Raw genomic sequence first — 72089 nt, forward strand, 5'->3', positions numbered from 1 at the left:
TGTGGAAAATGAAGAGCTCAGTGCCAGTGCAAATGGAAACAAGCCAATCCTGTGTAATGCTGAAATAAGTTCAAGGGAAGAATTGTGAACTCGGACATGTATTCAACAACCTGAACTGATCAAAGGAAGGGCTGCAACAGCGTACACAGCGATGCGGTACAGTAGGAGAGGGGAAGGGGGTGTGTTCAAGGCAGGACTTTGATTGACAGATCACAGTTTATATTTGCCACTCACCCACTACATTACAGACCGCATACTGTATATGAACAGAGAACACACACACACAGATACAGTAGAAGCCTCAGTGGAATCCTCAGTTTGTGGCAGTGTATCATTCACTGGCTCCCTGGCATTCCCTTATATTCCTAGCCTCCTTATCTTATATCTTAAGTCTCCATCTTCCTACTTTCCAGCTCACCGATGGCGGGTGTCAAAATTACAACAGCGGAGTCCATTACCATCTCTCCTCTCTTAAAGACACACCACATTACCTCTACATTTACGTTGCCCTCCACTTTCCCCTGTATTCACACCTCATTATCTATTATATATATTGCTGCCTTTAAAAAAAAGGGGGTCCAGCCGAATGTCGATTTTCAAGCTATTTGTCTGGAAAATATTTACTGGAAAAATGGAAGTCTTACTCCCTCTAGTGGTGATCTCAGCAACTTTCTGGCCTGAAGAATAAAAGATGCTAAAACCATATTAAATTCTAACAAAATAATTCGAATGAAGATTATTTAAAATCATGCATGCTGTAACCTAACTACATTTTATTACTGAAATGCCAAATTTATCTTGGACACAATAGGTTTTACAGTTTGGTGATCATCATGGCATAAAAGCATCAAAAATTCATGGACCTTTAATAATTCCACCAAGAATAATTTCCCACGTATAAAATGTACTACGCAAAAACAAAAAGAGAGGTGTTCAGGTTTCATAAAAAAACATCCCCATTGATAAGCATATCATTTTTAATATACCAGGGTTGAGCAGAGACATGTTGATTTTCATTCATATGAATTGTATTCATTGAAATTTAGAGCTGTTCTTTATTAGACTGTTTCAATACGATGCAAGATTTACCTCCTTCATATGTTCTCTGCTTGTTATGTTCATTTTACCACATCCAAAGCTCACTATTTATTATCATACTGGCGCCCCCCAGTGGTGGAAAGAGCTGCCAGCAACCATTGTAACTTCATGTTCACTATGCAGGCATATCAACTTCAAACACAAATCAAATGCTTCCATTTTGCCCTCAAGAGCAATTCAGCAATAATTTGTCACACCCTTAATTAAATGTAATATTACAAAATGCATGTTTCTATGTAAATTACATATTCACAATCTGTATTTATATTTAGGCATTTTATGATGCTTTTATCCAGAGCAACTTAGTTTCCTTTTCTGATTTGCATAAAATCAACAACAACTGAATGTTTACTGAAGCAAGTTTGAGCACCTTGCTCAATTGTACAATAGCAGTGTCACAACAGGGAATCAAAACTTAAGCCAAAGAGCTATGTTCCTTAAGGATCAGTCTATGCTATACTATGTCCTCGCATCCGGGCGACATAGCTCAGAGTAAGACCGATTGCTGCACGAGTTGCGGTTCAACCCCGCCTGGGCGTGTTGAGTATCCTTGAGCAAGACACTAACCCTACTGCTCTGCGAATGAGAGGGATCAATTGTAAGCGCTTGATAAAGCGCTATATATGATCCATTACATTTACATTTACACCTTCTAAGCACTATGCTACACAAGCAGCTTTGTGTTGACAGAAAGTCTCTTCATCAAAATTGATCTTGCGCACTCACCTGATTGTAAAATTTTCCGCGAAATAACACCATGCGGTAATGAGAATTATGGCACGGACCTGGGACATACATGGAACAGAGCAAAAAAAATGCTGGTACTGCAGCATTTTGTAGTGCCTGGTTGGCCGGCTTACTGGCCAGTGCCATCAGGCCAATGAACTAGCCTAGCATGCTGCTGCCTGCCTGATCTTCAGCCAGCTAAAAGTCAAGCAGGCCATTCCACTATTAAAACAGCCTTCACTGACTTCAGGTGGTTCCTCACAATCAAATCTAAATCTCTCACACCGGCATACCAAGTTGCAAATGGCACTGCCTCTTCGAAAGCTCGTAACATACACCCATTTCTTTGTCTTGTGGTCTCTGCTTACCATGTAAAACGTACCTTTGTAAATAGCGGTGGCTGAAAGCATCTGTTAAATGATTATATTGTAAATTGTCATTTAAAATTTTAACATTTCTTGCCTTGATCACAATGCTTTGGTAAACTGTGCCCAGATATTTTTGGCATTACATTTTTTATTTTTTTTGCCCCAACCAAGGAAACCTGGATCAGGGGTTTAAAAACACATCAAAACATTGATTTTAATAATCCACTATTCCAAATGAGGACTTTATTTCAAACATAACTGAAAAAGTTCATTTTAAAAAAGACGACACACAAACCATTGACCTTGCTTTAAACATTTACAGAAGGAATATATACATATAAGGATATTTAAATAAATAAAGCCGCAGCTGCTCAAAGGAACAGTCACAATTTTCATGTACCAAAAAAGGGTACGGATTTAGACCAGAATGTTTACTCCTTTTGACTGAAAATTTGTGTCATGGATTAGCTGTCTTTACCTGAGGGGGTATGGCAAACAGTTCACCTACTAGGGCCTTACACCCAGTGTATTAGGCCTGACAGACACACACAGGGTTCCCACTCAAATCCAATTAGCATTTTCCATAACTTTTCAATGACGTTCACGGTGCAACAGTCAGGAGCTACTGGGCTTCTTTATAAGGAAATACTTACATTTTGATGCAGATTAACTCTGCAAAGGCGTATGCTTCACTCTCCCTTGGGTAATGGAAGCATTATACAAATCAGTGGGGTGTCCAATCGTGTTGGTACTATCTGCAGACTGAAATATAAAGACCTCAAGCTTGTGAGTTTAGCAAAAAAAAAAATGGATGCAAATTGCCTGCTGTAGATATTTTTTTAAGTGCTTCGGTTTTTGAAGACAGTGGAATAGTTCACCACTTTCCATTACTTTCCATGATTAAAATATGTTCAAAAATGGTGAAAACCCCATTTGCATTGCAAAACTATTGCAAACAATAATCACAATAATTTGCTCTTCCGGAACAATGTTCAATACTGAACACTTGCAAAACTTGAGTTAATGAAGCAGCCTCTAGGGGCACTGGGATAATTAACAGTGCAATTTCCTTTTCCACTGAATTAAAAAGCCTCTATATCCAACAGGCACAATGTAGTACAAAGTAAAAAAAGAAAGATCCTGTATTCTGGACCTCAGTAGGATGTGATGTTATAGTAAACAAGAGCGCCTTCAGGTGAAGGTTTAGGTAGTGAGCGTACTGCGATGGGCAACATACTGTCGTAGAGTTCAGTAGAGGGTTCAGTCAAGTTTGAGTTTCTATTTATTAGGACAAAGTAATATCAATGAGTGTCTTAATTAAACCATAATTAAACCATTATTCACTTTGGCCCAGTTCCGTCCTTGCTCCACAGACTGTGCCGTTACAGCAGTGATCTGAAATGCCAGTCCAGAGGGCCACAATTACTGCAGTTTTTTTTTTGTGTGGGTTCTTTCCCATCTACAGCCAATTTAGGCCTTAGAAACAAGGCACGCAGACTCTTAGCCAACTTTATAATTAAAGCATCAAAGTGCTGAAATGCTGTGGAAAAACCAGCAGCTGCTGCAGCCCTCCAGGACTTCATTTTTGAAATATCTGTGGTGCAGCTTCTGAAGCAGAAAGAACTGTCAAAGTCAGGCCCATGCTTCGCTTCTTCCAGGAGCGGGTGCTGGCAGTAGCCAGCAGCAGACCGATCCAGGACTTTCAAATGGGGAACTTGGTTCCACAAGAAGTTTGTCCAAGATAACAAGAGTGCTACGGCATGCCCTTGGGCACCTCTCAGAGGCCCCAAGCTTCATACTGAGATTTTAATTCTTAAGTCTTAAGAACATGAGTTTTTCCTTCTCCTAATTTTTGGGCTAGTGAGACCACAAAAATAAAAATAGTAAGTGCTGAACGGCAGCCACTGGACTGGGCTAGTCCTTGTACAAGAACCCCTTCTTCCTGGATGCTGACTTCTTTTTAATCAGGCACTTGTACCTGTATATGAATACACACACATGTGTGTATCCATCGTTCTAATGGTATTCTCTGCCAAAAACAGCAAAATGTCATCAGGTAAGTGCTACGGTCAAAGCGGCTCGGTTTCCCTGTCGATCAAGCCCAGTCCGACTTTCCCTCGTCGTCCGAGTCAAAGCCAAACAGAGAAGTACACTTGTTGAGCGACAGGTGGCGCTGCAGCTCCTCCGCGCAGCCGAAGGAGGAGAAGCAGCTGGAGCAGCGCTGCGGGGCCGGGGGGCGGCGGTTTTCGGGCGACGGCTTCCTGCGCTTGGGCATGCTGGTGAACCGCTCGTCCAGGTAGGCCGAAGGGGAGAGGCGAACAAAGGGCCTGCTGGAAGCCCCGCCACAGTCCGACTGCTCCTTCGCCTTGGCCTCGACTGCCTCCTGCTGACTGGTGTCACCTTCTCTCAAACCGTCCGCGCACCTGACCTCACAGAACTCGCCGCCCCCTTTCGGTTGATTGGCAGCCCAGGACTCTCTGTGGGTGGAGACTGTCACCCCGTCTTCACTGTGCCCATTTGCAAGCACCTCGTCCGCTGCCGTCCCGCACACAGTTGTTTCGCAGTCCTTGCATCCAGCTTTGGTGGTTTCATCGACCTGAGCATCTCCGGGGTGAGGCTCCACCTCGCGTTGGCCGATTAGAGCCACATCCATGCTGACAAACGTACAGTGATCCACAGGGCCGAACTCTTCCTCCTTCCTGCTCTGTGGTCTCCCTGCCACAACTGATCCATTAACCTTCTGAAGAGCTGCTTTATCTTTCAGAGGCATTGAAACTTGTTCTTGCCTTTTCAAGTCTTTTAGTGTATGGTTTAACGTCCCGCTGTTTAAAGGAACCCCAGCGTCGCTCAACAGTTTCCTTTTCTGCCTGTCATCAGGTGATAAGGATGCTGCAACTTGTTCCAAGGATTCAGAAGTTTTAAATCCATGGGCGGTGCCTTCTTTGGGGCAGGCCTGTGCTTTCAGTTCCTCGATGTGGTCCGTTACGTGGCTCTTTGCAGTCAACTGGCAGTTAAACCGTTTTCCACAAAACATGCACTTGAGCTTTTCCCTTTGAAGGTGAGCGAAGGCATGTCGCATTATGTTTCCACCCTTGAAGTCCTTGTTGCACAGGCTACAGTGAAGCACCAGGACACAACGCTCAAGTCTGATAGAGGTAACAGCCGGGAGTTGGGCAGAAGCCTTTTCTGATCGTGTGCCATTAGCATGCGATAGCACGGAGGCTAACATTTGTTTCCGTTCAGGTTCGGGGGGTGAAGCGGTCTGGGATACAATGCAGTTACGGACATGAATAGAACTTTTGAGAAGTGTAGCTGTCGTGGCAGAGGTGTTTTTTCTATCCGGAAGATTGTTTGTGCTTCCAGAGATAGACCGGGCTTGTGCAACCCTCTCAGGTGTCTCCTGAGAAACTCCTGGGGTGGAAACCTCCACCGCATCTGGGGAATTCAATCCAATGCCCGATGGAGGCTGTGGGAGGACTGACTCATGGGGATCTCCGGGGCCCTGCTCCTCTAGCTCAGTGCTTTCGGACTTGCTCACCTCTTGCGCAAGAGCTAACTCCTTTGGCACATCGGCTGAGAGCCTGACAGGCTCCCAATGAATTTTAGAATAGCTATGCAAACACTGAACTAATTCTCTGTCTGCCTCAATAGAATGTTCCTCCAAAACTGTAGCCGTGTCTGTCAGCGGTCTTGCTGGACTGTTTGATTCAATCAGACGGTTTTCACAAGGTTCAGCAAAGTTCACGTTCATGGAAGCATCCTGTGCTCTTACACAGCCCTTGACAAGAGTATCTGATTGGACCATGAGATCCTGGTGTAAGCTTGGTGTTTCATTCTCTTGCTCCAGGGAGGACGTGTCCATCATTTCATTGTCAGGAAATGAGACTTCCAGCGTAGAGCCCTGGATAGCAAGGACCGGTAGACCACCTGGAACTGGTACACCCGTCATAGGTAATGTTTCTCCTCCACCTGTAGTCTCCATTAATGCCAGATTAGAGGTCTGCACGCCATCTTCTGCTTGATGCAACAACATTTCTTGTGTTCTGTCCCTTTGTTTGCATACCTGCATTGCAGCATGTTGGTAAAGGTGTCTGTCTTTAGGGGACAGATATGTTTTCTTCCCACGGCGTACAGTGTATCTGAGGGCACTGTTCTCCGCCTGGGCCGTGCCCTCTTGCACGAGTCTCCGTGGCTTCCTGCCGCGTCGTTTCTGGGTCCTCTTCTCGGCCTGCTTCGGACAGTGCCGCTGCCGCCTCTCCCTGCACTGCTTGACAGAGGATTCCTGAGACATGCTAAGCTGCCTGAAAGACCATCTCAGCAGGGACACGTCCGCCACAATGAGGACGCGCGACCCGGGCTTCCTGCCCCTCTTCTTCACGGGGGAGTCTACGGCAACCTCCGGCGGCACGACGATGCGTTTTACCAGCGGCTTGTTGGTCTTCCCCACAAGCCGCCTTATCCCCCGGTTGGCACGACGGGCCGCGGACTCCCGGTGCTCCTTACGCTGCTCTTTCGCGCAGTGGTTCGGTATCCACCTGTGCTCGTCCAAATCCGCGATTTCTGCCTGAGCCTCCTCCATCACCTTCTCGCTCATCAGATTCAGGCAGTTTGTCCTCAGAGCAATCAGGTTGCAGAACTCCGGGTCGAAAAACAGCCCCCTTTTCAGGATCCGAAGCGTCTCAAAGCGGACGTGGTTCTTGACAGGGCCGTAGTCTACGTGGTACTCCTGGTCGGGATGGGTGTAGAGGAGGTACACCGTCTTGTAGGATTCCACGGAACGTTCCAGAAAGAACACCAGCAGGGAGCAGGCCCGGCAGACTTCCAGGTCGTTAGGCAGCAGGTAGGCGATGGTCTTGTAGAGAAGCGCCTTGGTGACGGGGTCATGGCAACGGTCCATTTGAAGAGCACAGGCGCACAGCTCCACGCAGAACTGCAAGCCTTCGTTCCCCAGCTGGCAAAAAAAGACCACAGCGATTCACTGAGCTTTCTTCTGCATTATATGTTTTATGAATACATTTACTCCACTGTAGTTTTTCCTATAACTCATGTACTGCATTTTAACACTGTTTTACATATTATTCTTGTACATGATCAATCACATTCTCTTACTCCATCCATTTCTGTTAGTGCCTGATTTGTAGAACAAAAACATCGTATATGCTTCATGCAAAACATCACAAAAAACCACACAACTAAAGCACACAAGCACTCGATAAGAGAAAGTTATTCATCATTGTTTTGTTTTTTGCTTTCAATATTTCTTGTACCGCTCACTGCATCTGAACTACTCCCCCCTACTCACTTCTGCATTGATGACTTTCACGAATGGAAAAACAGATTTGACATTTTTCGCTGATAGCATCAGCTGCTGGCACTGTTCCAGGAAGTCCTGCTTCGAAGGATTTTCCCTGAGGTGCAGTTTGCTCCATATGAAGATCAGCTCCCTGCGAAAAAAGGTCGTAAGCACGATATAAATAACTTTCCATTCGTGCACAACAACAATAACATATGCATGAAAGAGTTGTTTTTATTTGCTACAGATGTAATATTTTCATTTAGGCATTTAGTGGACACTTACACTCTCTTCATTGACTTGCACGGTTTTCATTTTAAAACACACAATCCAATTATACAGTTAAATATTTGCAGAAGTAATTCATGATTAGTACCTCACTCGAGGGTCCATTGTACCCGTGGCCTGCCTAATAAAAAAGCCAGCAACCTCTGAATTACTAGACCAATTATGCAGTCATTATACAACACCCTTGCCCTCTATGTCTTCAGGTTGACAAAAAAAACTCCTGAATGGAAACTAACAAAGGCCAAAAATACATGCAAAATGCAACAGAATAAAACCCTGAAGGGTGCCCTTGAACATACCACAGGTAGTACATGTCTCCATTCTGCAGCTGCTGAATGAGGAAGGCTTTGCAGAGAGCCAGGAGCAGGTCGTCCCTCTCCTCGCTCTCCGTGTTGCAGATGATCTCCACGGCGTGCCTCCCATCGATCTCAGCCACCTGCAGAAGAGCGGCGAAACGCATTACCCCTCGTGCCGCGCCGAGAAAAGCGGTCGCATCCATTACGTTTCGGGTCAAACTGGCCAGCGCGCTGTGAATCCATTCAGCGCAGTCAAATTATCCTAAAACACTGAAAGGGTTTGTCTCATCTGGCCATTCACAAAAAAAAAAAAAAAAAGAAATACAAGACTGAAAAAATTTTTTAACTACATTTAATAACAAATTACACATGTAATCTCAAAGAAATGTGTGGATTTTGATAAAACTGCTCAAGCAACTTGACTTAACCATTTTTAATAATCACATGTATATTTCTTGCATCTCATAAAACATTATTGACTCAAACTGAGCTGCAACATCATGTCTGTGTCCAAAGTGTACATCAACATTTCACACAAACAACCGTGGGTGAAAACGCTTCATAAACGTACATTTATGAAATGAAAAACACAGAAAAAGACAGGCAAAGGTCATTTCTGCCCTGATCCTCACTCATTTTCCTATGCTCTTCTCTAGACTACTGCAAAACTAAATACAGAATACAAAGCCTGATCCATCAAAGGCTACAATTCAAACACATACACGAACACATTAAAGATTCAGCAGAGTTTGGGGGGAAACGATCATACTTGTTTGTGCAGACGGTCATAGAGGGATGCTTTCCAGAGGCACGTCAGGTAGGCCTGGTGAAAGTACAGGTGTTTCCCCACTGCCGAGTGTTCTATGCAGGCCTTGGCCAGGGCCATGGCCTCTCCAATGCGTTCGCATGCCAGCAGGTATCGTATGCGCAGCTCCAAGAAGACTTGGATTTCAGAGCTCAAGTATCTCTCCACTGTTTAAAAAAACAAACAAAAAAACAGAACATGAGCCTGAAGCGATGCGTGAGAGCAGCGCAGTGCAACGGCAGTGCAACGGAGAACGGGGTTGCGGGTTCAGATTCCAAGTGGGGCACAGCCGTTGTACACTTCAGCAAGGAATTTAATGTTAATTTCTTTAGCAAATACTTAGCTGTATGGATGAACGTGCTGCAAAAATAAATAGATTAAAAACAGTGCAAGAATTGGAGTGACTGTCAAACAAGCAAATCAATCAAGGATAGCTCAGCATCTTATTTTATTTATGTATGCGAGTCACACTGAGAAAGAAATCTCTATTTCAAGTGAGCCCTGGTAATGGGCTCCAGTGCAACACTCCCGGATCAGAGGTCTTCACCTGTGATCCTAGAGAGCTATACTGCCTCAAGGATGCACCCTAGCCCGCTGACCCATTGACCCCGTGTACCTGTAACCTGCATGCAGGGATGAGCATCGAGGATCGGTATTTAATTAGTACCGGTTCCTGATAGGTCAGAACCACAATACAGATAAGGTCCTGGACAACCATCGCTGCTACCGGTGTTTACACCACGTAATTCAGTCATAACATCCACTTTAATTCACTGTCACCAGGGTTGTGGTGAAAGACTTACAGAACAACTAGGGATACCTAGGGAAACCTTGTTCGAAACAGGGGCCAGTTCTAAATGAATAAATCCCAGACATAAGGTCCAACATTATCGGTTCTGCTATCAGTACTGGAGAATTTAGATTTCCATACAGTAAAACTGAGGAATTTATAGAAACGTTGCCACTTTCTCTCTCTTTACACCTTCCATCAACATGCATTTTTGATTATCCTGATAATGGGCTATATCCAGATAAAGATCGCATAAATGGAATTACTTTCTTTCTCCAAAGCTAATTTGGAATGACAAAATGTCCACCGCGTTCAGGGAAACAAACTGCACAGCATGAGATATAAAAACGGTCTCAAGTGTGGTTACACTTTACTCGAGCCAATGACGACAGAGCTCATTACCACAAATGTAATAAAACAATTACCAGTACGAGAGGCAACATGAGAAGATTTATCTAAGCCTGTGTCAACCAAAAATAATATACACTGTGAATCTGCAGAAATGAGCAGTTTTCAACTGCTTTGCTCACATTCCTCCATCTCTCACCTTGTCCACAGCATACAATGCCGTACAAAGTCGCAATTACCGAGTCCACAGGGCTAATGATGAATTATTTTAAAAAGGCTAATGAATGAAAGCTAATTGTTTAGCCACCAATATATTTTAAAGATTTGGAAATGTATTGCATATTGTCAGGCTGAATTTGCAGGCACCATGACCTAGACAACCTCCTACCTCTACCACCGGTCCCAGCCAAGTCCAAAGCACCTTCACATTTGCAGCTACTGGGAGTGGGAGGATGACAGGGTTGCTAGGTTCTAGGTTCTGCATTCTGTTTTCTTGAACTTCTTTTAGCCTTCTGCTGGCAATAATATTGTATATTTTATTCATTTATTTTACATTTGTTGTTGTCAGTGAGATATTATTGCGAGCCTATGATAGTGACTTATTTAAAACATTGCTGCTCTTGCTGCTGAAGAAAGAATATTTTATACAAGAGAGTAAAGAAATGCCAGTTCTTTATTATCATTTATTCCTAATTGTCTTTTTTCTGCGAAAATAATCAAAAAGAACCGATAACGGTATCGATAGAATACCTAACTGCAGTATGACTAAGAGTAGTAGTATCAATAAACTCTTAAGAAAACCCATCCTTACAGGTATGCAGCCTTTGCCTGGGACAAATGAAAGACCATGTGCGTGTGCGACTGTCTGAAACACTGACTTCTCCATAGTATACCTTCCTCCTGAGGCTGGTCTGATTCTTTCAGAATGGCCTGCAGCACAGGACTCTCCCATGGCCCGCCATCTTCCATGACAAGCTTCACCTGGAGCAGGTAGGCATTACTGTGTCTCGCCAATTTCACGTAACAGTCCTGCAAAGAATAGAGGAGCATGAAATGATAATTACATCAAAACATGTTTGTATGCCTACTTTACAATGAAACATTTTAATCCATGCAATTTTTTCAACATTTTGGAAATAATATAATTTCATCAGAAAAAAAAAAACTGGTAGAAATGTCTTGGTGATGCCCTCTAAAAATTTTGAAAAAAATGCTTCCTACATTCCACACTGTGTCGTCCCAATTGTGATGTCAGACTACCACTTTGGTGTTACTACTATGTCATGCAGATGTCAATAAAGACATCGAGTGGTAAAATTGTTGCCCCTTCCCCCACCACCTCCAAATTTTTCTAATATAAGGGATCACTGCTGGCACGAGATTGGCTAGATTTGTTCCTGCCCAAAGTTTTACAAAGCGGAGAAACATGGCGACCAGTTCATAAACTCTCATACTCCACCAAAACAGTCCACTAAATTATGTTTCCGAAAACATTTCAGATGAGAAATAGTAATTGAATAATGATTCATATTTAATCTGGAACGCCAAGTTGGGCAGTTGGATCCGAGTTTCGTGAGCCTGGCGCAGCTCCGCTGTACAAATTAATCTGCGTAAATAATATTTTATGCAAATGGGATGGACACACCTACTCCACCCACCCCAGGAAGCATTTTTCAAAACTGTGTAGAAGGCCGAATTATTTTACATTGGCAATTATAAATGATAACTGAAAAAAAAGAATTCCTTTTTATTAAATTTCTTTTTCATATTTTCATTTGTATATGTTGCCCACAGCCTTTTTCAGACTGCATGTAGAGTACTGTGGCCAGTTCTGAGAAGTTTTGAACTGACCAATTCCCATTTGAATTTTTAATGATTCTGGTCATTTCCACCAGGTAACAGGTATCATCTTGATATGAAATAGAATCCACAAGTCTTTACCAAAATTAGTGATGATTGGTTTGCTTTGAGCAAATATGAAGCACAGGAATTTGATAAACCAACCCCCTCTATCAATCCCTCCACCCTGACATCACAACTCATAAAATCCAAATAATTATAAAATACGAATTGAATTAAAATAAAACAATTAAAAAATAAACTTTAAAACAATGTCCATTTGCATTTATGGATTTATTTTATTCAGGATTAAAATCTATTTAATTTCAATTCAGTCAATCCAAGAAATTAACTAATTGATTTAAATATGGTCATAATTGCAATTAATACTGCCAGGCCATGTAATAGAGTTCCTTGAAGTGTTCAAGTCCAGAATTGATGCAGTGCAGGACTACTGGACATTATTTTGAGTATATGCATAGTCAGACTGAAAGGTCAGCTTTGACCATTGCATATATCAATGTGTTCATTGACTTGAATTATTTCAGCACACTATTTCTGACAGTGGTTCCCAAACCTGTTTCTGGAAAACTATTGTCGAGTTGACAATAGTTATTGTTATAGAGTTGAAGTGGAAACCTATACAATGGTAAATCTCCAGGAACAGGGTTGGGAACTACTGATTTATGGCATACTTCACTGTCGGAGGAAATATTCAGGTTATGCAATGGTCATGTCTGTCCACAATTTGTTAGACGTGAAGACGTAAGATTTCCTCCTCAAGTATTTACCATAGATAAAGAATAAGGAAAATATCATGACAGTCAAAGTGCTAGGGGTAGTGTCCATGCTTCTCACCTGAAAAGATTCAAGGATGTCTTTCAAAGGATCCTCCAGAAACTCATCCTTCCCAAAAAACAGCAACAGTTCAAAAAAGCTCCTGTCAAAGAAACAACTTTCATAAAACTTTCTTTTTTACCAAAACAAATGTGGAAAGTCAATTGTTTTAGTTTCTACTGCCACAGCACATAATGTATGCGGAAATAAAACTAGCTTATCAACAATAGTAAGGTACTGTAAAACCAAATGGGGTGAGGGTGTACTTACAAGGCAAGGCTGCTCAGTGCATACTGCACGTGCTCGCAGTTGGATGGTAAAGAGACCGTACTCTGGGCGAAGCAGCACAGCGCTGTCCGCAGCACCTGTAGCTGAGGCAATGGTATTTGCCATCGTGCGCTGTATTCCTCCACCAACTATAAACACAAGCAGAAAAACTGTCCGTCAATATTTCTGCATGAAGGAGTAAAGCTGTCCTTTTGTTTGCTGGCTGCTTTTGTATAATAGGCTACAGTTTGCACCGGCGTATGTAAAGTGAAACCTAAGTGTCTTTTTGTCCGAACTGCAAACATGTACAGACCTAATTCAATCATTAAATAGTATTATCCTAGGGACTACAAGAGCACGTGCATGGCAGGTAGCATACTAGTACCTAGCTAACTATGTAACTTGAGTACGATTTATGATATGGGAAATAGTTATACAAGATAGCGGGCAATGATTCATACAACAACATTATACAACACAACATATCTTTCAGATGGTCATTTTTAAGGCAGTCTGGCCTAAAAAAAAAAGGTGATAAAGTTACAAAAAGAAGATGAAACAGAACCTGTTAGGAAATGACAGCAAAGGCAGCTTGGAATATGCGTAGTCACTCAAATAGATAGCTAGTTAACAGCTAAACTCAACTAGCTAATACGTTAATCTACAAGTTAGTCGACAGACTGACATTCGGAGGCGTGTAGCTTGAAAGGATCCACTTATTATGTTTACATTAGATATAAATAAGCATATGAATACACTCAATAACTATTCTAACGTCATATAATTTTACATAAACATAATTCTCTTGAAAAAATGTCAGCTGCATTTTGTAAACAATAAGACGCTAGCTGGTCATTATTAAGCTACGAGTACTAGTTGGCTTTACGAACTCCGGTTTTACATATATGTACGTTAGCAATTCAAATGAGCGAGCTAGCTGGCATAAAGCTAGCTATTTTATTTACCAATAAAATGAGATATTTACCAATAAAAGTACAAGCTCTCTCAAGTAAGTTAGCTAGGTGGCTAGCTAACTAGCAAGCTAGCTAGCTGGGTTTCGAATCATGATCCTTTGCGACCAATTTACCTGGGATGAATAGGTTTAAAATGCACATGATTCTTACATCGCAAAACCTTGAACAGTAGTTCTTGCTTTGTAAATCACATTCGCTGGCAACGCCGCAATCCAACAAACTATCTAATTCTTCTTTAAACCTTCCTGAATTGAAGTCGCTCTCCTCTTCCGCCATACTGTCAAACGTACCTTCCTCGTAGTATACAAAGCAGAGTAAAGGAAACTTCCTACATGGCTCGCTTTGAGGACTTTGATTGGATGATATTAACGTCGGTCTTTTTGCTTTTCAATTGCGGATTGGATTCAACGGAACGTCATTCATGTACAATTGCACGCGCAACTCATGTGTTTCTGTAAAGAATGTCTGATAGGACAGAAAGCAGTTTGGCGAACCAGATATATTCTACGTTTGTATTCCTTTGTTTTGTTTTAGATTGAAGTACACTGCGAATACAGGCACATCACTATACAACTGATCATTGTCGTATGTGCTATGATACAGTCGTACTTTCCGGGCTATAACTTTGACTCATCTCAGTTCTCTCCAGTAAGTTGCATTTCATAGTTCCTTCATATATTAATTTGGCTGCAATAACAGCATTGCTTTATGATAAATAAACCAAACACTGATGGTATGAAAAATGTGTGTGCAGTGCTGGGAAATGATATTCTTTCTGTGACAGTTTTATGATTGCTCCTAGTATTGTGTGTTATCCTACTTTTTTGATACTGTTTTTTGGCAGCTGCTCATTTATTTTCCGACTTCTTTTAATATTTGTTTGCTCACATAGTGTGTAGTATGTGGGAAAGCATGTGGTTGTACCATTCTTACCACACACAGCGCAATAACCTGGTGCAGAGATATGTCCATTGCACCATTGCTGAACCTGTCCTGGGAACTGGATGTTTCTCAGTCGCGCATGGTCAATGGAATCTTTCTTGATTACTGAGACCCATTGGCAAGCTCCAGTTCAATTACAAAACTATAAAATAATTCCCCAGCACTGTACACACACATTTGCACACCATGATGCATGGGAATACACCAACTGCAAGGGCTGGAGCGCTGCTGTAGCAGGAAGCTTTAGTCCTGGATGGCTACTGCATCTGCAGGTTTTTGTGGTTTCCTATTAATCAACATCCAATCACGGCCTACAAAAGAAGGTTTGTGAGCACTTACACCTTTTAGCAACTCAAATTTAACACCTAGGTGCTGAAAAACACAAAAAACAAGCAGCAACATTGGCCCAGCAGAACTGATACCCCAGACTTCTGACCACCCGGTGCTATAGCTGAGCTAAATCCTGCCCAAAAGTGGCAGCTGTTGTTAGTGGCCCCTGCCTGCTGATATCCAGACGGGCTGCTCAGAGCCAACCTTGAATTGCACAACATTCTGTTGGTACTGGATAGGAGCTGCAATAAACACTGCTGGTGTTTGGGCCCCCCGCAGCTTGCTGGATGGTCTGTGTCTGTGTATCTCCTGATTGATCGTCATAAGGAATGTTGTTCCAGGCTTATGAAAATTAATTACCGGACAAAGAGCATGACAAGTTGTATCTGTTTTCCTCAGCTTGTATATACATACATATATATATATATATATATATATATATATATATATATATATATATATATATATATAACACAATACTAAGTAGCTAAAATATAATCTATTCATTTGTATATATAATGCAGGTTTGTGATGTGTTCTGTGGCTGGAATTCATAGCTGAAGTTTAAGAGGAAAAACAGGTGGTGGCAGTATTTACAAAGCATTTAAAGAAGTGCTGGTGGGCTTCTTGACATTTCTATAACCACTGGGACGCTGGGCTATTTTAGTCCTTGTTTTTAAATGTAAAAAATTTGGTTTTGATTGTTTTTTCCAGGCTAAATATTACTGTGAAACTTTGCAGTGATGAAATATATATTTGATGCATTGAAAGCTACTGGCTATTTAGGAACAATAACTGCCACATCACATCAATTTAAATCTGACTGTGCCACAAAAGTATCCTAAGTAAAATCTTGGAATAATATCTTCCATGATCTACATGCAATGAGTATAGTCGTGTGTCTCTGCTACATTCTGTCACGCACAGTATGTGCTTTACCTGTTCAATAATCTTACATTTTTTGCATAATTAATTTCTTGCATTGAAGAGTTAGTGACATTCCTCTGAAAAGCGTGAACGAGACATATTAATTGCATATAGTAAGAAAAATTGGGGATACTGCAAATTTGGGAGGCAGTGAACAGGACTGAAACAGTAACACTGTGGAGCTCTCTCTTCCCTACATGGCTAGTTGCCACTACTGCAGCTACTACTGTTACTACCACTATGACTGCTACTAATAGCTCTAGTGCAAATAGGAATCTGTATATTGGATAAATAGATTTTTTTTAAAAAAATTATTATTAGGTAAAAAAGCATTTCCTATTCACAACATTCTGGCTAACTATGGTTATGGAACATGGTAGCAACATGTCTGCATGGTTATCCAGAAGGTTCTGTTATAGGGACAGGGCTACACATTCTGCCCCATCCCTTCAAGCACCCAGTTGCTTCTCCTTGTGGCTCTGGCTCTTCTCTGCCCTCATCCCTTAATGGGGACACGATGTGGTGCAATTGATGAGAGGGAGCAGTTTTAATCTGAACCATACCATATTTAATTTTTGATGATTTTGTAGTTGATGAAGACAGTTGCAAATGAATGTGTGTGGTAATAAATTGTGCCCAGTTACCAGTAGTGTGATCATTACAAATGTGTACATATGAGGTCATTTGGGGAAAATAAATTGGCATTATAAAATATAGATTATATTTCACATAATCTGAGAAGATTTCTACATGTGTTGTGATTACTCTTCCTGCGACCATTCCAGGAACCTCCAGTTAAATTCTGCAATCCATCTCTGTATTGAAATAAGCAATGTGATCCCTAGCATTTCAAAAATATAGCCTAAAACACATACTACTACTTACAAATGGGTACCATTACTGCAAGTGGTACATCGTCCAAAAGTAGAACAACCATATTTTGATAATACAGTCATAGTCAGTAGTTTTCAGTATTCAGTTTTTGTTGTGTTTTTGTATGTGGTGTTAAAATATCAACATGCATGCTCACATATTTGACAGAAAATATACATCAAAAGCTGATAGCTGTACATTTACAGTAAAATAATACATGTATCTATACATAATACCAATATCTCTGAAAAATAAACACAGATTTTTTTAAATACAGCATCAGTATACATAAAATAAAGGGATCTGGTAAAGTGCTGGACATTTATCATGTTGTGATAGAAAAAATGATCTCACAATGTCCAGTAGTGAAATTCATATTAACAACTCTGCAATCAGCGCTTAACAAGGAAACATGTACAACACATGACGTAGCAGCATTAATTTTCTACCTATGTACTACCTTGAAATGTAACTTTAAAAAAAAATATTGTTACACAATCTATAATTTTTTTCATTTTTATAATTAATCTTTATTATTTTATTATTATTGCTGTTGTTATTGGGGGTTACCAGTAATTTATATTACCTTATGTTTTCTGTATATTTCTATTTGTTGACAATTTTCAACCAAAAAAAGCTCTACATTAGCTTTACAGGTATCAAAGAAGAAATGTATGACTTAATACCTACTCACGTTACAATGTAAAATAAATGCACATCATGATGTGATTATTGGGAAGTGGGATGCATTATTTTACCACAACTCAAAACACATTATGATACAGCTGGCTGTTGAGTTTGGTACAGCTTATCTACATATAGGCATGGACTGGTATATATTGACTGTGTCATTACAATAACTTTTGCCAAAAAATATCACGGTTTCACAGTATAGTTTTGTGCACCTCTAAAATGTATCATTGTGTAATCCTAACCTATCTTGATTCGTTTGAGATAACCTGCAGCTATCTTTTGATAACTGCATAATCAATCAAAAAAAATTATAATAAAAATTAAAATTTGTATACTAATGATTCTATACTTTGAATATGCATATCCGCAAGCATAAAACCTACCACCTCTGGATGACCTATCTGGTAGCCTTAAATAGTGCTACCAGCTCAGATTGCACTAACTTGGTAGTAATGTACAAGTTAATGCCCATTATATCTTTGCTGTATCATTATATTTAACAAGAAAACATGAAAATGATGCCTGAATGTCCTGTTTTGAAGCTAAATGCAATTGCAACGGGCATGTTTATTTATTTATTATTTATCTATGTGTATTTTTAAGAAATATGATCAACTTTCACAAAGATTTTCTTTGTGCCAAATGCGCAGCAAAACCTCCTTGAACACCAATAAGTGATTGGAAGCTGGGACATCCAGGCATTGTTTCCATGACATACAGTGAGCTACACAAATTTGGCCTATACTCCACAATTTTAGATAATAATATTAGTAATAAAATAATAATAAAAATAGTAATAAAACAATTCATATGTGGTTAAAGTTCAGATTCTCAGCTTTCATTTGTTTTAATTTTTTTTGCCATTTTCTCCCCAATTTAGTCGTTATACCAATTTCCCGTGTGTATCACAGTCCTGGTCGATGCGCTATCCTCTGTCGGTCTGGGGAGGGTATAGACTACCACATGCCTCCTCTGATACATGTGGAGTCGCCAGCCGATTCTCAGCTTTTATTAAAGGGTATTTTAATACATCACCATTGAGAAATGACAGCTCTGAACCCCCCCTTATTTCAGGGCACAATAATGTTTGGGACAAATAGTGTTTCTGATTTGTCAGGTGTTTTCAATTGCTTCTTTAGTACAAGTATAAGAGAGCTTTAAGTATCTTGTCAGGATTCTAGGCTTTTGATTGCCTTTGGAGTCTGTTATTGCTACTTGTCAGCATAAGGACAGGAGTTTCGCTAATGAATGTCAAGAAAGCCATTATGAGGCTGAGAAATATTAAACAGTCAGACACATAGGCAGAACCGTAGGCTTACCAAAACCAACTGTCTGGAACATCATTAAGAAAAAAGAGAGCACTGATGAGCTCAGTAATTGCAAAGGGCCTGGTAGGCCACAGAAAACCTCTACAGGTGATGACCAAAGAATTTTCACCATAATGAAGAAAAACCTCCAAACACCTATCAGCAGTTACATCATCAGTGAAGACAAGTGAGGCAGTACATGTTGTAGCCATACATGCCCAAATGATAACACCCCCACAACCATGTTTCACAGATGAGTGGGGGGTGCTTTGGATCTTGGGCATTTCCTTTGGCCTCCACGTTTTGCTCTTGCCATCCCTCTGATACAAGTGGATCTTGGTCTCATCTGTCCACAAGACCTTTTTTCCAGAACTCTTTTAGGTACTTCTTAGCAAACTGTAACCGGGCCGTCTTGTTTATGCGACTAACTAGTGGTTTGCATCTTATAGTGTAGCCTCTGTACCCTCCGTAGTTTGGTTTGTTAAGTCTTCTGTGGACACTAGTCACTAACACATCCACGCCTGCCTTCTGAAGAGTGCTTCTGATCTGTCACACAAGTGTTTCTTTGTTATGGTGAGAATTATTCAGTCATAAACTGTAGAGTTCTTGCTTGGCCTAATGAGCACACCGGTGCTCTCTTTCTTCTTAATGGTGTTCCAAACAGTTGATTTTGGTAAACCTATGGTTTGGCATATGTCTCTGACTGTTTTATTTTCATATTTCACTGCCTCATAATGGCTTCTTTGAGTTTCATTGCCACAACGGTGATCCTAATGGTGACAAATGCCAACAACAGACTCCAAAGGCAATCCAAAGCCTAGAATCAAAACTAGAAAGCTCTCTTATTCTTGCACTAAGGAAGGAATTGAATACACCTACCCAATCAAACACCCCTGCAAAGCTATTTGTCCCAAACATTATGGTGCTCTAAAATGGAGGAGCCATGTATTAAAAGTGCTGTAATTTGAACATGGTGAAACCAAAATATATGATATGCCCTTTAAAAAAGCTGAGAATCTGCACTTTAACCACATGTGACTTGTTTGATTATAAATCTAAAATTGTGAGTACAGAGTGAAATAAAAAAAAAAAAATGTTTTTGTCCCAAACATTGCGGAGCTCATTGTATATACACATTGAACCTGCAATGCTCAAGAAAAAAAACTAAAACTTTAGTAACGGGAAAAAAACATACCATTTACAAACATCCTTTGTGGGACAGTTGCACAGGAATGCGGAAAAAATTAAGTTTGCAAAGGATATGTTGCCCTGCATGGTAGGTTTATTTGTGAGAACACTGGCATTATAGTGGCTTCACTTGTTCACCAAAAAAAGGACTATCAGGTATTTTATTGGGTTGGTAGCATTCACACATGACAGTACCAGTAGGTTTGTGTCTGAACAAGCCCAATGAGGTATGATTTTGTTAACTTACTAGCATGAGAAGTTAGCTAAGAATATTGGGCCTCATTCACCAATATCTTCCTAAGTTTTTTCTTAAATTTGTTCTTGAGAAAGGTCTATGTCTGATTCATGACATGTTCTTAAACTGCAGAATTTTTCGTACCTGTGTTCTGATAATGATGAATCCCATTGTCCTCGTGAATTGAAAGCGCATGCCAGTTGTTCCTAATTAACATAAATAACGCCCCGCCAATCCCGATAACAACACAAACATGTCAAATGTGCGTAAGTGTGCTCTTGAGTGTGTGTAGATTTGGTTCTTTCCTAAGAGCAAATCCCAAATAAGAAAACACTGGTGAATGTCAGAATCTTCGTGAAAACTGCGTAAGTGAGTTTTAAGAAGAAAATTCTTCTTAAGAATGGTTGGTGAATGAGGTCCATTGTTAATAAAGAAAAAGTGAATGGCCCTTGCAGCCATTTTCCCTTTGACAGGTCAGGTGACCTTCCTCTAATCCATGCCAATTTATTTCTGGTACCAACATTTTCCCACACCACTGACTTCAGGGAGTTTTGAGGATTCTCCTAATTCTGCCTTCAATGTTTATTCAAGAAATTGAATCTGTGTTCCTTGGGTGCTCATGAACTTACCTCACGTCTGCTTCCACTTTTCTTCCTGTCTAACTGATCACTTGATGATAGGGTAGTAGTTAGGTCATTATATTGACAATATCCTCCCTGGCCAGAAATGTGTCCAGCCCAAAGATATTCATCTCATGTCTGTGCTGAATATTACGAGTAAATTAGATACACTTTTGTGAGTAGTCAATGTCATAATAATAATAATGATAATAACAATCTGATACTGTTGGAACAGTGTGAAGGAGAAATTTCTGTGGTTTCAGCACTGTAATTTTTTTTAAATGTCAAGAACTGTGAAACCGGTAACCAGCCCATGCCTGTCTACAAGCCACATAATTGTTTATGCATTTATGTATTAGGCCTACCTATTTTTTAAAAAGAAACCTTAAAAAATAACCCCTAAATAAACAGGAAATGCGTTACGTTCACACAATATATCTGTATTATATGAGATAGGTGTAATCCTTGCGAGGCGGCAGAGTGCTCCAGCACTGGATCTCATCTGAAAGTCTAATGACCAACAAATATTAGTCAACTCAAAACATTCACTGCTTCTGTTTCCTGGAATTTGCTGTAGAATTTGAAACATGTAATCCGTTTCTGCATACACTTCAAAAAGGTACCTGTTGTGGTCTTCTCTGCAAATGTAGACATAACAATATTAGTCCAATGTGAAAGGTTTTTGATTTAATAAATTGACAATTAATCTGACGTCACCAGTTGTGGAATTTCCGGGTGAATCCGGTCCTGGTAGTTGGTTGCTATTTTCATCATTTTGTTTAAGGATTTAATGAACAATTTTCTTTTTGCCCCTTACCCCATCGCATAGATTCTCCTGCTGTAATGTAGATTATGCATACTGTATCAAATGCAATTGTTTTACATCCAAATTATTAATCCAGTGCATTTGGACCATGGCACTGCAGAGTCTCTGTCAATCAAAGGTAATGCCTGCACTTGACCAGTTTCTTGAAGGCCTTTTTGAAATCTTCGTTGAAGATGGTGTAAATGAGGGGGTTGATCAGGGAGTTGAGGTACCCAAGCCAGGTCAGGAAGTCGGCCGTCGCCCCGGAGACGCCACAGGAAGCACAGACGTTGACAATCACCTCTTTGAGGAAGAAGGGCAGCCAGCAGATCACAAAGGCCCCCAGAATGAGCCCCAGCATGGTCGCCGCCCGCTTCTCCCTGGGGACGGAGATCCATGGGCCCTTGAAGGACCTCTCCCGGCGGGACTCGCTGGGCAAGCTCTTTATGGTGCCACGGGGACGATCCCCTTCAGTCGAGTGCTCGGAGAAGGACTTATCCATTGGGCTAACAGTGTCCGGGCTCTGCTGTTCTCGGTCCGGGCAGATGGGCAGGGTGGTCCCGTTCGTCTCTTGCTTGGTAAGCCGGCTGGTCCCCCTCCGGTGGTAGAGCGTCTTAGCAGCGCGGTAGATCTTGTAGTAGAGGATGAGGATGAGGCCCAGCGGGATGTAGAACGCGCCGAAGGTGGAGTAGATGGTGAAGGCCACCTGGTGGTGCCGGATGATGCACTCGTACTCCCCGTCCCTGCTCCTCCACACCAGCGGGGGCAGCGAGATGAGGACAGAGATGAGCCAAACGGCCGCGATCATGACGGCAGCCCGGCGGGATGTGCGCTTACGCGAGTACTCCACCGCGTCCGTGATGGCCCGGTAGCGGTCCACGGCAATGGCTGCCAGGTGCAGGATGGAGCAGGTGCAACAGGTGACGTCCACACCCAGCCAGATGTGGCACACCACCCGCCCCATGATCCAGGTCTCCTTGGAGATGTAGACGATGCTGAAGGGCATCACCAAGATTGCCACCAGGAGGTCGGTGACTGCCAGTGAGCAGATCAGGTAGTTGGCGGGATGGTGAAGCTTCCGGGTGACGACAATGGCGGAAATAACCAGAGAGTTGATGCCGGTGGTCATTACCGCCAACACGGACAGAGTCAGGGTGAGGAGAATATTGCCTGAAGTGCTCTTACCCCCTGTATCCAGGGGATTATCCGTAACAGTGAGGTTAGATAAATCCATGATTCTGGCAGGTACTCCACAGATTGGCAAGGATGTGCAATCCAGACTAAGACAGAAATAGAAAGAAAGAATCCAAATACAATTTAAATACAGGTTCATGCACTTAAAAACACATTTTAAGTGACAGTAAAGAGCTGACAATGCCTAAAAACCAACAAAATTCCATCAAATGTGATGCTGAAAAAGCAAAAAAAACTTGACCTGTATTATGACAGTGCTTTCCAACACGCGTTGCTTTTCACAATGATACTACACTCCCCCTGGCTTCATTTCAGACAAAATGTGTTCAGTACTTGGCAGGTGAGTGGGTTGGGTTTCTGAGAATTCAAACATTTGCTCATTATACGCAGAAACATGTCAGGGCGTTGGGGAGACAGCATGAGTCTGAGTAATATACTGTGTTCTTTTTTGTATTTATTTATTTTTTTTGTAATTCTTCTCTGAAGTCAGGGCAGGGATCACAGCTCCAGAACTGGAGGGCTAAATTGTCTGTTGGTTTTTGGCGTTCAGTATTTATGCACTTAATATAACTCATTTATAAGCCAAAGACTCCACATCTCCACATCCTATTTTCAAGGTTCCATTGGCTGATGATAGAAAGGAAATCACAAAAACCTGCGGACACTTCAGCATTCCAGGATATCTGAGTAAACCCTGCATGACGTGTTGTCATTTCCTTATAGACAAAAGTCCCATAGATAAATAAAAACAAAGCTGATTGTTTGTTCCCAAATATGGTCTTGACATTGTCACCCTCTTGACCTGATTTACTGTAACGTCAGGATGTTATGCCATATGAAATATTTTAGTGAGCAAGGACATTTCACAGCTGGAGTACGTACCCTTACTGTATGTCACAGAGATTGATGGCTGCTTTTATCATCTTTAAAACAGCATGTCACTACCTGTATTTACAACAGCACTTTCCTGCATGGAGTATCACCACGATCAGCCTCTGTGACAGGGCAGCACAAATCCAGTCCCTGAGGGCCTGGTTGTACGCTGGCTTTTGTTCCAATCGATTGTTCTATGTGACTTCTCTGAATTACTTCTCTGATTTTCCAGCTGTATACAACAAAGTTGGTTCACTCATACGTATATCAGATCACAGTGTAACATTTCACACAATCAACAGGCCTACAGTGCCCCCTAGCAGCCCAGTGTCGGCGCAGATGTCGGACTGCTAGGGTTTCGCACTGCAGCGCACCACTAGCAGACAGCTGAGATGAGGAAGTGGAGATGAGGATCGGCTGTTACGAGAATGTGAAATGGCCTTGCTGCTAGCAAACCACTATACTGCCAATTTGCAAAATGCTGGTGGGCTGACAGTTGGCACTGATGATAGTCCGACAGGTGCTTGTTTGCTGGGCAGTCTGAAGCTACAGTACAGCTCATGATTTTACCGAAAATACCATCAGCACATTACAAATATTGAGACGATTAAATAATCAAAATCAGAATATGGAATGACATTCTGAAGTGGATTGACCATCGTCGCGCACCCTGATCTGTGGCTATGAATTGAGTTTCTGTCCAAATGATCTCCACAGAGGACCACAGGCAAGAATTCTGCGATCCCTCTTCATAAATGAGTTCACATGTGGCCAATCCTACCTTTAAGAGCAGTCAGTTCTCACTGATCAGACCAGAATCTGGGAGCAGTTTGTACAATGGCCCAGAAGATACATGCCATTGTGTACCTGTTATCATTATGAATTATGAAAGAGATGACACATGGTTTATAAATTCAGATCTTACATTTACATAAATGGAGCCATTTATCAGATACTTTTACAGTATATACAGAAAGGTTTAGGCAACTAAGAACTAATGCAAGGACATTAGGGTCATAACCAATAGTAGCTGTTGATACATAACTTACTTACTGTAGACGTGGCAAGATACAACATAGTTGGGCCTAGTGAATCCATGAGTCTAGCATTTGGGAGATGAGATGCAGTTAAAAAATGTGTGTTTTCAGTCTGTTGGGGATGATCTATAGTGGCCCTGCCATCCTAATTGTAGTAGGAGCTTTTTGTACCACTTTGGGGCCAGAATAAAGAATATGTGTGACTGGGAGGAGAGAAGAGTTAAGGAAGAGGAAAGTCCTCCAGTGAATGTGGTATCTCTTACCAAATTAATTGAAAGGGCTAGTAACAGCAAATAATTGAGGACAATTTTCTGTCAGTGATCTTTCATAAGAGCTACAGGTAGATAACCCATTCATTGACAATACATAGTACCTAAGTGCCACTGATGCAGGAAGTGACACTCATGCCTGAGTTTTAAGAAACGTTTTTTTTTTTGTTTTGTTTTGTTTTGTTTTTTTAAGAAACTGATATCAACATTTGTGAACATCTATGCAGGGCTTATGAAGATATGCCTATGAATGAGTTATACAGCTCTTATGAAGGGCTGTACGTACATAGAAAATGTCACCTAAAATTGCTTATAATGTGTGCTTATTTTCATGACACATGTAAATGGTTGCTGCTGTTCCCTCAACATTGCTTTACTTTTTTTAGGATTCTTTAGACTGAATAAACTGATTTTTATTTTACGCATGTGCGTCTGCTAATGTCACCTTTTTTAAACCCGTGCTGTATCACAACAAATTTCTGTAGTGCTGTACCTTCCTTCATCAGGGGAAAGAGCGGAAAGTGTACCATTTTGCTCCTGTTCTCTTATTTCCTGATGAGAACATCTGGCACAGTTATGCAGATGGAACCGCCGCATAGGATTAGGGTCTTTTGGCAAGTTTAATATTTTAATAATTTAATATTTTTTAACTTTTTGATTTTAATTGAGTGATTTCCTGAATTTTAATGTAGTGATTTCCTGAAACTAATTGCAGGACCTCATATCATGCACAAGAAACCACCACACGGATGAATAGAGCCATCTTCCAGAAAAGTTACTGCTATTAATATCTTCATGTGAATGTCTGTTAATTTACAGCAGTTGTTGCTAGTTGCACCTGAGGGCAATTTTGTTGAAGCATTTCCACAAATGATAAAGGGGCTCCCATGGATGGATCACAGCATCTTAAATGTGTAAAACTCCTTCCGTGACTCAGTTTCTCACCATCGCTGCATTTATGCAACCAAATTACTCATCAAAGTGGCAAGCTCGAGTTGAGAAACCTGATATATATTATTATCCTGGAAATAACTACAGCTGTGCGATCCATCTAAATGATCGTTTTGAAATATTAAGTTCACAAATATTATATCCATGCAATTCATTATATCTAAGTGGGTGATGTAGCTTGGAAGGTGAGGAGTCTATCCCATGGCATAAAGGGTAGTGATACTTGTTTTTTGATATAGTATCGTTTGCCTCAACAGGCAAGTGCAGTGGGGGGTGGGGGGGTGTCCAAACGCCTAAGCACCTGTCCCTTTTGCCCTAAGTACCCAGGGTGCCCCTTTCAATTAATACAAATATTATTTGTTGCTGTCATTCATTTTTATTAATTCATTATGGTGAAAAATATTATGAACTATAATAGTTTTTCTCGGGTGTTGAGCGCTTTCAGCACCTAAAGGTCTCAAAAGGTCTCTGCATAGCCCTGTACCTCTAAACAATATTGATTTTTTCCCATTTTTCACAAGAAGAAGAAGCCCTTTACTGTAAGTAATACAACATTATGCTGCATCCCATCATTCTCTCTTGAATGTGGGAACTGTTGTCATGGAAACTCTCAGCCTGACATTCTGTTTTGTTTTGCACGTAGACAGATGTGTTAACTAAAGAGCGCCTCACTAAATACACATGAAAACAATTGAAAAAGCAAAGCAATACATTCCAAAGCTTCTTTTAAAACTCATAAAAAGTTGATTACCTTTTCAGATATAACTGCAATGGACTTTCTGAAGTATTTGTACAAATGACATGGTGCAGTGTATGAATGTTGCCTTTTTTATAAACTGCGCAACCTTTAGTTTTACATTATATAGTTCTGACAGTTCATTTAGCCTACTGAACCAAACACCCAAACACATACAGAGGTGTTTATTCTGTTTTGGTTCTGAGGTCAAATAAGACACATTCGCTCCAAGCCTTAAACTTACAAAGCTGAAATGTATCATCATGTGGGCATTCCAATGCAGTCAGCATTACATCGCCACAAAGGCCAACAGTGTTCAACAGTGATGGGCACACACACACACACACACACACACACACACTAAACCTATCTCAACATTCAACATTTTTAGTGAAAGCATACACTGAATGACAGAATATTTCAATCGCAAAAAAAAACCCCACAGTATCAGATTAATGGATAAAATCAGACTCCTTTACAATATATGTTAAATTAGAATATCAGGAATTAATGGTAGGATGACTGGAGTAAAATAATGCCTGTAGATCTCCATGTAAAATGTCATCAACATTTACATTTAGGCACTTAGCAGGTGTTCTTATCTACAGTAGAATACGTGAGTGCAAGTGAACAATGCCTGGTATGTTAAATTATGAACATTACCTTTTTAACTTATCTGTCTGTAAGCCAGTGAATCTCTCAGCAAATCACTGGTCTTCTGATTCCACGGATGTTCAGCAACTGCTGATGAGAGAGAATTAAAATAGACAGTCAAGGCCAATGCACAAAACTCAACATAATATGGAATGAGTGAAAACACAAGCGGATTGGTACAGAAGAAGATTCTCTGCTTTACGCGTCAGTATGCCTTCCATTGCAGATGACATACCAGGGTCAAATACGTATTTGTTTTGGATTCAAATACTTTTCTACATTTTACTGAGCTTGTCTGGTGTATTGGAACCTATGACATACTCTCAAAAAGTACAAACCCCACCTTCTGGTCCTATTGGCTGGTTCAGTTTCACCAGGCGAGATCAACAGAGCACAGAAAAGTATTTTAATCCAAAACAAATATGTATTTGACCCAGGTCTGGTAGATAACAGGGTGCACTTTTAAATATTAAGTAAGGATGCCCTGGTCAGAGTAGAAGAAAGTGGAACAGGTGGAAAAGACAGCAAAAATAGCACCTCTAATTTCTCATCTTTCTCCCTTGTCCCATAGGCAGGTTATTAGGCCGTATGTCCAAACCCATTTATCCTTTGTATTTATCATGTTCACAAACAGACAAATTAAATAACAGATAGAAGCACACTGCAAACTTCGCTACTATGCAACAAGAAATCGCATAATAAGCAGTGGCAGTAATTATAGTACCGAATAGGGAAAATCCGTCAGGCTTTCAATGGATATTCTGTCTATCTACGAGGCTTTATGTAATGCATTTAAGCAAAACCAGCATGACATTTTTGTGGATTTCTGTGTACCTGAACTCATTATAAATATGAAAGCATTGATACAGTAAAAAATGAATGGAATGTTTTACAGTTGGTGTAAAATTTGCCCAAATGGTCCCCAACATACTTTTAGACTAAAAAAATAAATAAACAAGAAATGGCAGGGCTAAGAGTGCAGCCAAATGCAGGTGTGAACTTAAGAGCAGTGCTTCTCCACTGAGTTCCAATGGGACTGACACTCACTACAAAGTGATGCCCAGCTGATTGGTCACATATAACAGAGGACAGGGACAAGGGCACCAATCAGATATTTACATTTTGACAGAGGGTGTCAGATTTGGCCAACACGATCCTGAAGGGCAGACCTTTCTAGAAGAAAGAAAAGTGTCCATAATCAAAAACAAGTACTACTGATGTGTGGACCCTGAGGTGGCTTATTTGGCGGAACAGTGATTGTTGTAGTGCAGGATCCCTGGTCTATGTTCAGGCATCCTCTATTCATTATGTGGCTCTGGGGACGTGCATGTGGAGTGTGACATCCCACCTAACTATGCAATGTGAACAGATACTTCATTCATTTTATTCATTAATTAAATTTAATTTAACAAGGAAGTCCCTTGAGATAGAAACTCTTGTTCAAGGGGGAACGTGGCCAAGATAGTAGCAACAAAATGTAGCACAAGAAATTACAACAGCCCAATAATACATATAGAGTACCAGTATTAAAAGAAATACATCCAAGACTACAGAACGTTGCTGGAAGTGTCTTTGTCGTTGCACTTGGTGGAGTTGCTGACTGAGGCAATTAAAATAATGTTGATGAGACAAGATTGATGATGACTGTGATTAGAGTTACAATATTTTCATTTAGCACACTTTTTGCCAAAGCAGCACACAAAAGTGCATTTCACATGATGAAGACAATTATTATTATTATTATTATTATTATTATTATTGCTGAAAATCATGTATGTAATTCAACTGTGGCATACAATTAATAAGGACATTTTAGATAAATATCTAAAGTATAATATCCCATAATTATTGTTTCATATATATCTGACATACTTTATTCAATAATCAGCAGTGTGTTAAAATGTAATTCTCTCTTGATGTGTCGAAATAATTGGCTATTTCAGGAGTGATGATTAGGAGTCTGTGGGAGTAGGCATTATATGAGGAAGAGGCAAGGACAATAAGGATTTTCAGAATACTGGAGAAATAAGGAATGGTCTCCAAGGCAACAAAAGGTAGAAGCATCCAGGCTGTAAGACATGCTGTAAGGTTTGTAGGAATAAGATAGCGTGTTGTCTCCACAAGACGGTCAATGTCAAAGATAAACGTTTGTGACTGAAACCACTGGAAAATATAAAGCATCAAAGCACTAAATTACCGAAATGCATTTATTTCTGGAGGAAAACTTTGTTCCTGTTGTGTCTCCTTGCTTTGTATTAATGAAATAACCTTGAAGAGTGCACTATGATCTGTGTTTACTTAATCAGCATAATAGCATAAATGTCATATTTGGAGTTCAATATATTATTTCTATTAAGAAACTGGCAACAAAAGCATTTAACATTAATAATAACTTTATTTTTTATAGTATTTTGATACTATAAATACAGAAAGTATTAGGATATACAAGAGAAAACATATATTTTCTGCTTGTTCTGATCTGACTCTTGTTTTTTATTATATTTATTTATTTTGTTTAAGGAATACACACTAAAATATCCTCTAACAGTGTTAAGTCAACTCTAACAGTGTTCATTCTATTCTAAATGTGTTAATTTAACTCTTAACAGATAACAGTTGGTCCCACTTTGGAATGTGGGACCAAATGTTATCTGTTGAGTGTTGAATAAACACTGGACATTTTACCGTATACCTTTTCTGTCACTTTCTCATTGGTTAAAAATGACAGCACTTCAGTAAGATTCTCAGTGGGTTCTTAGTATTTCACTGGTTCCTCAGGCAGTCTGAGAACTCAGGAACTAGTTTTCTTTCTTTCAAAATAAAGAAGTGTCACCTTTGAGTGAAAGATCAAAGCATGCATAGGTGTTCATATGAAGTGGGAGAACAGACAGACCATGGTCTCGCATGTGTAGATCTAATCTGTTGCTGGATCAGCTGCAATAGTGGCTGTAGGAAAGCAGAATGTCAAGAACCGCTGTTAGTGAAGTAACTTTACTGCTTTTTAACACATTCAGAGATTGTATTCTACAAGAGTATGTATAGGAATCAATCTTAGCTGCTCTCTTTAGAATGGGCTTTGTGGAACAGAATGAAAATCAGCGCTACCCTCTGCTTGTGGTTTCAATGATTATTTGGTTTCAGTGATTACGTGTTTGGTAACTGTGAGTATACACACCTGCCAAATTATGTCCCCTGATTTTGAAATGTAGCGGGGATAATTAACTAGCCAGCTCTGACATGCAATCAGAGAGCAAAATACAGTGAGGCAAACACCAAATACTACTAAATACAAAATGTATTGAGCTAGATACACTGTGTGCCTGCATGTAATAAAAAGCTACTTTCACATACATATTTGACGTTACAACATTGAATAATGATTGCAATTCAAAAGGGAAACATTTCCTTGTCTTTATGTTCATTTGTGGGTTTGGAATAATAATTGAAATACATTTAACCCTTTAATCGCCAGAAAAGATCCTACTGTTTTAACATTACATGAAATCACTAAAAAATTATCAGTTTTGCAGGAGTGTTTTCTTCAAATGATACTGGTATCTAAAGAGTTAAAGTATTCAAACTGGTGAAAACGCTGTAAAGTCTGTAGATTCCCATGTACCGGAATCAGAATTTAAGCAGAACACACACCCTTTCCATTATTTGCAATCTTTATCACACGGGACAGTGTTTTTCTTAAAGCTCTGCTGCCCTTTTCGATGACCTTTATGTTCTGCTGCCAATTTAGCTACCATTGCCACTGGCCACATTATTGCTGGTGACACCTGTGTGTAATTGGGTAGGTGAGAATGTCACAGTCTTTATAGTTATACCAGTTATACGGTAAGTGTGACTTAAGTCCCTTGTGTAAAAATATGCTGTATGTTAGTTATTTCTTGAAACTGTACGCTTCTAAAAGAAGCAATCATTTTTGAAAGCGTTATTTTCCTGGTACATTATCCTGTTGGTCATTTCATGTGGTGTGATAGCACCCTCTCTTTCAGGCTCAATTTATGGATGGCCTAGCACAGAGCTGGTTATTCAGATGCATTAATGAATGTGTCAGCATTGTGCACACCTGGAGCTGGCACCTCAATACAGTTTCTTTTTTTTTCATAAAATAATGGATTCCAACAAACTGCAAAGGGAAAATGTGCCAACATGTGAATGTAATTGACTTTCAAATGAACACAGTCCCATACACATGGAACTAATTACTTTCAGGAACAGTTTGCTGTGGGATTCCCAACTGTTGTCCCAAATTTTTACGGAAAGGTGCTTCAAATTGATTGGATTTCTTCAGAGGAGAACAAAATTTGTGAAGGGCACACTTCACATTTATTTATTTATTTTTATTTTATTTTTTTTGGCGATCTTAGTTGTTACTTCCATCTAATCCCCTCCAGATTTGGCTAGAACTTTTAATATGAGAGATGGTCATATTAATTAAATTTAGCATTGCTTCTTCTTCTTTTTTGTTTTTAGTCTCACCCTTGTCCATGCTTTAATTTGTTTTTCGGGGAGAAAGCATGGAGATAATTCAACCACTATGTATTCTACATACAATTCAATAATATATGTCTAATTGTTTTATCTTCTGGTCGAATTTTCAAAATTATTCAAATAATAATTTTAATATAAACACTATCATTGGTCTGAATCAAAATATTGTGCTCACCCTGTGCTTATATTTTGTACTGGTATTGTATATATTTAATTAATGGTTCAATCAAAGGATGCTAGTCATGTGATTCATAGCAAAAGATTTACCCGTCAGAGACCAACTTAGGATGTAATTCTGTCAACAACAAAAAAATGTTACAAAACTGATTAGCACAACCGGCATCACAAACTGAAGCAGTTGTTTTCCAGTCTTAGCCACCAGCATAAAAATCACCAGTATGGTCCAATAACCTTACCTGTCATACAATCAATGCCAGGGAAGCACAGGAGTTATACACCGCTGGACATGGATGGAATCAAAAACTACAAAAAATAATGCGCACAAAGTTTTGCCTTCTGGTTCAATTGCTTTTGGCTCTGTACTATGAAAAAAAACTTTATTGCAATGAAGTTTCATGCAAATACTATTTAAACATGAGCAGCACTGGATTGGGGAAACTGTTTTCCTTAAGAGCAGGTGAATGGTTAAGCAGGAATCAATCAATTATTTATTGATTAAATTTTGGACCCAAAGTGGGGCTGAACCCAATTCCCGCCCTAATTCGGAATGTCCAATTATCTGCAACCGCAGCCGCGTTCATGCACAAAATCCACTGGTGATTTGGGAGAGTGTAAGCATCCACACTACAGACTACAGCAAAGCTTGTGCAGAGTGGAGTTGGAGGAAGACCATTCATTTTCAGCTTTAACAGGCGGTCCACGGGCACTTGTTCAGCCAGCAGGGGTCACTGAACAGCGATGAAACGCGGACCCCTGACCTACTGAATCCTCCGTACCCTGGGCAAAGCAGCAGACTGTGAGGCTCATTCTAAACGTGGTGCCTCAACAGAATGCTGCAGCCAATAAACTCTTATTTTAAGACGGGCAAGGTTATAGCACTCTCCTTTTTTGGACAGGAGTCAATCCCACTCTGCCAGATCAGCTGTGACATTCTACAGTCCAACAAAGACTGGATGACAGAAATGCTGCCCCTTTCCAGAACATTAAATGCTTCAAATGCATTCACTTTACTATTATCTATTTTTCAGTCTGTCAAGGGGGGTGTACGATTGATTGTACTTTCCAGTGTGTTCTTTGCAACAAAATATGCCATGCATGATCTATTTCCAGAAGAGGGATGCCTGCTTTCACAGGATTGAAAGCACAGATAAGCTAAGAAACAAATGGTGCACTTCAACTGCCTCCGTCTATCAAACATTATGTTTTTCTACAAAGTTTTCTGTCTCAGGTTGTTGCGAAGTTTTCGTTTATGAAAAGCAAGTGGGACGTGCAGGACACAGGTCACTGTCTTGGAGAAACTGAATATATTTCAGTTGTGTCATCATGAAAAGTAATCTGGAAATAAAAGTGTCATGAAATGATAAAAAGAGCTACTTGGAAATGTGCAATTTGGAAAAGCGCCATTATAAAATAAACGTAATCTTCTGAAAAAGCCACTTTGAAATAAAACCTGTTATTATGAAATAAAAATGTAATTAAATACAACAAAAGTGCTGTGAAAATAAGTATAATTTTAAAAAATTCTATAATAATGAGGTATTATTTAATGACCTATTTCACAAATTAATTGCCTCTTATGTATAGTGACCACCATAACGTTTGGGAAAAAGACCCATTTTTGATTTGGCTGTGCACTCCTCAATTTTTGATTTGTATTCAAACAGTGGTTGAACTGCATACGCTCAGCTTTTATTAAAGGGTATTTTTATACATTTTGCTTTCACCATGTAGAATTTACAGCATTTTTTTTATGAATAGTGATTTCTGAACTCACCAGGTCTCTGTTTATTTTTAATAATGTTCCAAACAGTTGATTTTGGTTACCCTAAGATTTGGCCTATGTCTCTGACATTTTGTTTCTTATTTCTCTGCCTCATAATGGTACAATGGCTCTTTTCATCATGTTGAAAAATGCCACTAGCATTCATTGGATTATTTTTAGTATAAAGGTATATTTATTTATTTATGTAATGTAGACACATGGTGTCTGTTGGTTTGTAGCGTTTCAGCCCTGAAGTGATTTATTTAAATCAGTGAGTAGTTGTTAATATTCCACACACCTGATTTCTAAGGCCTAATTTGGCTGCTAATTGGAAACCACAAAAAAGCCTACAGACAAAATGGATGGTGGTTGGTAAAGAATGCTATGATCAAGCTCAAAACATTTCAGTTTACATTTTTTTTCCATAAATATGGTACCATTTTATTCCAAGAACGATGCCAACATGCTGTTATTAGCCTGTTGGCACTGTTACTGCCAATACTGATGTTGTAGTCTTTAAAACAGGTAATTACAGTAAATATCTATATTTTCAGCTCACATTTTTTTTCCCTGTTTCTGTGTATGAGGAAGAGAGCAGTTTAAAGAGCAACTGACTTTGGAGCCCTGTGTTTTACCGAATATTGTTTCAGACAAATATTGTTCTGTCAATGATCGATGAGTTCGGCAATGTCGGAGGTTACTTCCTTATAATTAAATATAACAGCATGTAATAGATGTATCCAAAAATTTTATAAAGTATTTAAGGAACAGTCATTAACTTCATATATGTATTCATGCTTACTGTATCTATATGTATGTCTGTATGCATATTATTGTGATATTGTGATGACTTCTAAAAATCTTTTCTTCACCCTTAGCAGAATTTGTTAGACAGGCTTTTCATGCTTTCACACATCCAGTTTCACTCACCTTCATACATGACAGAAATGTATTATGATTTCAATAATGACATTCCCCTGTCATGATAAATAGAGGCAAAACAGAGTAGCAGAATGCCAATTTACTCTCCAAAATAAATAAATAAATGAATAAATTAAAATAAAAAAATTTAAAACCCATCTTGTGGTTGGCTTTATTGCAGCACCTTCCCAACAGTAATTAAAACAGATTAAAGCTGAATGGAATGTCACAACATTGCAGCCACGCTTGGGAGATGCCAGGCCTTTTAACTAAATGACATAATGCTAATCCTGCATAATGATTTACAAGCATTAGTACAGACAGCTCTACCATGTTAGAAAAGGCTATTCAAAACAAATCCTGGCAGTGGGTGGTCTAGTTTCCTTTTTTTTATGCATGAATCTTTTGGAGAAATGTTCCTCTACTCAAAGAAACAAGGCATAGTTTGTGGATCATACGTGAAATTATGGAAACTACATCCCTGTGTCACCATGAAAATGCCCTGTTTCCAGGAAGACATTTTGGCAATGGCTCCCACATGTTTACCTGTCAGGAACCAGGACTCTCTGTCTGTTGTTTACTCTCTGTCTATCACTTCCTCTTTCTGTCTCCTGCTTCATTTAGTTCTCTTTGCTGCTTTCTGTCTGCTGCTTCCCCCTGTGTCACCTGCCTTTGCCTCTTTCTGTGTGCTACTTTCTCTTTCTGCCTACTTCTGGCTCTTTCTGTCTCCAGCTTCCTCTTTCTGTCTGCTTCTGCCTCTTTTTGTCTGCTGCTTTCTCTTTCTGTCTACTTCTGGCTCTTTCTGTCTCCAGCTTCCTCTTTCTGTCTGCTTCGGCCTCTTTTCATCTGCTGCTTTCTCTTTCTGTCTGCTTCTGCCTCTGTTTCCAGATTCCTTTTTCTGTCTGCTTCGGTAACTTTCTGTCTGCTACTTCCCCTTTCCGTCTACTTCTGCATATTTTCGTCTGCTAATCCCTTCATGCTTAATGCTTCCTCTTTCTGTCTGTTTCTGTCTGCTTATCTGTCTTTATGTCTACTACTTCCTCTTTCTATCTGATTCTGCCTGTTTCTGTCTGCTTCTGCCTCTTTCTGTCTGCTTCTACTATTTTCTGTTTCTCTCTTCTTTTGCCTCTTTCTGTCTGCTACATCCTCTTTCTGTCTGCTTCTACCTCTTTCTGTCTGCTACATCCTCTTTCTGTCTGCTACTTCCTCTTTCTGTCTGTTTCTTTGTCTGTCTGTCAGTTTCTCCCTCTTTCTGTCTGTTTCTCCCTCTTTCTGTCTGCTTCTGCCTCTTTCTGTCTCCTGCTTTTTGTTTTTCTCTGTTTCTGTCCGTTTCATCTTTCTGTCTGTTTCTCCCTCTTTCTGTCTGCTTCTCCCTGTTTCTGTCTGTTTCTCCCTCTTTCTGTCTGCTACATCCTCTTTCTGTCTGCTTCTACCTCTTTCTGTCTGCTACATCCTCTTTCTGTCTGTTTCTTCGTCTGTCTGTCAGTTTCTCCCTCTTTCTGTCTGCTTCTCCCTCTTTCTGTCTGCTTCTGCCTCTTTCTGTCTCCTGCTTTCTGTTTTTCTCTGTTTCTGTCTGCTTCCTCTTTCTGTCTGTTTCTCCCTCTTTCTGTCTACTTCGGCCTCTTTCTGTCTGCTTCTACCTCTTTCTGTCTGCTGCTTTCTGTTTCTCTCTGCTTCTGTCTCTTTCTCTCTGCTTCAGCCTCTTTCTGTCTGATTCCTCTTACTGTCTGCTTCAGCCTCTTTCTCTCTGCTTCTGTCCATTTCTGTCTGTTGTTGCTTTTCTCTCTGCTGCTTGCCTTTCTCATCCGCTGCTACATGTTATGTGCCTGCTGCTTCATTTTTATCTGTCTATTACCATCTCTGTCTCTTCTTTTTTCTGGCGGTAGCTTCCATCTATCTGCTGTTTGAAAACAATAAAATAGAAGAGAGCTGACCTGTGAAGTGTAATATCGCTACACTCTGTAACTCAGAGATTACCGGTTCATGACCAAAATGGGGGCACTGCCATTGCAGCCTTGACAAAGGTGGGCTTCAGAACACTGTATAAATGGAAAAAAATAAACAAATGGAACCATTTAATTTGCCTTAGATAAAGTGAATAGTACCTTAGATAAAGATACTGCTGTATGTTGAAACTACACAGTACAGATTCAATGAAACATACTGCTGAATTGAGTTACTGTTATACAAACAGGTGTCCCCATAACCTTATCATTTTGTCAGGTTAAATATTATTACACTGAGGGTATAATGTTTTCCCACATGAAGGCATTCATACAGCAGGCTCCACACAAAGCGTATTCTTTTACCCATGCATTTGTAATTTATAATGGCCATTAAATTTAACTTATGCATGTATACAGTACGCATCATACATCATAAGACTCTCATTGAAATCAGGGTAAAATCAGGTTAAAATGGAGAACAAACATTTATACCCTCTCTCTCTCTCTCTCTCTCTCTCTCTCTCTCTCTCTCTCTCTCTCTCTCTCTCTATGTCTGTCTCTCTCTCTTGTTTTTTCACTTGATCTCACTGCTTTCATTCAAGAAGAGCATGTTCTCCTGAAAACTCATTCTACAATGCATGCTCATTATAGTTTGCAACAGTACCAGTTGAGATGACGCAGTCTTAGACAGTACTTGAATATTTTAATAAAATTAAGCAGTGTTTTGTTTTCTATTTCATATTCATAATACATTGGGTAATAAATTATGAAATTTCCAATACAAAAGTCCAAACACTGCTAAAGCTATACCCTTATTCCGTTTGTAAGGCAGTGAAGAGCAGTCTCATGGGAGGTCCCCAACCAGAGCTATGGCCTGTAATCAGAGGTAATTCAGAACCATGGAGAGCAACCACTATGTTTCAGCTGAAGCCTACATTACATTCCATGTATATTTAGTATCTCAGTTTACAGAAGCCTGTTGGACGATATTAAGGGGTTTCAAAGAAATTATATAAAATGAGGGTGAGGGGAAATAACTGCAACATAGGGTGTCTTTCGGTCCCATCTAATGCCTAAGTCATTTCAGCCGAATTTTCTAAATTAATAAATAGATAATGTTAGATGGTACTGAGCAAAGACAACACAGTCAACATCAGCTCAACAGTTAACAAATTAAAGGACTGTTTCCATAGCAACAAGTTATGAGTCGGTACTAACCTGTCAAGCAAGTACAGTATTTACAATTGGGAAGGGGGTTGTCTGCAGGAACTTCTAGGCGTTCAGCAGTGCACACTTCTACATCCGACATTTTTGACATGGGCCTATTACAACAGACTCTCGAAGGTATCTTAGATGGTCCGTATCGCTGGTCTGACAGATTTTATTTGTTTTCAGATCAGCCCAGCCTGCTGACACTATCAACATCACAGCAGACTTTGAAGCTCAAAATGCCGGGAAGAAATGTCGAAGACCAGAGGTGCTGGAATCACTTCCAGTGGGCCCACTGACCCTCTGTTTTGTTTTATTTTACTTGTACTTGCCTTCAGACCAGATGGACTGTTAGTCATCATTAGCTTAATAAATAAAAAAATGAATAAATAATGAAACTGTTGTATTCAGAACCCGTGAACCTGTGAATTTTAATTAGTACTTCCCACCTTGGACTACATGTGGCCATTTATAAAGCCAAAGGAATATATATATTCCTATATATATATATATATATATATATATATATATATATATATGATTGAAACATACCAGTTTAATTAAAATCAATGTTTAAAGTCCCGCACTTTTCTCTGGGATTGAAGCTAAAGAGAGATTTTTGATGCAAGTGGAGAAAGACATAATGAACGTGCTGTCATCCGTGTGACCTTCTCCTTGATACGTGCTCTTCAGAGATAATTGAAATCCAAAGAATGACATTGTAGGACAACAGAGAGTTACCATTTGAGTGAGCTTACGACTTGTATTTTTGCTTGCCAATTTTTTAAAGGGTGATCAGGCTAATTCACTGTGGCCTGTAATATACCTCAACCAAGTCTTCTTAGTATTAATGATTTTTTTTATTATTTTATTTTATTTTATTTTTGCTTTTGGTGTCTCAGGTTTTAGAAAACCTGTTTTTTTTATGTAGGTGAGTATATTATATTGATGTGTAAAATGGTTTCCACCATAAAAAATGTAGTACCTGCCTGAAATCAATACTGTGAACTAAGTGCAATGCATCATAGCAGTAACATATGTTTTAAACAGGTTGTAAGATCTACATTTTTGCATATGGTGTTTATGACAATCTTTGAATCACAGACAAATTTCCAATGCAGAATTGACACTGGTGGGGGACATTTAACTCTAATAGAGGGAATACTGTCAACTCAAATGAACAATCCAGTAGATATTTGAGTTGAATTAACACTAGGAATTTTGTCATGCATTATTTAATTTAATCCATGCCTGATGTCAGAAACTCTGATTAAAGGTGATCTGCAACAGATATTTCCATGCCAGTAGTAAAAACAGGATTTTCACACCCTGAAAAGTATATGGCAATATGGTAGTACAAGCAACAGAGGCAGAGGTCATTGGCTAAGCTACGGAATGACGTGTGTCGAGATGTATTTATTTATTTATTTACTTACTTACTTATTTATTTATTTGCTTCATGCACTTTCTCCAGGCAGCTGATCAGCTCAATATATATGCAATTGTAGTGCTTTAATCTTCAAAGATACTTACGGACCTTACAATTCCAGCTATTACACACCACTTTTAGTGATGTGAGCCTCGCATATTACCAATGCATCACCTCATTCTAGGTAGCCTATATGAATTCTTTACTACATTCAGCATGGAGGTTCCACAGAGGATTTGGAGATGACTATTGTAAATCAAAAGTACAATCGACAGGTTACCACAGTACAGTGTATGCCAGTCAGTGAGTATTAAGAATATGAAAGTAAACATAATGTATTAAGACCGCAATGGCTATATTAATTTTTGTAGATTTCAGAATTCATTTAGACCCTAAAATGGTCGTAATTAAATGTAAAAACCAACTTAAGTTTCTGCAAAGTCATCCTAAAAATAAATAAATATCATAAATACACCTTTACCTCACCGAGCAACATCGTTTCTGAATCGTTTGTGCAGACAAGTTGAAATACATTATCGAGCCGCCGTAGGACGCGGCTTGACCGTGCGTAATTTGATATGGTTAATAGTCATATTTGAACGTTTCCACAAATTATCAATGCATCGATCAAATTTCATCTTGCTTTACACTATATGTTAGTCAGCCAAACGCAAACCGTGATTACATATCGCATGAGATTTTCATGCGACTGGCATGAATTGTGGGGCGTTCAAAAATAATAATAATCTGCATTTCACCGGCGGTTAAAAGATGAAGTCAACGTAAATGACATCGCTATGCCTGTAGAATAAAATTCCATAGACGCAGTGATCAGGTGTATGAACATATTTTGTAACTGAGGAGACTGTTTCAACCTGTAAATTCATAGCAATTCAAACATACTGTGATTCCCTCAAGAAGGAAAGGACAGGTAGTTTCCAATACGACGTGACTCAAAATATGCCAAGTTTTCTGCTTGTTTTATTGCCTTTACCCCTCCCCGGAGAGTCAAAAATCACACCGTACGCAATAAAGTTATTAAGTTGTTTAGGTAACTTACTTGTCACCCTTCAGCCATTTAATCAGTCGTCCATTTCACCCGGCTTCAAAAACCAACAATCGCCTCTTCAGATACGGTGGAAAGCTTCTTCATTCCGACAGGCAGCTCGCTAAGCTGAGGCATCTGTCAGTAGGTAGATTCCAGCATGCCACTGGTTCGAAAGACCCACGTACTGTGAGATTGCCGAGAGTCACTTCATGCGCAGTAACTGACGAGCAACACATCGGCATGCAACAGCTGAGGAGGTGCCCCGCGCCCAGCTGCAGAATGAGAATAACATGGTATAACAGTTAAGAAATAAATACGTTTGTAAGACGGTGGACTGTAAAAGCGTTTCCAATACTTTAAAAAAATAAATTCCACCCTCTAAAGGACATGGATATGGCAAATTCATTTCTTCTTGTTGCTTAATTGTGAAACTGCGACATTAAATATTAACGATCAGATTAGAGCCTGTTTTAGGGTTTTGGTGGCCCCAAAACAAGAATGTTTTTGTGACCCAAATTGAATTGTGCGGTCCAGGGATGGCGGTGGTCCTAAACGATAACATAGAGTGTTTATGCCAATGGCAGGCTCTGATTCCACACAATGGATCCGTAATTCTCTCACGTGTAACCCCATGAGTCTGTTATGAATAATATAAGGGGAGCAATCAGTCAACAGTAGATAATTTATCACATGATATCAATACTGCAGTAAGTGCTGTCATCCTTATAATGAAAATGACTGAAATTGATAAATATGCCTAATGATGTGCAACTCGTTGTATCAGATTGGGTGTCACTACACAAGGAAACTGGGGCATATACTGCAGGTTGCATACCCAAAAATTACAAAGGCATGGGTAAATAAGTTGTAATAAAATTTGAAAAGCATATGATATTACATAGGGGACTCATCGATATAGTAAGCCAATAGCATCGCAGCATGCATAGGTTCACATATAAAAATGCCAGAGAGCCCTTTATTGGCTGTAATTATGATCTGAGATGATAAAATATGGATAGGAAAGCTGTGATGACACGTTACTAAGTACAAAACTGAGAAGAACACAACCAGTCATCTAGTACGTTGGGAACAACCCAACAGAACAAACATGGACTGTGATTGGTGGCCACTTCCAAGTAATTCCAACAGGGATACTGAAAGCACAGCCACATAATGTACTAACCAGTTAGTCTATATTAACATCCCTGGTACAGCCACAAAGTTACCATCTGAATTGTTCCTTTGGTTCTATGAATGTACACCGTGATTGATGGAAGTAGTTTTTTTTTTTTTTCTTTCTACCAGCAACGGTGTCTAAGGTAATGGTATGGAATTTCGAAGTCTAAGACAAAAAAGGCAAGCAACTGCAGATCAAATTTCAACCTGGGGCTAGAGCAGCCAGTTTGACCAAAGATGGTGTTGGTGTAGCACCCTATTAAGTGAATTTGCATTGATGCTTTCATTTTCTGCTCACTACATATTCCTGTGCTTGCATGTGAAGACAGAATAATAAAAGGCTGTGAGTAACCTTTCATCCTAATTCAGAATAAAACACGTAATATTAATAACTTCACTTAACATTGAATTATGCTGTTCTACAGCATCTGGCCCACACTGTACCTCACTGAACTGCAGTATTTCCTTTTATAGTGTGATTACACACCCTAACCACAAATTAAACTAATTTGTTGATGATTAATGGGTATGTGACAAGCTGTTTTGACCAATGGTGTAGGGTTATTTTTTTGGGGAAAAAATGTGTGTTTATACATATTTTGAGTTTTGGCATCGTACAGTTCCTAAATGTCTGGAGAATAGACTGTTTTTCTTGATTTGGCTCAGTACTCCTCAATTGTATATTTGTCATTTGTAAGTTCAAATAATTCTTAGCTTTCACTAAAGGGCATTGTTATACATTTTGGTTTCACCATGTAGAAATGACAGCACTTTTTATACATAGTCCCCCCATTTCAGGGCACCATAATGCGTGGGACAAATAATCTCACGTGTGTTTCTGATTAGGTATGTTCAATTGCTTCCTTAGTGCAGGGAAAAGAGAGCTTTCATAACAAGTCTTGACTCTAGGCTTCTGATTGCCTTTGGAGTCTGTTATTGGTTTTTGTCAACATGAGGACCGGAGTTGTGCTGCTGAAAGCCATTACAAGGCTGGGAAATATGAAAAAGAAAAACTGTCAGACACAGTCAGGCCTAACCTTTGGCTCATCAAAAACAAATGGTTAATTAAGAAGAAGAAAGAGAGTACTGGTGAGCTCAGTAATCAGAAAGACCTGGTAGGTCAAGGAATATTTCTACAGTTGATCACCCAAGAATTCTCACCATAATTAAGAAAACCCCCCAAATGCCTGTCAGACATTACATTACATTACAGGCATTTAGCAGACGCTCTTATCCAGAGCGACTTACACAACTTTTACATAGCATTTTACATTGTATCCATTTTATACAGCTGGATATATACTGAATCAATTTCAGTTAAGTACCTTGCTCAAGGGTACAACGGCAGTGCCCTACCCGGGAATCGAACCTGCGACCTTTCGGTTACAAGCCCAGTTCCTTAGCCACTGTGCTACACTCAGTCAGACAGATCAGAAACACTCTTTAGGACACAGGTGTGGATGTGTCAGAGACTGCTGTCCACAGAAGACTTCACAAACAAAACCGCAGAGGCTATACAGAATGATGCAAACCACTAGTTAGCTGCAAGAACAGGATGGTTAGCTCACAGTTTGCTAAGAAGTACCTAAAAAAGCATGAGTTCTGGAAAAAAAAAGTCATGTTGACAGACTGGATCAAGATTCACTTGCATCAGAGTGATGGCAAGAGCCAAAGGGAACTGGCCAAGATCCAAAGCACCCCCACCCATGCCCTTACCTTTGAAACATTGTCTTCATTGATGATGTAACTGCTGATAGCCAGCAGGAGCTGAAGATGGCTGCAGTACAGGCCGGGCAGAGCATCACCAAAGGATATTCTCAGTTCAGGGGTTACAGACTTCAAGCAGTCATTGCATGCAAAGGTACCAATCATGACTACTTTCATTTACATAATATTAATATGTCCCCTGAAATGGGGGGCTATGTCTAAAAAGTGCTTTCATTTCTACACGGTGAAGCCAAAGTGTTTAAATAAACACTTAAATAAAAGCAAAAACATGTCTTTGTCCCAAACATTATGGAGATGACTGCACTTGTAATTATCTGCATGATCTAACAACCATCTATCTAACCTACTGTTATTTGTGAATAAGTGGCTGACTTCACATGCATCTCACATTATTTATAAATGATAGAAAGGATACAAACATTTAATTATGTAGTTAGTTCGTTGGTTAGTTTGTGCCATCTGTTAACTAATCAGTCACAACTCACATGCATTATAGTTAACCACCGGAAGACCAGTGATCTCTGACACCAGTTCCATTAGGTGACTTTTCATGATTTGTTTCTTGCCAGTCACTCTTTGGTAACATCTCAACACACAAACCCTGTGGAGTGGGGCATTGTGGGGCATGTGGTGAGAAAGTGATTGCCTTGGACATAACAGAGAGCGAAGCTACAGAGAGGAGAACAATAGAGAGAATTGAGACAACACTTAGTCTCCCCCAGTGGAACAGACCGTTCCAGAGGATATGAGCACTGTGTAGCACTGTTCCACTTACTATTGCACTTCCTCATGCATAACTCTTACATATTTTATCTCCTTTTAAATGTTGATTGATCGACCAGGAAGGGAGGTGGTTTTATGCTACACAGAATCAAATACTCAGTTATACAGCAGGGAGTTGTTTTTATTTTTAAGTGAGCTGACTAACCAACCTTAGATGCTCATGTTTAAAACAAAGGGACCAAACAGGTTTTTGTCCATATCTTCATAAATATTCAAGAGCAATGTGTGGTTATATGCTGTAGAAGACTGTTCCATATGCACATAATCTTTTCAACATTTGCCTAGATAACCTCTGCCATTGTATTCAGACAAATTTAAATTCTGTCGGTAAAACAGTCGGAAAAAAATAAACAATGCAGGTGATGAGCTATATTGTATGCCCAATAAATTGGAATATTACATTCTTTTGCAATAATTCCATTAATTAGGTACACCTACGCAGTACTGATAAGACTCCCTTTTGCCTCCAGAACAACCTGGATTATTTGAGGCGTAGGTGCTGGAAACATTCCTTAGAGATATTGATCCATACTGACACGATAGCATCATGCAGTTCCTGCAAATCTTTTGACAGCAAATTAATGCCGCAAACTCCCAGTTTCTCTTCATCCAATAGGTACTCTGTTGGATTGAGATTAGGAGACCGTGCAGACAATGGGAGTAAACTGAAGTCAATGTCATGTCTGCGGAACCAGTTTGAGATGAGGCATGCTTTCTGACATGGTGCATTATCCTGCTGGAAGTACCCATTTGAAAAAAGCTAGACTGTGACCATAGAGGGAAACACATGGTCAGCAACAATGCTGACCTATGCTGTGGCATTCAAATGTTGCTCAATTGGTTTTAAGGGGCTTAATTTGTGTCAAGAAAACATTCCACACACCATTACACTTCCATCCTCAGACTGCACCATTGACCCAAAGCTGGATGGATTCATGGATTCATGCTGTTCACGCCAAATTCTGACCCTGACATCTACATGTTGTAGCAAGAATCCTCAGACCAGAAAATATTTTTTCTATCTATTTTGTCCAGTTTTAGTGATCACATGCCCTCTGTAGAATTATCTTACTGTTCTTAGTTGACAGGTGGGGAACCCGGCATGGCCTCCTGCTCCTGGAGGCCGTTTTCTTCAAGGTCAAATGTGTCGTGGGTTCATAAATGTCATTCTGCTCACCACTGTTGTAAATAGCTGTTATTTGAGCATTTGAAGCCTTTCTGTTGACTTGAATGAGTGTCCCCATTCTCCTCTGACCTCTCTAATTAACAAGGTGTTTTGCCCACAGAACTGCCATTCACTGGTGTGTTTTCTGTTTTCTTTTTGTTTACTGAACCATTCTTTGTAAGCCTCTAGAGGCGATAGTGCTTGAAATTCCCAGGAGGCCATTTGTTGCTGATATGCTGGAACCACCATGTCAGGCACCAGCAATTGTTCCTCAGTCAAAGTCACTTATATCACACGCCTTCTATATGTTTGGTTGAACAACATTAAAACCTCTTCAACTATATCTGCATGTATTATACGGCATATTGCACTGCAGCCACGTTATTCGGCCAGTGGGTATGTGTGTGCATTTATATATATTTGTGTGTGTGTTGTACTTTGAATTCAGAATACTGTACGCAATGAATTTTGATCTTTGCCTTAAAAAAAATAGTGCCTGCAGCTGTGCTGAAGTAAAGCAAAATATTTAAAACTCAGAATGGGTAGCCCTACATTGCAATATGCCACTGCTCAGAATGTTAAATATGTTGAATGTCTCCGATCAGTCACACAGAACAAGGTAAAAAAAAAAAAAACATATTTCCACTATATCCGCATCCCTCTGTGCCCTTTCATCCCCATCCGTATTGCTTTGTTTTTGTTATTTCTTTTCTGACTTCCCATCTTCCCCAACTCAGATTACAGACAGCTTAGTTATGCTGCAGATGTACTTCTTAAAATACATTATTCACGAAAGGTCAGGACATACAAGACTATTTTGTGATTCATAACAGATACAGGGGTGACGGTATGACTTGTATGCAATGTAAACCAAAAAAACAAAAAAATGCATCGTCCCCATTCCCAATACTGGTGCACAGAATGTAGTGCAAAAGTCAAGTCAAAGTGTGCATCCAGGAATTTTCTGAATTGATTAATTATCACTGTGGATCAAGAATTCAGTTTCTGCATCCTGAAAGAGTCGGAGAATGTGACTGTAAATCAAAACCAATTCATTCACGCAAGATAGGAGCAAGGACTGATGATTAATTGGTAGCATCAAAAGAATGTACAAGCACTTTCAATTAAATGTTTTTACAAGTCAGACATGACCTCATCATTTATATGGGTTTGTTTTCTTTACACAAAGACACATGCACATATACACACACACGCACAGGCACGCACACACACACAAACAAGTAAAAGGACAACATGATTTTGGGGAAGCAGTTGAATTAATGCAGTTCGTTTTGCCAAATGGAAAACAACTACAAAGTTAATTGTTTTATTACAGGGAGTCAAAGAAATGAATTTTAGGTGTTGAAAGAACTATAATATCTGGTACATACACAGATAGACACCAACATATTCTGAAGTACATGCCCCCTACTCTGAGACACCAAAAGTTCCCTTTTGGCTGTAGCAACTTCTATGATAAGTACTCTATGAAAGAAAGAAAGAAAGAAAGAAAAGCACCACATGTGCCCTTTTTTGCTTGTGTATATACCCCCCCCAAAAAAAAAAAAAAAAAAAAAACAAGTCTGTGTCTGGCCCTAGCTAGTATCTAGTGTTGAAGGAACACTCCAACATAAATAACAGTATTACTGTCATATCCCAGCATTTGCCAGATCATCTAACAATAAACCTAGCATGATTACTCATTTCTATTGAATGATTGGTGCATTATTGATCTCTCTGACCTAACCACATTTTTGATTATTCATTTTATTTCTATTCACAATTCTACATTTAGCAAACAATCTTTTCCAGAGTGACTTACACTGCATTACAATTTGCATACAATCCATTACACGGCTGGAATTTTTTTTTTGCTGGAGCAATTTAGCACTTTGCTCAAGGGTGACACCACAGTTCGGGGGAAGATCCCAGCTGTGAATTGAACTCACAATCTTTGAGTTATAAGCTCTGTTTGCTAAACACTATATCACATGACACTATGATAATTGTCTCAATTATTTGATCTTTGTCAATGTTTATGAAAAGAACTTCTGTATTTTTTCGCAGCATCACAGTAATTAAGAGGATTTACATATTAATAGTTCTCAAGGGACTTTTTATTTGGCTTGTGTTCATTTTTTACTCATATGGATCATCACAAACACTGTAACCAAGCATATGCATGCAATATTGCACTTACATAAATATAATATCAATATTATATATAATACAATATTTAGAATAACCAGTTAAATATAGGTTTTTTTGTGAACGAGGATCTTTTACTTTTCCCAGTGTCACTGTGGCCATTTTGTGATATTGTTATCACGGTACTGCAGAATCACCAGGATTATAGATGGACCAGGCAGTCGATGGATCATCTTAAAATTCATAAAGGGACATGACAAAGCACGTAATTGTGGTTACGGGCATTTGGCACTGGTAACTTCATGTTAGCAAGCTAAACCTCCCATAGTTATGAAAATGGAAAGGAATATAGAAGCTGAGTACCTGATGAATCGATGGAACATTTGACAGTATTGTGATGGGAGTGTTAAATTATGAATCCATTTAAAGCCTGTGATTGGCTTCAGTTCCTCTAGCTGGTCATGCATGAGGAAAAGCTCTCATTTTAGGTTATTCACAAACAGCAGAGACAGGAAGAGACAAACAAACGGATGTCTGTTAACTCTGAGCATGCAGGTTGTGTTGCTTTCAAGGTGAAATGGCATCAGATAACTAAATCTTTTTATTAACACAATAGAAGTGTTTCAAACACCCTCAGTAGCTCTGTTCCCACACATACTTTTTATGTACCATTGCTTAACTGGTTGCAGACATGTGGCTGATCAAAAAATGCATACAACAAGAGGAAAATTCCTATATATCCATTCCCAAGTGAAAATATTTGTGCATGACCATAAAGCTGCTGGTTCCTGTGCTTCGTAGAATGGTCCGTGGTGAGCTAAAATGGCCTTATCAGTTAATTACAATGGGTGATAATTTCAGGGGGAAAAAAATCTTTTTCATATCATAAATTGTGTTATGGAATTTTCAACGTATAGAAGTAGGGTTCACAAAAATGCATCAACATTGTTTTACCCACAAGGGACTTTAAAAAGAAAGATGTTCAGCAATGATAACGGTGATGCAAACTAGTATAAATTAAAACAGATGCTAATAGAAAAAAAATTCAATCTTCTGTCCTTTCAAAGAAATGGCAGTAGAAGGGGGTACAATTAAAAGTCACTCAAATATTTGTATTCATAGATTTCCTTTTTCAGATTAAAACTACCATCTGGTCTTGAAATTGCATTGTCTTTGAAGTGCATGGTCTGCTCTCAGTTTGCAGTTGAAATAATTTTCAACTCAGTGTCTTGTATTATAATAAGTATATAATGACTATATTGCACAGCCCAAGGTAGAATTATTTTTTTTTGTTTGTTTGTTTTTTTGGTTGTTTGAGGGCTTCCAACAAGCTTAGGTTAGGACCTTGATTATCTGCATTATGTGCAAATAATTTCTCCACAATGGTGCAGCAGTGGACAGATGGTGATGGGTACAACTTACCGGTTACAGTAACTTAATGGATATCAATGTATTTCTGAGTCTAAATCTAAGTGTGCTAAAGCTGTTTTGTCTTCTGTCGAGATCCATTGATCTGACTCATCAACCTAGTTAATTTCCCTATTTGTCTGTTACGCTCGAGTGTTCCTCCATGATGAGCCGTGTCATTCCGTTGGTGTGGGTGGCAGTCGGTCTGTCTTAGAGACCGCTGTTAGACGGACAGATGTTCGTCTAGCTGATACTTCCAGCAGTCCTGGCGGAATTGGGGTGGGATGACTGAACAATCTGTCAGTGCTAACTTAATATCGAGCATGCTACATTGTGGCCACTTCTTTCATTTGCTCCCGTGACGTCAGTTTGTTTGTTTTCTTGGGTTAATTACTGTAGTTACGTGCAAAATAGTGTAATCCTTACGCACAGCACATTCTGTCGCACATGAATAGTCGGTGGAGTGCTGACCAAAAAAGGAACATGATATAAAGAAGAAGTAGGTCCACACTTGCACTCAGTAACTTGCCTTTTAAATTCCAATGTGGGTTCAATCTATGTGTGCATATATATATACCATATATACAGTGAGATTCACATTGTTTGTGACATATTTTTTTATTCATTTGTCTCTGTACTCCACAATTTAACACTTGTAATCAAACTATTCACACGTGGGTGAAGTCCAGATTCTCAGCTTTTATTAAAGGCTATATTAAATATTTTGGAAGAAATTACAGCACTTGAGGCTGAAAAAAAAAAAAAAAAAAGCAGTTATAGACATAAGCTTAGTAATCGCAAAGGGCCTGGTAGGCCAAAGATGACCTCTACAGCGGATGAACACCATGATGAAGAAAAACCCCCACAGATCAGAAACATATAGTTTGCTAAGAATATCTAAAAGAGCATGCAGAGGTCAGGAAAAAGATCTTGTGGACAGGTGAGACCAAAATTGTATCAATGATGACAAGAGCAACATGTGGATTAATTGCCCAAGATCCAACGCACCTGCCCCCACCTCATCTGTGAAACACAGTGCCATAAATGTTACTTATCCATATCACGTATCACTTATCTTCATTGATGATCTCACTGATGATAGCAGCAGCAGAATAAATTCAGAATTATTATTTTTTCTTTTAAATTAATTTGCCACCAATGTGGGACTCCATACTGTATATTCAGTTCCCACCCTAATTTGGATGATTCAATCTGTAACCATATGGAGTTACATTTATGTCTTTATTACAGTATACAGCAAACCTTTCCACACTGCAGTCTACTTTGGAGCGGAAGCTTGGCTATAACCACTTGTTATTCCTATGCATGCCTGTAATGGCCAGTTGGCCACAGGTCAGAAATTTGTCTGTAGCAGAAGCTTAGAGAAATATCTGTGTAAACCAGCTGTCTCCAACTGTTTATTTATTTATTTTTTAATTTTTTATTCAAGCTATTTTTAAAAATGGCTGTGAGCAAACTTGTTATGATACTGATGAATAATACAAATTCAGAAAATCTGTGCAGTAACCTGGCTATAATACATGTGCGTATGGAATTATGTTGCATGTGATGTTGCATGGCTGTTCACATCATTATGCATAGAGGGAGCATTCACAGTGATGTCACATTGGCTTGAGGAGGTAAATGCCATATTGAAGCACCAATCTAATTATATTTCAGTGCCCACATTTTTGGTCACCCACTATTATATTTGGCTATATAATTTGGAAAGTCTGGCTACACCTCTCATGTTGTCATTTGAATAGCATTAATAAAGCCCCCTTGACACGTGTACCAAAGGAACTAGGGATTTAGAGGCAACCACTGTGCATTTCCATTTATATTTTTATATTGTCCAATGCTGACTGATGTAAGACCATTAACAAGCTAAACATCATTATGGATCCCTGTGGCACCCCAATTAAGGTGATTCATTGGAATATTGGTTTTTCAAGCATTTTGCTATCCCTCTCTGACATAAGTCTTCATCCATGTCAATATTTTCTCAGGGAGGTTAAATTGGGAGATTTTAGGGTACACTGTACATTCACACTGTGGTTATCTGTGTCCAGAATTTTTCCTCAAGTTTTGAAACAGAGCCTCATCAACCTTATTTTTCATCACCTCAGATGGCTCCTTTGAACAACTGAATGTACACTTAGCAAACTATTGCGGATTTCTGTGAGCAGACAGTGCAAATTAGCTGCAGGTTGTTAAAAACACGGGTTATGTTTAAAGCGCACCTCTTTGTCTCTGACAAAGGGAACTGAATCATAAAAGGGATTCTTTTGGTTAACAGACGAGGCGGTTCCAAGAACAACAGGGGAATAAAAGTGGACTTGTCCAGTCTGCCTGCTGCATGGCTGACTCATTCTTCAGGTAGGCTGTTCAAAGTATGCTTTTTTAAAAATAAAAAATAGAAAGGTTGAGCAGAGTCTGAGAAACATCTGAATGGGGAATTTCCACTAACTAATGAAACCAGACAGCAAAAGTGCAAGGAAAGTGTGCTGCCAGTAAAACTAAGGGAAATGAGGCCACAAATGCTTCAAATCCCTTGCCATGTGCCTCATACAGCTTTTTCAGGCTGTGTGAGTAACGCAGATGGCTTCATATTAAATGTGAATCCCAGGGAATCCACCTAACAGTGCTTAATAAAAATGACAACATCAGAATTGGATGAGAGCCAAATTCAAACACAAACACACACACACAGACGCACACACACACAGGGTTGTCAAACCCTGCAACGAGCACCACTGCAAAATATAAAACTGATAAAGTATCGTCACTGACATCTTTTCTCGGAAAATCTTTTTTTTTTGTTGTCCCCAGTGGAGAAGAAGGTGGGTTTATTTGCTCCTGGTATTGCATGGAAGTGTGACAGGTGGCAAAACAAGTGTGTGTGTGTGTGTGTGTGTGTGTGTGTGTGTGTGCGCGTGTACTTGTGCGTGTTTTTATGTTCTGTACCTGAGTCTGTGTCAGTGTCACACATTGGTACAGAATGCCATTTAATTTTTGTTTGGCTGGCATTTAGGGTTGCACCAGTGATGAACTGATGAAATTCAGTTGCACCTATCAGTCTTGAACCATGCTCAGTGAAGGATTCACCAAATCAGTAATCACCAAGGATTCATCATTCATCAAGGAAATAATTCCTAATCTTTGTGCAGTAGCTAACAATCACAGAAAACTGCCATCCTGCTGCACATGTCTACCCCAGCTGTGAACCTGCCCTCCTGTGGTCCCTCACTCAGCTGGAAGTAGCTTCAAAATGTCTGCTTTTATCTTGCAGCTGCGAAATAAAATCTGATTACAGTGCGGAGAAGTTTCACGCTACTCAGCATTAGATAATATTAGCTTCATTTTAGAGTACGTGTGGCATTGTTTCTTCTAAAGTGGGAGGGGTATTATAATTAATATTTGGTGGCACTTTGAGTGATGTGGTTGCATGCTTTCTAATTGGCCTCCTGTTGTGAACCTGATTGTTATTTTCATTAGTGGCCTACGGTTGAAACTGGATGGTGGTAATATGGTACATAGCCAGGCAGTTCTGGCAGAACACTCAAAGTCATCCTTTTCAATAGTTACATCTAAAGAACCGAAAAGAACAAATGCTATGACATGGAGCAGATTTCATTCAGCCGAGATTTAAAAATGATTCTTTAATCAAAAAAAAGTTCTTACACTGCATGCAATAGGACTTTGGGTTCATGTTTGGCCAGATTGCCCATTAAGAGACCTCAGAAGCATTACAGTAATTGCCCCATCTGCAGGTTTATGCACTAACAGGTTATTTTCCAACAGGCCTTGCCATTCTACTTTTCCCTGTCATTCTGTTTCCTCCATTGAAGCCATTTCAAAGAATATCCATATCACTGAAAAAGATTGCTGAGAAACAGGGCCAACCTAGCAGAGTTACATACATGTACACGCACTGGCCAATCAAAATGTTTCACCTGACACTGGATGTTTGTGTGGGAGGGGTGCAGGTGGGCGGATGTGATGCACGCTTCTGCACGACCGGTTGGCTCAGAGGAGTGTGTATGCGTGTGTGTGTGTGTGTGTGTGTGTGCGCATGCATGCATTAATGCGAGTGGGAATGAAAATGTGTTGAGCATCGCTTATTACTCATACTGCTTGACATATCAGACAATTATTTTCTCCCCCTCTAGCCTGATGCATACTTGTGGAAAGATGAAAATACCAATAAAAAGATGTTAACAAAAAAATAAATACATTCCTTCCAAAAATCACAATTGCTGTTATTTTATTTATTTATTTATTGCTCTATTAAATTGCAAATTAATGTTAAGCATTGAAAAACAGACATGATTCACTGCGCTTTGCTGTTTGAATTGTATTTTTCAGTCTTGATACAGTCATCTTTGAAATTTCTTGAAACATAATTGGCAACATAATCGCCAGTCAAGTTCTCCTTCAAACAATGTTTGCATTCTAAGGAGCCCCTTTGGGATGAGAACCACTATCCATGTGCTTAGAACTGTAATATTCAAATACATGGCTATACAGGAAGATGCAGCAATGAATGTTGGACATGTATTCAAAATTAAATACTGTGGTTGTTGGTAAAAAAAAATTCCACTGTTTAAATTTAATATATTGTTTGAATCTGATTTTTGATTGAGAGGCTAAAGTAAGTGTTGACAGCAGCATTCCTATTTCATAAGGCAAACGACTAAAACCACAAATAAACTGGACTCTTGCAATAAAGTAGCACATGCCATGACAAAACACAAATAAAACAATCCCACAAATCAGTGCTGCTAAAACTGTGTCACTTCAGCCATGCCGAAACACCACTAACAACACTTATTTGATTACCACTCTTTTCCAACAGGTACACAACCCCTCCCTCTTCTACATACCAGTATTTAAAAACAGCTTTACTAATTACTGTACTTTTACCAAATAACCGATCAGTCTGTCCTTCTTTGCTGTCCTTCAAACAAATTGGAAATTCAGCTGCTAGTATTTAGCTGAGCCAAGTTCAAAACATATAGCAGTGACCAGGGTTTCACTGCAATATCAAAATGGCCAAAATTTTAAAGAACATATGGACTGTTGGACGTTGTTCATCCTAGTGGAACATTCTTCACCACAATGATATTGAAACAATTAATGTGCTAGCCCACTGTTGTTCAAATCGAGTGGCAGACGTGATTGTTCACATTTGAGATCATGTTATTTGGCAGTGCTTCCGAGCCTGAGATTTGTGACCCTTTCAAAAAATGAATGCATTAATATTTCTTTCATTTTTAGCCAATTGCTTATTTTCTTCACAACTAAAGGTTAAGATAGATCTGTTGACAACATGTACTGAATTTGGGGTCATTCGAGGTATTTGAAGGTATTTCCAAATGTAACATGTGTACACCTGAATATAGCACCCCCTAATGACCAACTTATGCCATTTCTTTTGACCAGGTTATGGGCAAAATGGGCAAAAAGTTACCAATGTTTGGCTGTAATAATAATAATAATAATTTTGGCAAATGTAAAGAAAAATGGTAAGCAAACAAGAACAAAAACACACAGAATACAAAAAATACAAAAGGAGAACAAAATGTTAGATAAGGAACATTCATGTGGTTCTTTCTTGTGAAGAAGGCTCCACGGTGCTAATATATTAAAGAGCAGGCAAAGTGTCTCTCCCTGATTAAAGAACTGAGGAGAACTGTGATGAGACAGATTCCATGTTTTGTTTCTTCCTGAGTCATTTTGACGAGGACAGCTCCCCGCTTTAATCTCTAGTCTTCTATGCATCAGTCGGACAGACAAACCTTTACAAGTGTGTCTTACTGATGGCTCAACCTTTTTGATCATCTTCAACCCCCACAGTGTCCCTGTCAGCTGTTAAGCCTACTGTGCATTTCAATATCTGGGTTAAAGGAAACATTCAGTCACAGGCACACCTACAGATGGATTTCTTTTGCAGAAAAAAGCTTTCAAGCATTTACAGTTTGCTGACAGAGGTAGCTAATACAGTTCATCATTTCTTAGAAACTCTTGCAGTCTAAAGGGTACTGTATGCCAGAAATTGCCTGACTCGAATCCTGATGTACCACCAATGTATGCTGATTATTATCTTGTGATTAATTAAGGTTGTTGAAAATGTGTTAAAAGTTCAGTTATTTTCTAACGAAACAGATTTTAACATTGTGGAGGTTTGGCTCACTATCATTTGCTCAATCTCATAATTTTTATTTTCCACAAATTTTTCCATATATGAAAATATGAATTACTGTTTTTTTCTTCACAAACAGTTTGGCAACTTAAAATAGCAATCACTAAAACTGACTGACCTGACTGAGTATGTGAAGAAGTGTAATGCTCGCATTTACTTGCACATGAAATTTAAAGAGGAATTCCGATTTAACACAGCCTCAGGTGCCTACAGATTCAGCTGTGGAGCCATCAATTAATCAATGCAAAATGTATCCGCTTTTAAAATGAATCATCAGCCTGAAAGCCTTACAGAAAATTGAAGCATTAGTTGTCTAAGAACTGATACGACTGATTCAAAATTTCTAATTAAATGAATGTGAAATTTTCCTTTTCTGTTGCTTGAATATCTATTTCTGGCATATGGAGGCATTAAGTGGATAAACCATTCATCGTTAGATACAAAAAGTGTCTAATTAGAAACGATTAACAGCTCTTTATATCTCTAGAATTGAAAATAAGACATTAACACACATCAGCACACATAAAGAATAACCCAGGGCCATGGTTGGAATGGAAATCATGCCTCCTGACAACAGGGAGCTCCAACCCTGGATCTAGAGAGTACTGCTTCTTGTTTTAACCTTAAAATTAGCAACACGATCAAACCCAAGAAAGCTGGTGAGGTAGATTAGCTGCAGCTGTCTGCTTTGATTAATGAACTGAGTGCTGAGTAACAGCAAATATCCGCTGATCCTCCAGCTCTCCAGGACCAGGTCTGTAGACCCCTTTCCTGTCAAAAGCCTGCCGGCTAGATTCTGCAGCACTGGGGCTAAGGGGAGAGCCATCCCAGGCACTGCCACTGTAAAAGTTTCCTTCAACTCAAAATCCTGTTGCTGCTAATTGTGATTTGCATATTTTTAGCATACAGTGTTCCCTGAGAGTGCCTTCTCTTGGCTGAAAGTGAAGAACAAAATCAAATGTTTCCTTTTGGATGATTGTAATTGCATTACAGCAATAAAGTAAATTATTCAAGCCCTGTACCACCCAGTGCTTTCCGCTTACTTTTCCCTGGGGTTTGAACATTCAAAAAATGAATGGATAAGTACATTCGTGCATAATTCAGACCTGTTGCATTTTGAAGAGTTCAATGACTCACAGACTCAAGGTTTGTGAGTCATCGGGCCTTCCCCAGAACCAGCTTTGCACACCTTACTGTAGTTTTCAGTAATAGTACAGTACTTTCTGAGACACAAGAATGAAGAGCCAATAAGCTCTCCCTCTTACCTGTTGAACTGTTGAGGCAAATTTATAAGGTTAATATTTTAATGATGACTCGCGGTGTGAAATTATGGGTAATTGGTGTGGTTTGTGTAATTGGAAGATTTCTTCCCAGCAGCAATGAGTGGTGGCTGGGTGCAAACGCTGCTCTGCTCGATCCAACACCATCGTCATCCCACAGGCACTCTAAGCATCCCCTGACTGACCTTGCCTACTCAAGAGCAGTTCTCCACCTAAGCACCGAGCCTTCTTTAGCTCAGCTGAACAGCTTAATTTCAACCCAGGATTTAGCAAAATTGGAAGGCATCAGATTGATCAGGCCATTTTTTTGATGGTTGAAGTATCAAGGGACAAAGGTTAGAGGAACTAACTATACTTGCCTAGAGGCATAATGCAGCTCCTCACATTGTGCAAAATGCTCTCCATGCACCATTAGTAAGAATGAGTATAATTGTAACTGGAGTTTAGAGATGGAGATATGGAGAGTAATTTGGAGACAACCCCTTACGCTATTGCCTCAAGCTTTTGCAATCAGTGTAAAAGTGCAATGCACCCTTACCCTTTCATGCTAGCTCCCAATCTCTGCCTTTCTTTCAACATTTGATTTTTTTTTTCATTTTTCCATGACGTCAAAATTGTGGGTGGGGAGATGATGGGGGGGAGAAGGAGGGGAGGATGACGAGTCTGTTTCTGGATTCCAAGCGAAAGTTTACAGAAATGCAATATCTGTTTTTTTCAATAAAGCTAATTGAAATACATTTGGTTTGTCGGTGGATTGCTTTACCTAATCCATGTTTAAACATTTTCATTAAAACATGGGTTCAGTAAAGCAATTCCCATTACTAAAGCACTAGTAATGTTGCTTGCTTTCAATATCGAGCACACTCCATTTGACAGTAATGACTTCTGCTGCCCTTATACAAAGCTATATACTAAACACGGTGGCTGCCATTCAGTTCAATGCGATTTATTCGAAGAGAAACACTTAATGAACCGTAATGCATTTCAAAATTATATCTTTACATTTTTAATCAGGTGGTTGCAATGTGAGTGCCATTTTGGTTACTTCACCTGTCCTTCTTTTCATTACATAATTCTGTTACATAATTTTTCATTTGCCTCCAGGACCGATTTCAGGTTCAAGAACTTCTGTTTCACGAGGCACCAACAACATTTAAAAATAACTACAAGGATGCAATGCAAGCCACTGGAAAGACCTGGCAAAGGCAAAAACCACTGCAGGTCTAGATATTGTTTGTGCCTTTAAACATGGTTGGAAGCATTTCAACAGAGTGCGTACATATCTTTTTATATATATTTTTTTTTAGCTCAGATGGACCTTTGCACAATCCAGAAATATACCCAGTCAAACAGACCTGAACCTTCTGTATCCTCAGAGGAGCAGAAAGTGCGTATTTTCACAAGAGGTGATTTCCTTTGATCAAAAATAACAAAGCATGTACTGTACTTTCCTGGCAGACAATTAATTTAATCCACCACATGTTGGCAGTGAGTCAGAATATTTCTAGTCCAGCCTTTGCAGGAAGATGCCGAAGATGTTAATTGAGTCCTACTTCCTCTGGCGCCTGAGCGAGGACATCCGCGGTCGTCCTGGCGGGCTGGCGAGTGTACCCACGCGCTTCCGTTAGCGGTGCGGCGGCCATTAACGGCTGGGGTTAGAGAGGAGCTGGATCTAAGATGGAGGGGGCCTGACTGAATGCTTTCTGTGCCAGGGGGAGCGCTGACCACTCTGGAGTGAGAGCCAAGTCTTTGATACTGACCCTGGAAATACTTCAGTTCGTGTTACCCCGGTAAATTAGTGTTTCATTTATCCTGAACGCGCAATAGCGAAAACCCAAATTCAAATGACGTAAAAGAAGTTGATTGAGAACAAGGTCTGTAGTGCCCTGCCAGGGAATTTTCCTTTGCCTGATGATACTCTTAGAAAGCCTTCAATGTTTAAGTGGTTGAAATTTTGTTTTCTCCATACCTTTGTGAAATTGCTATCCAATTTTCTTGCTTAGAGGCCCCTGCGTGCATAATTCCCCGTAAAATGTTGACAATAAGCAATAAAATCCCAATTGCTCTATTCATTGAGGGGCTTTTATGGGCTCATACAAAAGCAAAAAAAACAAAAAACAAACACACTCATTCAATCTGTCTGGCGCTTAAAGTGAGGAGAAATAATACCCTAAACTAGGACTGGTATTAACTGCAAATAACTCCCAAGTCAATGCAATGCTTTTTCTTCAGATGCTTAAGGCAACGATGTATAGATTACCTTGGGTCTTACACTACATGGCCAAAAGTATGTGTACACCTGAGATCTAATATCTTATCCAACATTATGGCCATAAATATGGAGTTGGTTCAGTCTTTACTGCTATAACAATCTCCACTCTTCTGGGAAGTCTTAGTATAAGATGTTGGAGCATTGCATGGGATTTGCTTCCATTCAGCCAGAAGGGCATTAGTGAGCTGAGGCACTGATTGGGTGATAGGTCCTGGATCGCAGTTGGCTTTCCAATTGATCCTAAAGGTGTTGGATGAGGGTCAGGCCAGGGCTCTGTGCAGGCCTTAAAATAAGTGATATCTAAGTATGCTCACCATTTTTGTAGCAGTTTTCTGACCTGAATGTTAGTCATCCCTCAGCATGAGGTCAGTAGAGCCTTCTTTGATTGCAACTGTTAAACAACATTACACCTCCCCAGTCAACCATGATGAGAGGTCAATTGCCACTTAAAGATGATTTCACAGCAATGTTCTCGCATGCTGATTTCAGTGTAGCTATTAGAAACATGTGGACATGTGAAGGTATCACAAAGCTTTTCTTCATTTTTTTCGTTATTATTTTTTTCACTATTTCAATTTTTTCTTTCATTTTAATTCGTATCCTTATTCCTTAACATTTGCTCACCAGTCCCTACACACAATCCCCCCATTCCACCCCCCACAATAAATAGTATATGTATATAAATAGGACATTTCCATTGGTTACCTCAGAGCCAGCTATGGGTATTAAAGATGCAGAAGATGCGGACACATGCTAGTCTAATCCATTCTCACCTGCAAGAGCTGGCTTTGTTGTTTGTTTTTTCTGTATGTATGCAACATAACTCCTAGTCAGTGACAGGTAACAGTAGACACCCTCAAGCCGGGAAAGACTAAAAGTTTAATGTTTAATCAACTTAATTATATCGTATGTAACCCTCTAACATTGAAATGCCTGAATTAAATACATCGCAAATGTTCTGTTTTCAGACGTGTAACTAAATGCATACATAATAAATGTGCAATAAATGTGTCTTACATCAAGTGTGTGGTGCAGATTAGGCATGGCAACTGAACAAGGTTGAAGAAGAGCTACTCTACACCTCAACACTACCTCACCTCTACCTCTCAACCCATCCACCTCTCAAACCCGTCAAAACCCTCTACTGACACATATGGAATCTATCAAATCTATCAAACCATACTTATTTGTATTATCTAAGAATATGACTTAGAGAAAGACAGAAAGATAAGACAGAGAAAGACAGAAAGATAAGACAGTTTGTCTTCAAGAGAAAATTATTTTCCGTTATGTGCAGGCATATGAGAACATTACACAAGCATAACACAAAAAAATCTTTGAATTCTCCTTTTTCCCTACCCAATTTCACTCTGAAAAAATAAATAAATAAACATTAGGCTGGATTTGTTTCTGGACTGCTTTTGTTGCCACATTTTCTGACAAATTAATGCTGGTTATAAATTAAATGAAGACCGTCAAATCAGTCACTGGGCCATCAGATTTTTAACCTGGCTTTGATACTTTCAGCAAACATTACAACACATTACAGATTCAGAAAAGTCTACAGATAGCTAGGTTAGTGATGGAACCAAAAAAGGTTCTATCCATTGTTCTATTCTTTAAACATATAAGGCACCCTCTGTAAACCCAGCTTCCAGTCCAGTGATAGTTCTAATCCAGTACCTATGGAACCCTCACAAAGATATGTATTGTAATTCAAATTTAAATCCCTGTAGGGCACAAGCTGTAGAAAAAATGGTGATCCAGTGTATAGGGAATGAATACATATGCTTTGTTTTCTTTGTATTTAACCTGGATAAGGCTAAGACATATCAGCATGAAAACAAAAGGGGATATAACAGCCATAGGTTAATTCATTTTGCTCATGTGAAAATTAACACCTGCGGTTGCTGTACAGTTACCAATTATATTTCTTTTCTTTTCAAACCCTTTGGAAACATTACATAAATACATAAATGGAAGATGTGAGGTGCCGTTTAAACAGGAAGAACAGCAAATCCTCTGTGCTGTAACAAAAGAAAGAAGGATTTACAGGTGACAGGTGTCAGGCTTTTAAAAATGCCATCAATGTCTGTTCTTGGGCTGTGTATCAGTGTAATGTGTGGACATAACTGGCTCTAACGCTGCATTTGATCCACAACATTCCTTTGCATTAGCGTGATGTGGTAACCATGGAAACAGGTTCCCCTTAGATACTCTAAACAAGCACACCGAGCGTCAGTGTAAAACAAATGCTCTATTTACCTTGAACTTCAATGTGGCATGAGGCATTATTTTAAAAATCTCTAATGACCGGTGGTTTCTTTACAGTCACGACCGAGCACTCCTTAATGGTATTTAATGTAAGCATCTGGCATATCATTTGGTTGGACTATGCGACTGTTTTAATATCTACAATTAGAACGAGTCATATCTCTGGTCACAGAAGGTCATCCGCCCGTACGTGCTTTCCAGCAATGCTACGTATCACTTCACAGTGCAGCTCATTGGTAACAGGACGGTTGCTGTGAGACAAACATCCCTTTGCTTTTTGTCTCAGCTTGAACACATAATTGACTCACAATTTTGCTACAAAACGGCTAGAAAAGAGATTCCATAGCGAAGGCACCGCATCTGCTTTCAACAGGGGTTGTGCTTCAAACGTTTATGACAGAGAACCACCTTTTTCATTTAAAAAATGGTTTTCGCATCTGTTTTATAAAGCCTTTGCATTTTATTGAAATGGACATAAGATGCAACAAGCCTATGGAAGTCAGTGAAAGGTGAATCAGTGCCGTAATGAATCCAAAATGGTGGGTGAATTCCATTCACATGGGTGCTTTTTTTTATTAAACACAAAACTGAAGTGCAGCCATGGTTATTGAATCCACACTCATATCTTGGCATCATCTGCTTGAGTGGGATTTACTGTATTATGCAGAGGCTGGAAAAGTCTGTTCTTTTTTTTCTTTCATTTTTAATTTTTTTGTAAATCTTTATTTGACAGGCAGTCACAACCAAAGCCCTAAAAGACTGTAATGCCGCCGGAAAATTCCGGAACCTTCTGTCACTCCCTGATAAATGATCCCCGGAAGCTGATGAACTATGCTAGGGTGGTGATGGATACTGTAACCACGCGTGGTGGTAAGCATAGCAACTGAATTTAAAAAATTGCACTTATTCAACCTTTGTTTAACCACTGAATGAAATCTCACTGAAATGAAAAAAATATTTTTATAATATATATAATGTAAGTTTGTAATTTATAGTAAAATGAATTTAATGCAAAGCATGTCAGCTCTTTAACAGAACAGCTTAGATACAGAAGCAACACATTGGTTTACAAGCAAAGCAGATTTAAGGTTCATGCATATTTCTTCATGAATTTTCTCCCATGAGTAAGCATTGTCTATAATAATTATCATGTCAGACCAGTCATGAACAAATAATGTGGTATTCTAAAAATCGTGATAGTACATTTGGTGAATTTCTACAGCTGCAAATCAGAATGGTAACGTGGGAGATTCTGGAGAGAAATTAAACCAGATATGCTTGGCTAATAGATGAGAAACTGATAATTAAGACTCATCAAGTGGCGCAGTAACTACAGTTCAAATCCTCCCTGAAAAATTAGCATAACATACTCTGTGGAGCAGTTTCATCAAAATGTAAAATGTCACAGCATTTGACAGGGTCATTTCAATTAACCATGCACTCTGGAAGTGTCAAAATAATTCACTACACTATTGATTGATCCTGTCAAATATACTCACCATTACTGCCCCTCATTACAATTTATAATCACTTTTATGTCTATATGAAATTGAGGCACACATATGCGGCCACCACACACACACACACGCACACACACACACACACACGCACGCTTACACGCATGCACACACGCACGTGCACACACACACGCACTCACACACACACACACGCACACACGCACGCATGTACACACACACACACACACACACACACACACGCATACTTCATCTGAAAACCAATGTTAAGTCCTGTTTACTGCTCCTGCAAGAGTAAGCATATCTTACTTTTCATGTCAGAAATGAGCTTCAAGGTATTATTTATCTCCAGATTAATAAATATATGACATATACACCGATCAGCCACAACATTACAACCACCTGCCTAATACTGTGTAGGTCTCCCTCGTGCCGCCAAAACAGCTCTGATCTGTCTACCATGCAAGAAAGAAAATGTCTACCTGTTTGTGCCATCTGACAGAGAAGTTTATAGTGGTCTAACACAGACAGCAGCAGCTGGAGTGTGCCTAAAGACATATGGACTATTGATTAGGCCTTATCCTAACTGTCTCCTTTACCCTCACATGCACACGCACACACACACACACACACACATACACACTTGGAGCATATATAGAAGGAAGCACTTGTAAAGACTGATACAGCAAGACAAAATTGTGAAAATATACACCTAACACCTAATTGAAATATATTTTAGGAAAACAAAATGCAAATCCAAATAAAACAACATCAAAAGCTGAAGAATGCACCTAACACAGCACTTTCATACAAACTAGGACAGCAACAGGCATTACCGATTGGTCTGTATATCTGGTGGCAATATGTGTTTGAGCCAACAAAATAAAAAATGGCTTATTGTTGCAGAGCTGAAAGGGTTGGCAGCACTCTCTGGGGAGAATGAGGGCTTGTTTGCACTTTCACAAATTGATGGAAGATGTTGAAAGCAATGAAACAGATCTACAAATACAACTGTGTTTTCAACATTTGGACTAAAGAAAAAAAGTGACAACTGAATGGTAGTATTCTCTCTGCAGTACTGCAGTACCGATTCATTTGGTTTGTCTCTTATTTAATGGGTCTACACGTATCTAATGCACACATTTTGCCCTTGATAGAAAAACCTACAACATTTTGTTGACGTTTTACAAAAAGCTTGCATCTCTGAAAACCAGAATTCTCAGGAACAGCTTTAAAAAAAATTATCTGTCATTTCCTGTTTTTTTTCTCCCATTTTAGCCTCTTCTGATTTTTTGAATCAACTGTATTAGTATTTGAGTTATGTATTGATTCATACATACCACATGGATGAAAGCTTTTGATGTGCATAAAACAGACACACAGATTTTGTTCATGATACCACCGATCATTGCAGGATCATCCTGCTTGACCTGATAAATATTCATCAACCCAAGCATTTACATAGGATTGGTTTCCAGCTTGTTATGTTTGCCTGCTTAGGAAATCGTTTGCTGATTAACATTAAACAACATTAATTTTAAAGATTTTGCTTTCATCTGTGCTGACACAAATTAAAACTACTTCAGAGTCGCTGAGTAGTTTGCTGAGGGCTGAGTTGCCTGCTGACTAATATAGCCTAGAGTATACAGTCAGAAAAATACAAAACTATTAATCTATTACATTTCACACCAGACTGTGATGCTCTGGCCAGCTCTAGTTTCTGCCTAACATCTCACCCGTATCTGAGATCACATTGTGGACGCTCTTTAAAAGGCTTCTAGTCACAATGAAAAGCAACGGCAATAACACACAGCTCCGGAGCACCTGTTGTGGAACAAACTCCAGTGGAAAGTAACTGAATCTAAAATAAATTTTAAAAGGTATGCATTCTGGCATCTGCAGAGATAAACAAGGATTAACATGTGCATCCTGTAGTCGGCAGATTCAACTTGGGGGTTGAACTGCGCTGGTTAAATATCATTCTGATATACAATCTCTGTTTTCACAAATGCCAGTAAATCTTGGGTAACACAGACACGCTAAAATATGCAATGAACCCTCACAGACATGCATGAGAAATGGAGGGGATCAGCTGCACAGGTAACCGCTTTTTTATTTGTAGTACCAAAATGCTAACAAAAACACGGAGTAATGCATGTCTCGAGACCAGAATCTGGGTTTTTTTATCCTGCTGGCTGTAGTGCTGCTGTGAAAGGGTAGTTATTTCTTACCTCCCAAGCTGTTAAAGGACGGCTCTCCCTGTCACAAAGTGTAGCTTCTCGAGTTTCTGTTTTGACCGTAATTGAGGTGGACGTGAGCAAGGGAAACTCTGCTACCAGCCTGGGCAACAAAAGGGAAAGAGGCTGAAGACAGCCATTTCCTTGTCAGTTTTCATGAAGTGTGAACGTACAACAAATACCAATGCAGGCAGTTGCCATTTTCTGGCTGGTGTCGTAACACTAAGGTCAAGCAATGCAGGTATTTTTCTGACCTATCAATCAACAAGTTGATGTTTTATTATATTTTACTGTTTAGTAGGATCCTCACTGAAAAATAAGACAAATGTTTGAGATAAACTGAATAGGTTTGTAATTTTATTGCTCTTGTTGAGAGCAGTAACAAAGAGTCCCAGATGTCAAGCAGCATCATTATGAGAGTAAGTGATGCACCTGTACGTTAAAAAAAAAAAAAAATCTATTCAGGGATATATCAGGGGCAGGTGCATATTGTGTACAGAGCAGAGGAAGGGTTTCATTATTATCATAATTATTATTATGAATATGTGCTTTCAAGAAGTGAAGAAGCTGAAATGGGTTCTGTTTAAGATGGAGAATGTTCCAATATTCAGCATCCCATAACAAAAAGAAAAATAAATCAATAAATACACTTTAAACTAATTGCACATTTGTCCAGTTACCACAATTGGGAATGTTTGGAGGCAAAGAGGAGGAACGGGTTTTTTTATTGCCTATTCATAATTGTACGACCGTGCTACGCTGTGGTGTTCTCCAACACTTCAGGAGTGTGCATGCAAGCCAGTGCTCCTTTAAAAACTTCTGCAACCCGACCAGCGGAACTATACAGTTGGTGTGCTGTGGGACTGCCCAACTGATGCCTCTGCTTCGTGGAAGATCGCTGTTGCCTGACTGACCAAAGGATTCACTCTTGAGCAAGGAGGTGGGAGATAACTAGCCCAACGCAACTCTTCTTCCTTGAATGACATTATGGCCAAGTGTGCAATACCCTACAGGGCTACAGGCCACATTCTGCATCACAGCCTTAGATAAAGCCTCAACTGGATTCCCCACTCAGGAGACTGTGCCTCTTTAAATATTTCATAAATTATCCTTATATGTGTTTATTTATGTGAAGATGATAGAAATTACATTAGCATGCAATATTTTCTCTCTTTTGGGATTTTTCTATCCATATATTAACTTTTGTTTGTTTCTGTTATTTGTGCAATAATAAAGCAATTGTGAAAATAATCATTCTGAACCATTTTAGGACCTACAAAACATGCCACACATACGATAAGGAATTTAGCCAGCCACGGAATAATCCTGCTATTTGTAGAAATTACAGAGACCACATTCTGAGCATATAAACAAACACTATAAATACAGGATTTAACATTAGTCTTTCCTGAACATGCACAAATGAAAAAAAACTTTACAGTTGGAGGTCACAGCAATTGACAATTCCCTTAAACATGTTGCTTAGATACCAGTGCACTTTCAAGAACTCTGAGGAAAAATTATTTTCTGAAGACACTCTATGATTGACAGGAGTAAGGTGGATGAAATGTGTGACTAATATGTATCTAGAGAAGTGATGGGGAGTGTAAAAATTCCAAAGATACAAATCAAAAGCATAAATTAAAACAAAATTTTGACTGCAATGAACTCTGAGTACACACAACTGTTTTAAAAAAGATTATATTTTTACACAGTATATTCCTGTAAAAGGAATAGTAAAGATACTGTAATGGAAAAAATCACAAATGTGGTTAGTCAGGCATGACGTGGTTAACAGGGCTATGAGGTAAGTGCAGTCGTCAGATTCATTTACAGCAGTTTTTGTTAAAAATGCAGCCTAGCCAATGACTTTTCCGAATATTACGTTTTGTTTGTTTTGTTTCAACAACGACTTCTAAGCTAAATGTGTTGCATCTTACAATGAATTTGCTGAGGTTATGCTGGTGTAGTCTTTATGGTAGTCTTTAATACATCTACATGCCTACATCCTGGAGAGTGTCCTTAATCTGTCCAACATTTGAAAAGTGTTTTATCTTTGCAATTGAAAGTATTTTTTGGTCATCCACTACAGTGGTCTACTGTGGTCTACTAGATATTTTGCTATTGCTGAGTTCACCAGTTCATTATGTCACTGTCCCAGTACTTTTGCATTTAACTGTAGATTACTTGAGTAAAACAAGAATGAAAATGGTGTAACATTAAATTACAAAAATACAAAACATCTATTAGAATTTAAAAAGCTGCCTCCATTAGACGCAATTCATTTCTACAATGAAATATTCCTTAGTTCTAATATTAATATTAGTTTTCATCTTGGATCATTTCTGGCATCTTTATTTGTTTTGAATATACCCATTCACTGTAGATGCAGCCTCTAACAAATGTTCTTCACTGAAGAAAAATGAAAGAAAGGAGGTATTTTTTTGGTGAATGGAACGACTCAATATTTTCTACAACAACAGTCTCCTTAATTACTATGGAAAGAGGTGAAAAGCAGAAGCCTTGGCATGTGTATATTGATAGTAATACAACATCTCTTTAAAGATTCAGCAATGAGTTCAATAAATGTATTTAGTTCATGAAATAATGTATGTTATCCAGGAAATGAAGTCGCACAGTTGCGTGGAGGAGAAGGAAGAGAACCTTTCTTTCTGTCCTTTCTTTCTGAATGAACAGCTCATGCTTTGGGAACAGAAAGAATAAGAAAAGGAAAAACCAGGGGCGATTTCTGAGAGAAAAAATGGTATGTTACTTCAGATAACTTAGTCTCAGCATTTCATTCTTCAATGTATTTCCTTTTAACTATATCATGTCAATGAAATAGACATTTTGGCAAATGTGCTCGTATATGTGTGACTAGGACGTAACCTGAAATGGTATCATTTAATGGGAGTGTACATTCATTATAAAGCAAAACTTTGTGTTGTTTATGAAAGTATATAATGCAACTTTAGGTAACCAAAATAACTTATAATTGTTTGGTTATTTGTATTATCTTTACAGAATTGTATCGTTATGTATTTATGTATTGCTTATACGTTACTGTGTCAAAAGTGAAATAATTATGAGTTTGGATTTTTAACCAATGTGAATTATAACTTCTGCTGATACATATCAAAAAAAATAATAATTTCACCAATGTTAACTTCATCATCTATTTGTTTAAATCCTTGTACCTGTGCTGTACTGTGTTCTCCCTCCTTTTTCATGTTTCAAGACCGGATGATCTATGTCACTGGAAGGGTCGAAACCGTTTAGTTAATCGAATTCACATAATACCAAGAACTGCCAACATGGTACCTGAGCAATACAAGTAGAAGATTATTATCTCAGGAGATTATTTTATTTAATTTGTCAAACAAAAGTGGGGTGGAGGAAAGTCTACCAAGAAAAATAATCACAGCAATCTGCTGAGACCAGACAACCATGGATCCCTCTGGATTTTCACGCTAACCTTTTAGTACAAGAAGAGAGTTGCATATGCTGATGAAATTACCTACATGGGCACTGTTTATACAGGGAAATCTGATTCCCTGGCCCCTTTGGACAGATGTTTTAGGAATAAAATATTAGGGGCCGTTAATATGCATCAATACGCTGAGCTCTCGAATAGTTCATGTTTGCATAATGAATGAGGAAATTAAACGCGAGCCCGCTATTTTCCTTCAGATGGCAGGGGCTTCTGGTTTAAAGCTGCATTTATAATGGCTCAACCCCATTTGCGTTTTATACATCTGCTTGCTAGTGGGAGGAGAGGTTTTGATATTAGCAATTTCAGTCATTGCGAAGTCATTGTTTTGACCGGCGCCGCGCTAATCGTTGACCCGAGGAAAGGAAACATTTAAAGCGGTTTAAATAACGCCGCACGGCCTTTTGTGCGCTGCAGGTGAAGTGCTTAAGGGCAGACGTGTTTATACGGTGAATCAGAAGCATTCATTCGCGCGAGGCTCGTCTAGCTGCGGGACGGTTTTGTTGTCGCTCAGTCGCTAATCGCGCGCATGCTGTACGGTGGCATCGAGCGGCCGAGGCAGGATCACCTGCGCCGCGGTCCCATCACGGACCTTTAATTTGGTCGACTCCGTGGGAGCGCCCCGAGGGTCGGGTCCGACCGGGCCTGCGCTCCACGGTGGCGGCGCGCTCCCCCCTCCCCTCATTAGTTTGATGTGATACCTGTGAGAAGGCCGGGGGTCTCACGGTTCCCACTGATCCGGGCGGATAAAGGCCGCCAGCGGAGCCCGTGAGAGCGGGTTGAGGCGAGGACAGTGACAGGGCAGGTGCTCGCCATCAACGGGCCCCATCGCAAGCCTGCGCGCCCCTCCACGGGGAGCAACCGACGCGCACCCGGCCCGATCCTAATTAGGTTGAGGGGCCTTTGTTCGGCCGCTCTTGGTCATTCATGTGGGCCTTTTGCCTTTAGCAAGGGGTGGGGTGGGGGGTGGATTTGCACATGAGACTCAGTAATAAAGGTGTTCTTGCATTCGGAGAGCACCCCGCTTTGTCCCAGCGTCTTGGGGAAAAAGGGGTTTTAGCCACGAGGCTAATCTCACGTTTGACAGCCCCTTGTACTTGGTCCCCCTGTCCGAAGGATGGTTCGCCACATGCTGCAACTGTTGTAGAGTACATCGGCAAACATTGAACTTTGTATGCCATGCTTTGGTTTGTGTGCTTGCATGTTCTTGAATGAGTGCTTGTGTGTGTGTGTGTGTGTGTGTGTGTAATCGTACCCATGTTTGAGTGACTATCGTGCAAGGAGATGTACTGCGGTCGTATTCTTCCCGGCTAATGGACTTCTGGATTTGAGTTTACATTGGAGTTCATTCCAATTTATATTGGAGAAACATCAACATGTGCTTATAAATTGTGGTTCTATTTTAATGGCCTGCTTCCTTTTATCAAATGTCCTGGAAATTGCAAGCTGCCATCAGACAGACTGGGAAATGGTCCAGGTCTATTATACGTTTCTTGACATTTGCTTTATTCATGCACATAAAAAGAACATTGAGGTGGTGAAAAATTAACTGAGCCGCACATCAAATCATTCACAGATCGATCTATAGAGTTGTTTCAGCGCCTTTTCGTTTTATAAAACTGAAAAATTGAAGATTAATCCTGGGAGTTGTATGTATTAATTATTGAGGTAAGACAAAACAATTAGAATGTGCTGAGCGTGAAAATAAAAATAATTCTTATTCTCAATCTATTCCTGAGTTTTTGAAAGTCATCCTTACCTGATTGGTCAGTTTCCTGACTGAGCAAGCCTTTCTTGAATGCCCTGTAAGTGGAACTATACCCCCAATTAAAAAATTGCAGAGACCGTCTGTGTGATTGCTAATGTAATGTAATGGATCAAATGCAATAAAATGGGAGGAGCTAAAGCTCCCATTCTATCACATTTTAAAGCTTACTGTTCGCACATTCAGCAGGTAACAAGGGTTTTGTTAGGTGATCACCTGCTTGATCACCTGCTAGCTCTAGTTTATAACTCTAATTATTAAGGTAAACAAGAACAATGCGGCCAGTGCGACAGTCAAAATTAGCCGTAATGAGGCTTAGAGACGTTTCTTTTCGACAATCGCACAATTGCACTGGAAATAATACCAGCCACATCCTCCATAATCCTTTTCAGCCAGATGGTTCAGTTTGGTTGACCAGCCTTGTAAATCTTCAACACGCCCCAGCTCAAAAGAAATCTATAGTCCATTATTCCTAAATGCCACAATTACATTTTTATACAAGCAAGTGTTTACCCTGCGGCTACTTGGTTATTAGTCGGAAGAATGGCCAATGCTTGGGTTCATCTGTTCCTCAGGGAAGTTACTTTTTCCATTTCGTAGCCCAGAACAATATTCCAGCTGACTTTTAAGTCTTGCTGCTTGTCCATTCACAAAAACAGATAAAAATGCTCAAGTGAGTCGTTCATGCTCAATAGATGGTGTTCGAAATGAGCATTGAAATGATTTTTGCTGATTTGCTGATATGCTTAACATATGGAAGAGAGAGCATCTTATTAAAGTCTTCCATTTAACCTTTCTTATGAGAAATTCCTTCCTTCAAGAAAAAAATAAGTATGATCAGTATTAATAAATTCTATGCTAATTTGTCCATTTGCTTGAAGGAATAATTATTATTCATCAAAAAGCCATTTAAATTAATTATTTCCTCATATTAAATTTATTGCATACCTTTTGAGCAGAATTGCATTAACATATGGATGACCAGAGAAATGGATGATTATGGATGAGGAAAACTATCCATAAAAATGATCTCAAACAAGTTTGATTGTCTTAAGATTGATGCAGAGGTCCTGTTTTGAACATTTAAAACTCAGCAGGAATGGAGATCAACAGACATGATTAGCTTCTAGAGCACTCACATGCACACAGTCACACACACATTCAGGAATTGAATTGTAATTGTAATAGAATTGCAATTTTCAATTCATTAATTACATTTTTATTAATGTCCAGAATGGACTGATTTGAAAGAAAATTCTGCCCATGTTTGTGTACATGTGCAAGAGAGAGAGAAAGAGAGAGAGAGAGAGACTGCGTGTGTGTGTGAGCAGGAGAGAGAGAGAGAGAGCATGTGTGCGTTTATGTGCACACACTCACTAACAAGGAGGAAAGCCGAGGTAGTGTCGGGTTTCACCTTTTCTCCTAATTATCAGGGCTTTGGGCTTTGTGCAGGGGGAGGGCGGGGCTCTGACACCGCAGCGGGTCCGGTGGGAGAGAGCATTATTAACATGAATGAGCCTGGCCGGAGGGGCCGGTATAAATACCTGCACACTGCCACAAGTGGCAGACAGGTGGGCTCACCGGTGAGTCCCCAAGGCCCACAGAGAGTCCAGTCCAGTCCAGGCGACTCCCCCTACCCCCAGTCCCCCCACCCCACCCCCCCTTCCGCAGCGGGAATGACGTGTCAGACGTTCTCCAGCACGGACTCCTTCACCACGCTGGCGGGCGACTCCTCCGCCCTGCCCTTGCTCATGCACCACCCGGGGGCCGGGGACTGCCTGCCTGTCTCCTCCCACGCCACCAACATGGTGTCCGCAGGTAAGCCCGGCTCCTCCGCGCCGCCTACGTTCCTACGCTTACTTATTAACCGGTTTCTCCCGTCGAGGGACACCAGCAAAAGCACCTAGCGAAAGGTTAGCCACGAAGCAGAAAAGATGCTTCATTGTCAGTGCCACAACTGCGTAGGAGTCATTATATAAACCAGTAAAATGAAAAAGTATAATGTCATTAAAAACATTGTGCATTTATGCACTTAGCCCTGTTGACCTAGATATAATCTTAGTATTGCATTACAATTAGTTAGAGACAACCTTTTGAATTAATTTACCATCCCCTTCTGTTATTTT

General features: G+C 39.6%; 3 protein-coding genes across 5 annotated transcripts in view; 1 reads left to right on the plus strand and 2 right to left on the minus strand.

The window, feature by feature from the left end:
* Positions 1-2404: 2404 nt before the first annotated feature.
* LOC135250497 (zinc finger protein 654-like) lies at positions 2405-14242 on the minus strand. 2 transcript variants are annotated; one of them, XM_064326825.1, is made up of 8 exons: positions 14080-14242; positions 12959-13104; positions 12710-12791; positions 10906-11041; positions 8839-9041; positions 8073-8209; positions 7495-7636; positions 2405-7143 (listed from the first exon to the last, which is right to left on the minus strand). In XM_064326825.1, exons 1-8 carry the CDS (start codon positions 14203-14205, stop codon positions 4288-4290), a joined length of 3828 nt encoding a protein of 1275 aa, XP_064182895.1. In that variant the 5' UTR covers positions 14206-14242; the 3' UTR covers positions 2405-4287. The 2 variants fall into 2 exon arrangements, with proteins under 2 accessions (XP_064182895.1, XP_064182896.1); XM_064326826.1 differs by having other exon boundaries at positions 12710-12788; positions 12955-13104; positions 14043-14218.
* A 2348-nt stretch (positions 14243-16590) lies between these two features.
* On the minus strand, positions 16591-40812 carry LOC135250499 (5-hydroxytryptamine receptor 1F-like). The gene is made up of 3 exons (XM_064326827.1): positions 40571-40812; positions 27573-27653; positions 16591-23129 (listed from the first exon to the last, which is right to left on the minus strand). Exon 3 carries the CDS (start codon positions 23081-23083, stop codon positions 21983-21985), a length of 1101 nt encoding a protein of 366 aa, XP_064182897.1. The 5' UTR covers positions 23084-23129; positions 27573-27653; positions 40571-40812; the 3' UTR covers positions 16591-21982.
* Positions 40813-71603: 30791 nt separating this feature from the next.
* The window catches only part of pou1f1 (POU class 1 homeobox 1), a 10700-nt gene continuing 10214 nt past the window's right edge, over positions 71604-72089 (plus strand). For both annotated transcript variants that reach the window (XM_064326829.1, XM_064326828.1), the window contains exon 1: positions 71604-71781. In XM_064326829.1, the coding sequence (XP_064182899.1) occupies positions 71640-71781 (142 nt within the window). In that variant the 5' untranslated portion in view covers positions 71604-71639. The remainder of the gene's footprint in view (positions 71782-72089) is intronic.

Source organism: Anguilla rostrata, chromosome 3, assembly GCF_018555375.3.
Source record: "Anguilla rostrata isolate EN2019 chromosome 3, ASM1855537v3, whole genome shotgun sequence".
Classification (NCBI taxonomy): Eukaryota; Metazoa; Chordata; class Actinopteri; order Anguilliformes; family Anguillidae; genus Anguilla; species Anguilla rostrata.

Bases quoted from the DNA above. Each gene is read 5' to 3' on its own strand.
- LOC135250499 (XM_064326827.1), bottom strand. From the start codon at position 23,083: ATGGATTTATCTAACCTCACTGTTACGGATAATCCCCTGGATACAGGG.
- LOC135250497 (XM_064326825.1), bottom strand. From the start codon at position 14,205: ATGGCGGAAGAGGAGAGCGACTTCAATTCAGGAAGGTTTAAAGAAGAA. The intron at 12,792-12,958 runs GTAAGTACACCC...TTTCTTTGACAG, and splicing joins GCACTGAGCAGCCTTGCCTT to GAGCTTTTTTGAACTGTTGC. The intron at 8,210-8,838 runs GTATGATCGTTT...GCTCTTCTGCAG, and splicing joins ATGACCGTCTGCACAAACAA to GTGGCTGAGATCGATGGGAG.